This window comes from Rattus norvegicus, chromosome 5 (assembly GCF_021556685.1).
Source record: "Rattus norvegicus strain SHRSP/BbbUtx chromosome 5, alternate assembly SHRSP_T2T, whole genome shotgun sequence".
In the NCBI taxonomy this organism is placed as follows: domain Eukaryota; kingdom Metazoa; phylum Chordata; class Mammalia; order Rodentia; family Muridae; genus Rattus; species Rattus norvegicus.
The window spans coordinates 125,473,795-125,545,883 of NC_141538.1; the positions used below are offsets into that span (position 1 = coordinate 125,473,795).

General features: G+C 42.9%; 1 protein-coding gene across 1 annotated transcript; it reads right to left on the reverse strand.

Annotated features, from left to right (window-relative positions):
- Positions 1-4,308: 4,308 nt before the first annotated feature.
- Positions 4,309-58,855, reverse strand: C8a (complement C8 alpha chain). Its single transcript, NM_001106670.1, is given in 11 exon segments — positions 4,309-6,284; positions 10,434-10,665; positions 15,207-15,364; positions 16,558-16,683; positions 32,008-32,248; positions 32,884-33,084; positions 35,192-35,381; positions 40,612-40,759; positions 42,232-42,376; positions 47,137-47,230; positions 58,740-58,855. Coding segments are annotated over 11 exon segments (1,764 nt in total). The 5' UTR covers positions 58,817-58,855; the 3' UTR covers positions 4,309-6,132.
- Between the last annotated feature and the right edge of the window lie 13,234 nt (positions 58,856-72,089).

Here is a 72,089-nt window from a genome sequence, read left to right on the forward strand (position 1 = left end):
CAGTGTTATCTCTAAAGAAATAGAATGGATAAATAGATCTGTCAGACATATATCATGCCACCTGACAGCCAAGTCTATTTGTTAAAAACAGGTTAGGATGGGAGGATTTATCTCACGCTTTAAGCTGTTAATACAGGAAGGAGACATATTTTTCTTTATCTCTTCAGGGGAAGGGGGGAAATCCCAAGGCCATGAAAAAGGGACTTTTAATTTGATTTGATAGACTTTCTCTCACTAAGGTGGAAAGGGGTGAGCTTCCTCTTCAATTCGTGCCTCTGGGATGCTATGGGCTTGGCTGTCCTCTAATGCTTTGTGAAGGTCATGGGATCCACAAATCCTGCTCAGGGTCTTGCTTTGAAGCCCTTTCTTACAAGTGTTGACATCCAAACAGGAAGGCCATGTTGGTTTAGGTCTTTGGTACCGAAGAACAAGAGGAAAATGGAGAGGTGTATCTTAGCTGTTGGGTCCCCATCTGTCATGGAAGTCAGTAGATGGGACAAAAAGGCAGGCTATAGTGATAGGACTTGGGACATGTAGGAAGACAGTCACTCAGGGACATACTGGAGACAGGAGTAGCTGGATTGGCTTCCTGGGAAAGGAACCTAAGCCATGCCCAAAGAATGCGGGAAGGAGAGGGAAGGAGAGGGGAGCTAGGTCCAGACACAGACTTGGGAACTAGTTATGGAGGGCTTTGTCCATTGTGTCAAGGAGAGTAGTAGGCTTTTGAGACAATGATTTTAATGGCTTCTGAGGAATACATTGAAGGCAGAGTGGCACAGGCCTTAGATTGAAAAGCATGCTATGAATGCAGCCATTATAATTACAGAGCACAGAAATTCCAGAAAGGCGGCTGGCAAAGGCTATGAGATGAAGCACCTGCTACTCCCAGGAAGGCCCATGGCCACACCTGAGGCTCACAGTCACTACCACCCACTTGAGAAGAACACATCCCAGAGCTAACAGAACACCCATGTGTGCTAGTTCTGTGACTTTGCCCAGTCATTGTGCCTCTGTGTAGTCCCCTTCCTGTGATACATGTTGCTTTTCTGACTTTCACTTTTTCTCCAGGGCTCAGCTTGGCTGTCCGGCTTCCAGCTATCTTCCCTGATTCTTGACTAGACTTTCTCTATACCTCTCTGGACTTCTTCCCAGTTAGGGACCCGTTGCAATTATCTGTGTACTGACAGGTCTGTGCCTCAGCACCTCCAGCATCCAGCAGTGGCCTATGTGCCAGGTATCACTGGATGTTAGCCTGATGGTTCCTTTTCTTTTTCTCTATTTCTCTTTTCTTTTAAATTTTTTTATTACCATTGTTATTGTCATTGGTGCTACTGCTGTTGTTATGGTTGTTGTTGTTGTTAGATTTTTCTGGGGGAAAGGACAACTAGCTGAGGAATGTAGTCACCTTCAAAAGCTGGAGAATGCCCAGAACAGATTGTCCTCTGAGTCTTATAGGAGAAACATAGCCTTGTTGGTTTTATCTGTATGTTTAGGTATGAGTGTATTGATTACTCTTTTTCTTAAAATATTCAATGAATGTGGTTCTGAGTTATAAAGCATTTTCATACATGTACAGTATATTAAACATATTCCTTCATACTCCCCTGTCCTTTCTTACCCTCTCCTGTCTTCTTAGACCTCATTGTCTCCTAGACAATTTTACTTCTCCATTAAAAAAATGATCTTTTTAAAAAATGTGTGTATGAGCATCCCATGCATGCAATGCTCACAGAAGCCAGAAGAGAGCATTCGATCTCTGTAGATGGAGTCCTGGGCAGATGTGAGTCACCTGTCATGGATGCTGGGACCCAAACCTGGATCCTCCGGAAGAGCAATAAGTGTCCTAACCACTCCAGGCCCTCACTTCTATACTTGTGTCATATATACAAACATGATTTTATGTATCTATGTAAAGTCCAGTAAGCATCAGTGAGAGGAAAAAATTTGAGACTGAATTTACTTAATATGATTATCTGCCTCTGCATTTACCTTTTCCTCCCGAACGACATAGTTTCATTCTTTAGGGCTGGAAATTTATTTTCTTCATGCATTCCTCTGCTTTTAGAAACCTAGGTGTGCCCTGAAACTTAGCCATGGTAACTAAACTATAATAACCAATTAGCTTTATTTAGAGTAGGGAGACCTCTTTCAAGCTTCAGGCCCTCACAGTATTAAGCCAATAAATTTGTATTACTACAAAAAATAGATTTTCTTTGAGATAATAACTGCTCCTAGTCCAGGCTGGTCTTGAACTTGCTATATACTTGAGCTTCTATTGCTCCTGCCCCTACCTCCTTGTGAGCCTTCATGGCCAGTTTATATTATAGTGTGGTGATGTGATTAAGAATGGTCTTAATAGGCTCAAATATTTGAATGTTTATGGAGTAGCACTATTTGAAAAGACTAGGAGGTGTGGCCTTGTTGGCGTGGGTGTAGCCTTCTCGGGGTAGGTGTGGCCTTGTTGGAGGAAGTGTGTTACTGTGAGTGGGCTTTGGGGTTTCAGAAGCCCAAGCCAGGGTCAGTGACTCATCCTGCTCCCTGTGGATCTGGATATAGAACTCTCAGCTACCACACATTTCCATGCTCCCCACATGCCAATAATAAACTAAACCTTTGAAACTGTAAGCAAGCCTCTTTTTTTGTAAGAGTTGCCATGGTCATGATGTCTCTTCACAGCAATAGAGCACTGACTAAGACATGTAGTATTAAAGATTGAATTTAGCACTTTCTATGTGCTAGACTAGCATTCTATTAATTGAGCCCCATTTGCAGCCTAGCCTGCTTGTTTCTGAAGTGAATGAGTGGCAGGGGAGCCTGTCTTCCTGAACAGTGAAATGCCGGTCTGTTATTCAAGCATCGTCTTCCCATCCCTGCAAGGCACAGAGGCTTTGCTGAGCCATCCCTCATTTCTGCAGTGTGGCTTTTGAAGCCTGCCCTTTCTCTGTGTCCATTTTCTCCCCCTAAAGGTATACTACTCAGGGGAGATCCATTGAGTGTGGGACTCTTTAGATCTTCCTCGCAGAGAAGGAAAAGAAGAAAGTCTCTCTCCTTACTGCCATTCTCTCTGTCGTTAATTTACTTTTCAAAAGACACACTGTCAAGCTGAAGAGTATATCTTTAAGCCATGTGTTTACACCCCACTCCCTATAAAACCTGAGATTATAGATCTCTTTAAAGGACCTAGGGGGAAATGTACTGGGAGAGGTGTATGTTCTGTGGGGGTGAACCACTGCTAGGAGAGAGAGACTGATGTCGTAAAAGATTGCCACAGTTGATTTATTTTAATGGCCAGTGATGCTGGGGAAAGAGTTCTGTGTTTTTCTGGTGGTCTGGACTCATGTGTGATCCTTTAGTCCAGTGGTTCTCAACCTTCCTCATGCTCTGACCCTTTAAAACAATCCCTCATGCTATGGTGACCCCCCACCATAAAATTGTTTTGGTGCCAATTCACAAATGTAACTTTGTTACTGTTACAAATCATAATGTAAATACGATAGCTGATGTACAACCCCCAGAAGGAGTCGAAACCCACTAGTTGAGAATCGCTACTTTAGCCTCTTCCTCCAAATTTCCCATCGTGTTCCCAGGTTTCCCAACCCCCTGACAAGGATCCCTACATCACCATCTCTTCCCTGCCTTGAGCACCACAAACTACCATGCAAAACCCAGCAGAGACAGACAGAACAGAGCTAGGGGGTGGGAGTGAAGGAGTGGGGGTAGGGAGCAAGAGCTTGAAGTAGTGCATGAAATGTCTGGTCCACAGCTCTGACCCATGAGACTTAGTTTCCTTAACTGTAGAGTAGACCTCACAAAACAAACCTTTAGAGGTCCCCGGTAAGCCGACATGAAATAGCAAAGATCAAGCTTTGTGCCCCCGGCCCTCTGTGTGCCATGGACCCCATTCCTCATGGGCATATAACGACTCTTTCGCGCTCCTCAGTGTTCAACCTTGCCTGTGCTTGGAATTGCCAAGGGAGTGTTGGAAGACTGCTGAGGGCTGACTCCAGCCCCCAGTGATTCAGATTTAATTAGTCTGGAATGCAGCTTCTGGACAGGAGGTTTGTGAAATTCCCCCAGGTTATTCTCATGTGCAGCCACAGAGTTTAGTTTACTGTTTAGAGCAAGATAGAGAGTCCTCGTCAATTGCCTGCTTAGCCTCTTCCACTTGGCCTCCAGTCACTTGCTAGCAAGTTGCTGTTAATAATTACCAAATGATGAATGCAAGCAAATTATTAATGTAAACTAATTTGAAAGGGGGAACAGTACACTCACATGATAGAAAGCAAGAATGGAGTCTTTTCATTCTTTCAGCTAGAAGAGCCAAGTTTATTTAGATAAAATTCTGAACCACGTTTTCACAATGGAAATAACAACAATGATGGTAATGATTTGCCATGTGGCAGGCACTGAGGTGGGTCTTACACACCCTGACTTTGTTACTGTTTTTCCCAGTCCCCAATGTCCAACACATTCACCTGCGAGTTCCCGGTCCCCATGTTCTGTCTCACCATCTGGCTTTGTATCAAGATGGATTTCCTCTTCAAAAGTCTCCTCCCTGCTGATCTGTTAAAAGTCCATCCAGATCAGATAGACCCTGCACTTGCTGCCCCTGATGTATATATAACATGTGAAGACTGCACTCTCTTGACTTGTTCTCCCTCAGCAATCACTTGGATGCTACATATGTTGATGTCAATAATTTATTCCCAGTAGCCCAAGATCCTCCTCTTTTTCATTTATACAGTTGCCCTCTGTTTCTGAAGGCTTCATATCTACAAAGTCTACCAACTTCAAAGAGAAGCCAAGGGTAAGCCTGGGTTGTTGATTTATCTAGTTTTTCATCAACTTGACACATTTTGGAAGAGGGAACTTCAGTTAGGGGTAGAGGGAGCCCACTAGACTGGCCTCTGAGCAAGTCTGTAGTGAACTGTTTTTTAAAAATTACTGATTAATGTGGGAGGGCCCAGTTCACTCTGGGTGTTGCCATACCTAACAGGCAGAGAAAATTATGAGGAGGAAGTCAGTAAGCAGCACCCCTCTATGATCTCTGCTTCAGTTCCTGCCACCAGGTTCCTGACTTGAGTTCCTGCTCTGACTTCTTTTCATGATAGACTGCGAGTGGGGCATGCAAGCTGAAGTTAACCCTTTTTGCCCCAGTTGCTTTTACTCATGATGTTTTCTCATGGCAGGAGAAACCCCAATTAAGTCAATGCTGAACATGCACATGGTTTAGAGTATGTAGGAACACTAGGCTGGCTGCTGTGACTGGCTCTTCTTGAGAAGATCAGAGAATGGATGTTGATCTTTACTGATTGACCCTTCCAAGTCCACCCACAGCTCTGCAAGACTGACCAGTACAGACCTCACCCATGAACTGACTCTTGATCTGTCTGCTTGTCCAGCAACCATTGCTGATGAGATCCCCTACAGTCTGCAATGCATAGCCTTCGCATCTAAAGACGCTATGCTGAATAAAACTGGCCCAGTTTCTGCCTTCAAATATGATGCCTTCAAATATGATTGCTTACTGAGAGAGAGTAACAAAAGATATTCTGGGGTCTGAATGTTGAGGTCTCTCTAAGTTCTCCACATGGAAGACCTACACCCAGTGTCAAAAGAGGAGGCTGGACTTCAGGAGATGATGAAGTCATAAAGGCAACATTCTCATGAGTAGGACTGGTGTCCTTACTAAAGAGGACCTAGAGACTTGCTACCCCTCTGCCATGTAATAACCCAATGAAAGGACATATATAAAATAGAACACAGCCTCTCCAGACCCTAGACCTGCTGGAACCTTCATCTTGCAGTTTATGCCTCCAGAATTGTGAGGAATTATTTCTGATGTGTCTAAACCACACCCAGTTTATTATTGAGCATCCTGAATGGAATAAGATAGGGAGGTGGTTCTGAGATGTAAAGGGTAGCGACCCTCTGGGACAAGGAGGCAACCTAGAGCCAGGTTATTGGTAGAGGCTAAAGATTATGAGGTTGGTACTAGAAAAAAAAAATGAGTGTGTGAAGAGAACAGCCTTCGTGGGTTTGCATTTACTCAGAGCAGCAATCAGTCCTAACCAGCAGCCAGGACAGGCAGCAGCATCTACAGCTTCCTTCCAAGTCTGCCTCCAGAGCTACTCAGCAGGCCTGGGTCTGCAGGCTCTTCCCTAGGCATGGGGCACCTCCATTCTGGGGTGCTGGATTGTTGCACTGTCTCCTCCTCTCCCGGGACCCTCCTTTACACTCTGACCAGGAACTCCAGCAGCTCCAACGACCATCAGCTTTGGCTCCTGCAAGAAAGCATGCCAGGGGAAAAAAAAGGTTAGTGTAGGAGAAGTAGCTGGTTGGGGATGCAGGGCCTGAGGCCACCTTGTTGTTCCAAAATGCTCTGCACTCCTTCCTTGGGGAAATGCCCTGGGTAGCAAACCAAGACCTCTGTGCTTGTAGCACAGTTAATTTGAAACTCTGGATGAAGTAAGAATAAGCCACTTGGGGGTCCGTCTCACGAAATCGGAATCCATGGTTGCATGGAAGATGGACAGCAGAGCAAGGCAGGAAGCACACGCCTCTGGGAGAATGATTAAAAGTCATCGGAGGCTGTAAGGAATGACCGCCCTGCGTATCCAAGGCAGAGGTCTAGCTAGAGACCTCTGTAGCAGATTGCTGAGGGTCCGTTTGTAAGTTTCTAATCCAAACTCTTCAGAGCCTGACAGTGGGTCCCCAGGTATGACAGATTGTACAGAGCCTCCAGACACTTGCACTGAGTGTGGAGTCTAGAAACCGAGCACACAGAACCCTACCCAGGGCTGCTGGCTCACTCCCCTGGCTGTGCCTCTCCAAGTCCTTCTCCCCCCAGGAAAGTTAAGGGTCAGCTATATGAAAAGCGTGAACTAATCCAAGGGGGATTGGTCATCATTTTCTATCGCCATTTCTTTTCCCTAATTAAATCTTCCATGAACCCCACATCTAATTCAGATGAAAGCAGAGCAATTCCACTGAAGTTAGGGTGACTACCAGGCTCGCCCTCCTCCCCTGGGGGCAAGTCCTCGCACCCTAGGGCTCCTCAGATCTCACTGTGAACATCATTGGATTAGATTATCTCCAAGTCCCTTCCAGCCCTGTAATTATACTCCCTGATGGGACAGTCACAGCAGGATTCTTGGTCTCTATTTCTCCCACCTCTGTCACTCTGTCCCTGTTGGCAAAGGCTTCCCAGGAAAACTCCCAGGGATCCTAATGGGTTTCAGTGGAAGCTGACAGATTTCTCTGCCTTAGATGTCCTTGCCAGCTTAATCTCTGTCAGACTGAAAGTTTAGTAAGGTGGCCATGAGGTTAGCTGAATGTTCCAGGAAATGAGTGCAGAAGGATTGAGACTTTGAATACAGCTCTTAGTCTGCTACTCTCACCCAGATCACTGGCATCTCACTCCCCCTCCATGGCCCATAGTATATGCATATAGCTCAGCATGACTCTCACAGAGTCTGGCCTCCACCCTGTGAAAGGAGTGTCTATCTCTTATCTCTTTGCTGTGTGGAACAGGCCCTAGAAAGGGAATAATTAGAATGGCTGAGCCAAGGATCATACCTGTGTTTTGAAGTCAGGCCTGACTGGAATCATGAAGTGGTTAGCCCATCCCCACTCCCCACTCCTGGAAGTGATTGCTACTGAGATTGCCTCAGAGTCTCTATGTTCATTCAAAACAGGAACAGACTCAGTAGTGACAATTAAGTCAAGGCCTTGGGTCCTGGTATCATCCTTGCCCCAGCTCCCTGATCCTCCATTCTCTAGCCACATGAGTTTTAGCAAATTATCCAGCATTGCTCCTGCCCCAGGCTCCTCATCTGTAGAATGATATTAACATGAGCATTTATTTCATAAGGCTCTGTGGGAATAATTAAGCTCACATACAAGGATGTGCTGCTATGATGCTGGCATGAAACGAAGAACCATTATTTCCACCAAGTGGCCTTTGGTCTTTGGGACCTAGCATATACCCTGCTGGAAAACCAAGAGGATCCCTGAACTCTGGACCTGGGCTATCTTGGCCCAGAGTATCTTTCCCTCCCCACTCCATGCCCTAATTTACCAATTCCCAAATAGTTAGGCAGTGGTTTCTCTAGCTCCCAAGAAGACAGAGCAGCAGCCTGGGACCTGTGTGTTGGTGCTGTAATTTTTATTCTCTGTACCTGCATTTCTCAAATTTGAGTTTTCTCTCACCTTCCCACATCTCTCCAAATTTCTCCTCTGAAAAACAGACAGCAGTCTGGGACTTTGTTTGTGAGCAGAGCAAAACAATCAGAGAAGTGACCACACCCTGTCCATAGAGCATCAGACAAGCAACAGCATCTTCCTTCTGCTAGGTAACATGGGATCTGTCATGAGCCTTAGATGGTTTAATGCTCAATCCAGCCTGTGAGGAGTATACCACCATAATTTCGTTTTACAGCAAGTCCTTACATGAGAGTCAGAGACACTGGGATTTCAAAGGCATATTTGACCTCAGAGCTGTGCTGCCCTGCCTCCTGCTTGGAGATACTCTCTCAGTGAGGGAATGAACCCGCTATTATCTCATCTCCAAACCAGATCAACGAGATCACCTCTGAATGCTAAGGAAATTGCTGTCTGGGGTTCCTCCCAGCCAAGCTGGATTATTTTCAGTTTCAGACTAACAAGTCTTCATTATATTGTGCTTTCCTAGTCCAAATCGAAGGCACAGAGACTCTTCTGTGGAAACCTCCCGGAGGTGATCTTACCATCCCACTGTGACTTCCTATAGGTTCATCAGCTTCATGCCATACATGTCCTAATGGGTCTGAATGAAAAGACCTTCCTCATTAAGCCAACATCCTCTGCTCTATTAATCTTAAACTTTGATCTCAATGGCCACGCAAAGCAAGGCTCAGCCCTTCCTGCATGACAGTTCCCAGGAATCTTGTCCTTCTTATGTGTTCTTAATGCCAGCAATTTCCACTCTTCCTCTTACAGTGTCCCAACTTTGCTTCAGCCACATCTGATGAAGCACATAGGAGCACAGCTCCTGGCATGTCAGAATAATGATCTAGCGCTTTAATTCTGTTAACCTAGTCCTTTACTCCAGAGACAACTATGTCAGGCTTTGGACTCCCACTGAGGAGGGCTGCATGCTTTGTTCATTTTCTACATATGACTGTGTAGCCAGTCGCTCCTACTCACCCACTCTGTGCTTCCCAGGGAGGTTGTGATGGACACAGTACTTTTGGTTTGTGCACCCAGACTTCCCTTGTTCTGTATGCATGTTCGTCAGTACAATGGCCAAATGAAACTGCCTTACACATTTACTTTACAACCCATATATTCTGCCTTCATCCTGTGTATCATATCAAAGTAGCTTTGGTAAGCTGAAAGCTTAGGAATTGGGATGTGCATTGACACAATGGGAGCTTGCCAGGCCTGGCAACATAGGCCGGTAACTCAGCCTTTTTTGAGAAGTTGGGGTGTCAAGTCTCAGGTTCAAAGCCTGCCTTGGCAACTTAGTGAATGTCTGTCTCAAATAAAAAGTAGAAAGAGAGCTGGAGTGTAAATCTGTCATGGAGTACTTGGCAAGGATTCATAAAGCACTAAGGAGAAAGGAAGGAAGGAAGGAGTAAGGGAAGGATAGAGGGAGGGAGAAAGGGAGAGAACGTGTATGAGAGAAATTTAAATGGAACTAGATGAACCCCCCAAAGAAGTTTCTAAATAGTGTCCCCAGAATGGGTTCGGAAAACACCTGGGACTCACATCCAGGGTCCCCCAGTTGATCCTAAAGGAAGAAAGTACTCCTCATGATACATTTCTTCCACAGTGCCGGTTAATGAGTTCATGCCAAAAGTATACACTCTTTGGGTCTTCTTTGTTCCAACTTTGTCTTTAGTAGTAACTCCCTATCTAATGGCATCTACTGCACCCCTCCAAAAGACATGTTCAATGCCCAGTTCCCATTTCCTGTGAACAGAACCGTATTCGAAAGTTGGTCTTTCCTGTGAAAAACCACAGTAAGATAAAGGCACATACATTTGTCTGGGGCCTAAACCAATGACCTGTATTCATTCAAAGAAAGGAAAGCAGAGAGAAGGAGGGGAGGGAAGGCAAACCAAGCAACTCCAAGGTCTGTTGACAACCACTAGAAGCCAAGAAGAGTATGGGGCACATCCTGCATAGAGGCTCCAGAGACAATCTTCCCCATGCCCTTGGAGTGCATTTCAGCTTATAAGCAGACCTGGACAACGAAGAGTATGATAGCAGGGAGAAAATGGAAGAACAACCAAGCATGCAACATGAACTATAAAACTCTTGGCTGTGGATTTCTAGAGCAGTCAGTGCGAACACCCAGAAATAGAAGTGAGAAATCCCAGAGGTTCCTTCTGTGGCTGGCCCCTTGGATCCATGTCAGGCTAGGGCAGAGTGGACTGCATGAGTCTTACCCTCCATCGCTTCCAATACCATGCTCTCACAGGCAGGGCCCTGCCGGCCCATGCTACATTGACACGAGCAGCTGGTGCCCTCGAGTATGGGTACCCCATTGTTGAAGCAGGGCCCACAGCGGCAGGCATTAAATTCCATCAGGTACTGGTCCAAAGCCCTGCGCAGGTTCCGACGTTTAGTCTCCAGAGGCCCCAGGTTTGTGTGCTGCAGTAGCTGATAGATGGGCTGCATCTGTAGGTACAAGAGGAGCACAGGTTCCCCCCTTTGGCTCTGCTCACCTCCTCATAGCTCAATAGTCAGCTGTGAGGCTGCCGAAAGGCCTGTTGCCGAGAGCAGATATCCAGGTTTCCCTTGTCCTTCAGGATCTCGTAGACATTCTATGAATGGGCTCTAAGCATCCCACTGAGAGATGAGGAACTGGGAGCTCAGAGTATCCATGTGACTAGGTCAGAACCACACGGGTGTTCAGGCAAGACCCATTCTGAACATGGTTTCCAATGCCTCTGAAATTGATGCTGTCCTAACTCCAGAATAAGAAAAGCACCTAGAAGCTCCCCTGGCAAAGTCACTTGTTGCCTACAGAACTCGGGGAAGCCAGACATAAGTAATGGGTCAAGTTCTATGCATTCAGGCATGTTTTCTGGTTTTGTCTGTCACCCTTTAACACAGGCACTGACTAAGGAAGTTCCCTTGCCTTTGGAAGCAGTTCCCTTAAGTATGTCGGTGTGTGTGTGTGTGTGTGTGTGTGTGTGTGTGTGTGTGTGTGTGTGTGTGATGTGGGGGGGTCATTTCCATGTGATGTAGCCAGGGTTTCCCAGCCGACATACTGTTGACTGAAATGAATGGTGTGCTAACAGGAGCCAGAGCAGTGTGTGATGGACTAGGTAGCCACAGCACTGGATTCTGCACACTGGACACTGGAGACAACCTTGTGCTGAAAACCAAACCTGTCCCATGCCATTGCTAGTAAATGCCCTAGGGGCAAAACCACCTTGGGCTGAGAAGCAGTAGGAAGAGGAGAAGGAGGACCTGCTTCCAGATGTGAGACCTTTGTCCTGGGACCTACTGTACCTCCCTTCTTCATCTTCTGGTTTTACTGTGAGGGCTCTGGAAGGTGACACGTGGCAAACCCTCATGGCTTAGAGGAGAGTGAAGTGAATGTGAATTGCTGCCTAGCTGTGTGGCTGAGCCTAGCTTTCCCTCGAAGCCAGGGAAAGATAAGGACTCTAGAATCCCATGACCCAAAGTGAAGGTAAGGTAACTGTGTAAGAGACAGAGTAACACGCAGCGCACCATTCTCATTAGAAATGCTATTCGCAAAAAAAGGGAAGAATGCTGGGAAGGTGGCGGAGTGCGTGCAGTGTTTGCTGAGTAAGCATGAAGACCCAGGTTTAAATCCCTAGCACCCACGCAAAAAGCCAGGCACAGCAGCCAGCTCCTGTAACCTCAGCAGGGACAAGGCTATCCTGGGGACTTGCTGGCCAGTCATCACAAAGATCTAGGTTCTGTGATAGACCCTACCTCAAAAAAATAAGAGAAAACACTTGGCATTGACCTTGACCTCCAAACACATCTTCAGGGATGAGTAGAGAGAGAGAGAGAGAGAGAGAGAGAGAGAGAGAGACTGTGTTTTCCCAGTCTCTTTACTTCTGTTTATCTTAGGCAACCTGCATTTGGAGAAAATCATACAATGAAAGTTTTCAGCAGGACCCTTTCCAGGAGAGGAGGAAGGAACTTGCCAAAGGAGAAGCAATTTGCCTATGTCCGACAGAGCCACTAGGGTCAGTCAGAAGTCAAGGGCAGGCACTTCACAGAATTTTGACTGGTTCCTGGAAATGTGTACAGAAAGACTCATAGCAAACAGACCATGGTAAGTGGTCAGAGGCCATTTTAGAGGCCTTCAGACATGGGGAGCTAGGATTGGCTAAAGCCTAGGCCAAAAAGCATCACTTACTGGAAAGTCGGGAAACTGGGCCCATTGTTAGGACATGAGCATGGAATTGGACTGCCAAGGTCCTGGTTAAAGAAGACTCTCAGTTCCAGGTGAGGCCAGCCCCACAGGGCAGCTTCCCCTTAACCTTAAAGCAGGTTGCAACTCAAGTCCCTCCCCTGCCCTCATGACCCTCAGGAAACACTCCTGGGGAGGGCTGGTTGATTTTAGAGAAAAGAAGGATAGAGAAAATAGGATCTTAGAATTTTAGAGCTTAAAATTTACTGGCAATGATCTTATGCCATTTTATAGATAAGTCAACAGAGTCAGGCAAGGAATGAAGCAGCTTGCATATGCATGCATAACTAATACATACTGAACACAAGGTCTATAACACAAACTAAAACAATATGACTCGTGGATTCACTCAATCTAAGTAACTACTATAAATAAACACTGCTGAAATCATTTCTACTTTGAATCTTTAATAATGCCGAACTGGCTTGTTTATCCTCTCTCTCTCTCTCTCTCTCTCTCTCTCTCTCTCTCTCTCTCTCTCTCTCCCTGACTCCATTCCTGCCTCCCTCCCTCCACTTTCTTCTTTTAAAGCATGAAACTAATTTCATGATTCAGTGTATTGATTCCTCGGAAGATACACTTCTGAGAGGGTGGTGAAGGTTGTGAAGCGATTGTGGATGTTAAAGAGTTAATGGGACATGGCTGTCCTTTGCTTTCTACAGGCTTCTATGCTGCTCCCTTAGTACTGTGGGTCTGTTTTCTCATCTAAGACTTCCTGCGTATCCCTAACTTTATACCCTATCATCCTTTGTTATTGTTATGCACGGTGAGCTGAAAGGGAAGGAATGGACCCAGATTTCACCCAGAAAGGGTGAATAAACTGTGATCCAATCTCCTCCTCTTCTCTTCTTCCCAAACCCCAAGCTTTTTGTTTTAAAGAGTTTCAGTCTTCAAATTTTGATCTTGTCTTCCCTTTGGTATTTTTGCTCAAAGCAGTCACAAAGTTCACATCTTGACTATGAAAGCGTGTGTGTGTGTGTGTGTGTGTGTGTGTGTGTGTGTGTGTGTGTGTGTGTTCTCCTAATACCAATTTTACAGTTTTTGCCCAAATCACTAATAGCTTGAATGATAGCAATTTTCAGACCCTATGTGAATTACAGGTGCGTGAAAGTGGTCCCTTACTTATTGGAGAAGAAATAAAATCAAGGTTAATCCATCTGACCTTTTTTTCTTCACAGAAAGCAGGGTGTTAAAATCCAGTTTTGGGTTTAGATGTTTTAGAAATATCTCTTGGCTTAAATATATAATATCTCTATGCTTACATACATGTAAAAATGGGCACGAATATGGTGATAATAGGGCAGCGATAATATTTTTCTTAAAAGTTTCAAAAACAGCTGTTTTAAAGGACTGTCTTGTATATTAACAAACATAGTTTGACAGAATAATCCTGTTTGTGAGGTTAGGAACAAAGCCAGATTTTTTTCCAACTTTGTTGACATGTGGGGTCAGAGGAATCTTACCTGGCAGGGGGCATGGGGAAGTATGAGGCATGTGGATTACTCTGTGGATCCCTGACTTATTCCTCTAAATTCCACTGCCCTGGTACATTGTCCTATTTCCCTGGGCCACAAAAATACCCTCTGGCTAAGAATCAGAGTTTTAAGGAAGGTGCTAGGGCGGAGGCAAATAAGACCCGAACACATGATCCATGGGCCTGAAATCTAGCCACTGTCACCTGCACACTATCTAGCCCTAAGCAATTCATTTAGTGTCTCTGGGCTTGACTTGTTCAGTATTTTATTGTCTGCCCCTTTAATGAAAACATGGTGCTCTGCACAATGGAATATTACTCAGCTGTTAAAAAATAAGCTTGCAGGGAGATAGATGAATGTGGAAATTGTAATATTAAGAGAGGTAACCTGATCCAGAAAGCGTGTGCTCCCTCCCATGCAGATCTTAGACATTAATATAGATACATACATATATATGTAGATATGTAAATGTATATGTAAATGTCTGTGAATGTGGGTAAAGTACAAATTCCTTTAAAGGGGATCAAAAGAGGGTAATACTAGGTATAAGAAAGGGTAATAACAAAGGATCCAAAGCTAACTTTTATCTAGCTTTCACGGTGGATGTGTGGACTCAACTTCCATGGATTGAGGAACAAGAAACACTCTTGTAATAGAATCCACCATGTGCTTTTCCTTTGGGGGAGCAATTGTAGGAGTCCAGTGTTCTTTTGCATTTTACTGACCACGATCACCATAAGAATTAAACATGACTAGCCACTGGGTACATTTGTCACATTGACACACTTAGAAAAAGTGATTTTTTTCACACTTATTCTGGTGGAGGGGGTGCTACAATTTGGATTTTTTCCCTCTTCTCTTCTGTTTAAAATTATATCAAATCATTCTGTTATAGTGTTATTTAACATGTGAATTGTATTGCTATTCATAAACTACAGTTTTTTAAAGAAGTTATAACCTCCTAATTTACCAGATGGGATCTTTCAATTAGTTCATGCAAAAATGTAAGCTGCTGTTTCGTGTCTAACCCTGCAAAGGGTCTGGGCTAGCGGTGGTCAACCAGACCCTGAACAGACAAAAGTTTCTGACCCCAGCTGTCCTGTGAGTCCAGATTAAAGTCACATCTTCTCTCTAGGCAGGTTCTCTCTGGGCAAGGGCACCAGTTCAGTGTGCCGTTACATTTAATCTTGTTCTTTGATGGGCTCATAATAAGAAATACGAAATGATCTGCTCGGCTTCACTTTCATTTCTTATGGACATAGGGTTTCTTCAGCTGCGAAAAGACTTACCTCAAAATCGATAACAACAGGGTTATACTTTAATGATCTCCCCCAAGACCGGTATGTAATAGCACTGCTGTTGTGTGCCAAGCCAGTGCTCCAGCGAGAACTTCCACCTTGTACCCGAGAAATGATGTCCTCCACTGCCAAGTCCTTCTTCCTTTTGTCTATCAAAAGAACAACAGTGTTAGCTTTCTTCCCCCAAAACCAAAGGGCAGGATGGTAAGTTCTACTGAAGAGAGATATAGTAGTGTTCATCTGTTCTCCTTAGAACTAGCTCAGTCTTCTACTGTGACTGATAACCAGCAGCTTGGAATGGACAGAAACTTCACATCCTGTGAGTAGAGCAGACATGGAGAGGCCAGCCCAACCAAACAGGGCCGATAAATGGCAGGGCCGATAAATGGCAGGGCCGATAAATGGCAGGGATGATAAATGGCAGGGATGATAAATGGCTGGGAAGGTCAATGGTTGTCCATCCACTCATTCATTCATGGCTCAGAATTTACCCAGTGCATGCTTGCTCTTGTATTCTCTCCCTCCACCTCTCTACCTCTCTCTCACACTCCCTCTCTCTTTTTCTCTCTTGCTCTTGCTCTATCCCTGCCAAATATTGCAGATGCTCTGACAGATGTCACCATAGTTCTCAGCATGGATACTGAGAAGAAAGCAGTTTGATGGGCTAGTTAGGAAGAAAAAAATTAGTTGTTGACAAAGTAAGCATTTGCCAGGTCAAGGAGAGAGGCTGAGAGGTCATCAGAAATGGGTAATGTGACAATACTCAAGACCTAAATAACCTAATCCATGTGTATAACTTAGGCCAATTCAATATGCACTTCACTTACTACATTATAAGCTGCTTTCCTAATCCTTTCTCTGTCCCTTAGCTGAAAAAATAAAATTTTGACAGGTGCATGAGTAATTGAATGAATGAATGAATGAATGAACACCCACACTAATGTGTTCAAGACATGTTGACTACCCATGTACATGCTCTCACTGGTAATTATTCCTTGATTTTGGACTTGGGAGTCATAATTTCTTCTCCCGAGAGACTTGCCTACTCCCTCTGCACCATTTTCTGATGAGATGACAAGAGATGCTATCCACACTTCCCATTTCACCCCATGTTTTGCTGGGGTATTTGTCTAGCCCTTGGAATCTAGGAAGCAACCTTAGACTGCTGAATGTTTTGAAGATGACTTCTGTGTAGGCAGGTGGAGCCAAAACAGACATTATACACAAGTCATGGCTTTGGGGACTTGAAATGGAATCAGCTGGAGGAAAAGGATCATTGTATGGATGTGTCCCAAGGAAAGTCTGGCTTCACTCTTGGGAAGACCCACTGAGAAGCACTTGCCCTGGTTGCCATCTCCAGTCATGACACAAGACTCTCCTGATAAATCTCCTTCACCAATTATTTTCTCTCCAAACTGCAGGCCAACGCCACCTCCGATGCATTTTTTGACATCTTCCACAGTAATGCCTGTAGCAGGAAGACAGAAACAAAGTACTGGGATTAGAAAGGACAGCTGCCATGGTTTACCAGCTCAGACTAGGAAAAGCTTACTTGGACTTTAGAAGCAGAGAGGGCTCCCTTGAAATCATCACTCTTCTCTCCTGTGAACGGCCATCCAAACACCTGTAGAAATGGGGGTGGGGTAGGGTGGGCACAAGCAGCTCTAGACTCTCCTTGTTTTTCCTTTGCCATTCTCCCCTGAGTCTCCTTGAAGCAATTGTTCTAATTTATCCATCTCCATTCAGCCCTGGGCTTCACCCTATTTTGCATAGGATATCCTTCAGTGTAAATGTCATCATCCCTCCCTTCACCCTTTCTGAAGTGTATCCAAGCTCCTGTTCAAATAGCATTTACTTTGTGACATGGTTTTGGAACAGAATACTCCCAGATTCTTTAGTTGTGGGTACTGGTCATCTTTGTCACTGTTCTTTTAAATCAGAAGTCGTCATTTTTTCCCAGAAGAAATGACTGATAAATGAAAGACATTCAATGAATGAATGCTGTGGTCCTGTGGGAAGGGAGTAGAAGTATCCTTACAACTTCCGATCTCAGCCATTGATACCTGGGAACTCTGCAAACAGTCATGATTGCACTGGCCTCAGTTTCTCATTGGTGGAAAAGAGGGGGTTGTTCTCCGGCATATATCTGTGGAAGCCCTCTGAGACGCTAGAAATCACAGTTGCTGTACACCTCTGGGGCTGAAAGTGAGTGCCCAAAGGAAGGGAAGGTCTGAGGAGCCCACTTAGCACCGTGTAAAGAACTTCTGCTATTTCCACGGAAGCACTTTCAATGTTTAATGCATAACTAATTGAGGAAGATCGAGCATATTTAATGGTTTTGATTTTTTAAAAAAAAGTCCTTCAACAGTGATAAACAAAGGTGCATGAAAAGAATTCACAGACAGAACCCAGAGGGAATCCTCCAGTGATTTGAGTGCTACCAAATCATTCCAGAGCACTGCCTGATGGTTCTGGGCTGAAGAGAACTGTGAAGCAACTGTGCTCCTGAATGATCTGTAGACCCAGTGCCAGAAAGTGCCTGTTTGCAGAAAAGAATTCTAGCTTGCTTTGAACCATAGATTTGTCTGCAGTGGCTTTGCTCTCTGAGGACCCAGGCAGTAAGGGGAGGTACAGGAACCCAGAATCACAGAATCTGAGAGCTGAAGAGTCTTCAGACACCCTGCACACACTTCTAATTGATAGTCAAGATGTGTATGGTTCATAAAGGTTAATTCCCTAAGGCCATGCAGCTGAACTCAGAGAAGCTGAGACTCACGTGAATGACAGTCTGGCTCAGAAGCCTGCAGCATCTTTGCCAGTCCCAGTTATTGTATCAGACTAAAGCGCCCTGTCCTCTGAGAGAAAAATTTAGTAGGCACCTGCTGTGTAGCATCCTGGCACATCATGTCCTGGTAATGTAGCTATCTTGAGTTAAAACTCTTGTGCGTCAGATGTGAATCTGATTAACTAGTCCTTATAAGGCTAGTATGTGTAGTGCATGTAGCAGCTGAAGCAAATCTATATCAGAGAGTTGCTTGTTGGAATGCAGCAGAACTGATGAGAAGGCTCTCAACAGAAGCTGTGGGGAATGCTACAAACAAGAGGTAGCCACACAGAGCCCACTGAGACATCAAGGGTGTTGAGCTCAATGGCATAGAGGAGCTCAAACCTGCATCCAAATGCAAGAGCTGAAACTAATATGGGAAGAAAGGACACAGATTCAGAGGGATGGGTGTAAAGGGGTAGAGAGATATGATGGAGAGGACAGAGTAAAGTCTGGAGCTGCTGTTGAGAACCAGCGTGGCCTAGGCAGGCGGCCTGATCTACAGAACCCTCTGCCAATGTTCTACATCCATCCCACCAGTTCATGTTCCACAGGAGGCCTTGACTTGGGGCAGATCAAACTAGGATTTCCTTGGAGCATTTGAATTCTGAGCTTGTGAGCTCATGTCACCTCACCATGCCCAACTGCAGCCCTAGCTGTCCTGAACGTCCCTGTGAAGACCAAGTGGTCCCTACACTTACAGATATACACCAGACTCTGCTTTGGAGTGCTGGGATCAAAGGCATGGCCACCATGCCTGGCCTAGGAAAAGGAACCTCAGTTGAGCTGATATGGCCATCAGATTGCCTACAGCCATGTCTGCAGGGTGTTTTCTTGAGAAGTGACTGGTGTGGGAGGGCTCAGCCCACCTTGAGTGGTGTCACCCCAGGGAAGGTGTTCCTGGGTTATGTAAGAATTCAACCCAGTAAGCAATGGTAAGAAAGCCAGGGAGTGCTATTTCTCCACAGGCTCTGCTTCAGTTCCTGCCTCCAGAGTCTCACCCTGAGTTCCTTCCCTATGGTCTGTGATGGAGAAGCATATGTCAGGTTGATTTTGATTATGGTCATTATCACAGCTATAGGAAACTAACTACTATATATGACAAAGCCTTTATCCCTGCCTTCCCAGGTTGGAATGTCAGACAGGCCATCATGCTCATGGCATTTACTTGAGTTGGGGGAGGAGAGATCTGAGTTTCAATTCTCTTGCTTCTGTAGCAAACATTTCCACTATCTGAGCCACATTCCAAACCACCACCTTCATAACAGGGAATGTTTATCTGAAATCGTAGAGAGCTCTCCTCAGTTAAGTAATGACACTACCAGACAACTCTCTGGGGTACATGCTGAGTGGGAGGGACCCTGGGGGATTTTAAAAGGCTTGGATGTGTGGCTACAGGACTAAGAACTTGCATCAGAGGAATAGAGAGTTCAGAAAGCTGGCTTTAGGCTGCCCAAGAAGATACATCACGATGATCAGAAGCCAAGCAGAGATGAGCTGCCTCAGAGGACAGAGAACTCCCCCGTGTGGGAAGGACCAATGAGGGGCTGGCTGCCTGCCTATCTGGGATGAGCAAGGAGGCCAGGAGAGTGGAAGTCCTGAGGTCTTCTCGTGCTGAGATTCTGAAATGTTATGATCACAACATAATGCTTAAAAAGAGCATTTGAGGCAACTTTGATAAGCACATAACACTGTCTCAGTGCACGCAGGCATCTTTGGAATAAAGAGGATCAACCACAGTTAGTGTGGGAAAACAGGTATACAGACATGAAGGAGGCCTCTGACAAGGTGTGGCAGGCCTGAGCAGCCTTCCTCAGGGGTCAAAAAGAGGATTCTGGATGCAAGCAGATGAAGAAGCACTCAGGAAAAAAACGTAGCCTGTAGAAAGCCGAATGATACTATGTGGAGGGCTCATGTTCCCAGTGACGCGACAGTACTCAAAAAGGCTGACAGACTCTAGAGTGAAAAAGAGGGACTTCCCCCCAGGGTTGCATCACACTCTAGCCTGGTGTCAAGAAGGGCTGCTTTGAGGAAGGTCTGCTTGGCAGTCCAGGATCTCAAAGAATCTGTCTCTGGCCGCCAAGCCTACCATCTGCTTTCCTGTTTGGCCTGGCAGCGGTGCAGGTGTGAGCTGTCCTCAGGCCTCAGCGTGGGTACAGATTCCACAGGGCTCTGAAGTAGAAGAAGGCAGCTTGACTTCTGAGGTGCGAGAACACAGAGAGGCTCTGTCGTTCCTCAGATTAAAGGTAGCAAGTGGAAAACAGGTGTGATGCATTATTTATCCCTTCCTGACAAACGAACACCACTTGGGCAGCTATGATCTGTCTGCTACGTCGCTCTGCTACACTGGTTGCCTGCACAGTCTCTCCAAAGGGAAAAGAGAGTCTTAGTGTCTGTTCTTGCCATTGCAGTGGGGAAGATGATTACTTAGTTTGTAGCTGGACTGGCGGAGACGCGTTGCCTAACTCGCCTGCCCTCATCACGATTTCATTTGTCTGTTTAAATTTATGATTGTGGCCAACTACTGGTGGATATGAGTACCGTGTGCCTTTGCCTGTTTTACTCCTTGTGGCAGATAACCCTCCTCCCTGTCACTGAGCCTCTTCTCTAGCTTTTCCACACTCCCTAGTGATCTCCACGGAACCTCTGCGCTTCCCTCCAGCACTGTATTTAGCACACCCTTGACATTTGTTTTATTTCTTAGTCCATTTTTTCTATGAGACTGGAAGTTACTGTTTGGTTAGGCAGGATCCAACACAGAGTGTGGCTTGTTCCACACCCTCAGGAGTGCTCAGGTACCAGCTAGCTCTACCACTTCTAGACAATACCACTGAAGCATTTGAGGAGCCATATGTATTCTTGGGAGTTGTGTGTATTTGGGAGGAGTTGTGTGTACCTCTTAAATGAAGATACAAACCAGAGCTTTGAAACATCATGGTTAAATCTTGGTATTTTATGAAGTGTTTTCATTTACTTTTTATCATCATCTCATTCTGACTATCTTCGGCACAGGGAGGATTTGACCATGTTATGAGCTTACTAGAGGAGGGCGAGTCTAGTGGCTGAGAGTGTGAAGTCTGAAGGTCTGAAGCCATTAGTTGGTAGTGTGACTCTAATTCACTTAATCTCTTTGTGCCACACTTCTCCTGTCTTGAAGATGGGAATAATAGTTTCTATTAGCGAGTCTCTGAAAAGAGTGCCCATGATGATGAAGTAGCCGATGTGCCTTGGCTACTTATTGTTGCCTCATTCACTCCAGGTTTCATGACTAACAACTCAAGAATCAGGCCTTTGAAAGCTAGACGTGCTTACCAAGTCTACATGTGTCTACGACATCATGCCAGAGGTGCTGGGCAGAGAAGCACTCATCACATGTGTTTAGGATCAATGGTGGTCCCCAAAGAACCTTGCAAAGGCTGCCCTCCAGTGATGTCCTCATTACACAAGGAAACTCAAGAGAGGGGCAGCCATGCAGTGTACTCACAAGGGCAATATCAGGGCTGTAGCCCAGCCTTCTGCCTAGCTGATGAGAGCTGATCTTTAGGTTCTCTGATTTTGCCTGAAGATACTAGTCATGAAAAGGAGCAATGTGTGGGAGGCCAGGCTCTGAAATGGAGACTCCATTGCCTGGATTTCCGTATCTGTCCAGATTTTGTCTGGACAATTGTTTGTCTACCTAGAAGGTGACTAGAGTATAGTCCAGTCATGGAGCTTTGGTGAGATGTTAATAGCTCACAGAAATGTTATTAAAGGTCAAATGCTACCACTTAGTGCTGGTTTGGGAACTGCTGCAGGTTACACTGAGTCTCTGGGTTCCTGAGTCTCAAGATGGAAGATCTTAGACGGGAGGAAGCAGGTGAATTTGGGGTGGATGACAGGTTCTCTGCACCAACACTTGAGTGGTATAATCTTCTAGGACATGGGTGAGTGAAGGCAGTACCAGCAACACCCAGATTACAGCTAAGTAAATATCCAGAGAGGATAAACCAAGGTACCCAAAGCCTATGCCCTCGTGTTATACTACCTGCAAAGCTAGGTGGGGAGAATTATGATACCGTATATCATATTTTCCCCTTTAAGTATGAAGCTATTTTCAGAGATATTAGAAGTGGAAATTCAAAAATCAGGACAAAGTCAGAAGGATGGCACTGAGTGACTCTCAATTCCATGTATATGCAAATGACTTAAGGGGAATGGGGATGGAGCCAAGACACCAGGAGTCTGTCAGTCAATCAATACCATCCATCACCGTGAAGCCTGGTTGTCATGGTAACTGGGGATAAAGCCTGGAGCTTGTTAGAATCCAGCTACTGTCTGTTCAGGGTGACTGGTTGGTTAGCGGACATAGTGAAAGACCTGCCGGGCCATTCCAGACTGCTTAGTCGTGAATATAGGACTCTTCACAATCAAGTTTCTGTCTGCCTCACCCTCCTCACTGTCCAAAGGAGCTGAGACCACTTCTTAGGAAAACACTCAACTCTGCAGAGTACAGGGAAGCTCCAAAGACTGTGTGTCGAGTAGAGGATTCTGACCTACCCTCTAGTGGGGTTTAGCCTCCATCCTTGGGCAGGACTCTGCAAAGTTACCAAATAACGGAGTCCATTTGGAAAGAGATACATGCTATAGAGTGATACATAGATCTAGGTCTACAGGCCACTGAAGCTCTTAAAGACGGACATCCAGCCCAGAAATTGAGAGACAAGATGATTACTCTGAAGTCCTATATATGCTAGGCAGAGACCTAAGATTGAGGATGTAGCATCAGGTAGGCAAAGAAGGAGTGAAAGGTAGTATAGAATCCTGAAGAGAATGTGAGAATGTTCATGGAGGAATGCGTGTCTCAGTATAGCACTGCAGCCTAGATGGAGATTGGATAGAGTATGGACAAGGCCAGGGCTCAGTTATATGGATGCTGGCCACCTTTCCAAGTATCAGGGACCCTCCATGTTAGTGTTCATCTTCTCTGACTTTTGAGGCCAACAATGACTTCATTCCTGGCCACTGTTGTCATACATCTTCCAGACACAGGAACAAGGCCTCCTCCACTGAATCTAGCATTGAAACGAGCCTGGGCACTGGCCTGCTAACATTCACCCTACCCTACTTGTTGCTTCAGCCACTCACATGGGACTCCCGGAAGGTCTAAATGTCTTCAGAAGCTGAAAAGGGAAAAAGTAGAAAAACACGGGTTGGTCTCCTCTTTGTGCTTTGCTTGTGTCTGTTTCTACTCCAGAATAGTGTTACAGGGTCCTCCAGGTAACTGCACATTGCTCTAGGGCAGGGATCTGTGTCCTTCACCTCTATGGACCAGACATCATGGGTACTCAGTGCAGATTTACAATCTATGTGACTGTCCTGGGACTCCAGATTTCTAACAAAATGTCTGGGGATGGCTTAGTTTTGAGTTTATTCCTCATAGTAGATCTCATTAAAAATATATATTTTGTACAAAATTCTAAATAAATTTATACTACTGACTCTGTTTCTTTGGAGAGCTCCAACTAATATACTTCCTGGGAGCCTCTCTTGTGGCTACTGGTGATTTTCCCCTATTAGTGTGGCTTGGTATATGGTCATAATCAATGAAGCTCAACATATTAAGGCAGAATTTTTAATAGGCTTTTGACTGTCCCTAAAAGTAAGAAATACATTTTATATTGGAATCCAGCCTCCACACATTCAGCTAAATAAAGTTTCAGTACTTAATTATATTTTGAGTGATAAACATATATTCTGCATCTTACCATATTTTAATGCATTGATCATAATTTAATGCTGGTCATGAGCTACTAAATTTCCTCGGCAATCCACTAATAGGTTATATTCTGAAGTTTGAAAAACCCGAGGATACAATATCCTTGAGACACTGTAGAATTACTAGTTAAGATTACAGTTTCCAAGAATGATACCTGATTCCAGTGATACATTGATTCAGCCTTTGAGATAGATGCAAAACACTGGGGAAATTATTTGACATTTCTGAACATCAGTGTTTTGTAAACTATATATTTTATTTTACTTTTCACAGATGCCTTCTCATTAAGGGAAATGAATTTTAAGTTATTAGCCCAATGTCAACCTCTCAGCAGATGCCCAGTAACTGTTGGTTGGTCTTACCACTATGTCTATGGTGGTGTATAACATCAGAATGGATGGAAGAATGTATGGCTGTATGGGAGAAGGGATACATATTTGGAAGATACACAAACTCTAATTCAGAAGACCTTGGATCAGCACTGAGTCACGTTACAGTGTTTACTTAAGCTCTTTGGGCCTCGGCTTTCTCTCTAAAAAAAATTAGAGGAAATAATAACACAATTCCTCATGAAACTATTACAGAGATTAATTTGAATACCAGATGTGATTGTATATTTGCTTTACAAATATTAGGTGTTACTACATGTAAATATATTTTATTAAAATCAAATACTTTGGTTGATTCTAGGTACAGGGAATGAAAATTTAAATCATTAGTCACTTTGGGTGGCAACTCATTTGGCTGCCCACAAAGTAAATCATCCATGACTATAATCAGGTGATTATAACAAAGAGAAACCCACTGCCTTCTACGGGCCCCCTGATGAGCGGGAACACTTATTAATCATGTCGGTATCTGGACAGTGCCTCCCATGTTAAGTGTGTTTAACAAATGTTTATTTAATAGAGAGCTAAAGGAATGAATGAATAAGGAAGACAGGAGGGCGGGAGGAAGAGCGAGAGAAGCAATAATTAATTCTACCCTTGTGGCTTGTTCTAAGTTGTGTGTTAGTTAGTGGCGGTCAGCTGGCCCAAGGACCCTGATGGAAGAGGATGATCAATGAAGGGTCAGATGAACTACATTCTTGCTGGAAGGGCCTTTCCAGGGTCACTGTTATCTGGCATCCATCAGGGGCAGGGATGATGGAGAACACACACTGATTCGGACAGAGTTGTTAACACTTTGAAAGATAGTGATGAGAATCCAAAGTGACCTTGACAAATGGGAAAAACAGACCCTCCCAAACTGGATGAAGCTCTGGAGACAGAAATGAATGACCTTGATTGAAAAACTGGGCAGGTGGGGGAGGAGACATGATGGCTGAGGCTTCAGGTCGACAGAAGAAACATCAGCCACTGTGGGCAGGATATAATGTTAATGATTTCCCTTCTGTTTGAGCAATGTTTCAGTACTGGCCGGCTGCAGAACCCTGTGATATAGGTCTTCTTATTATCCCCACTTTACATGTGGGAGAACAGTGAAGAATACACTCAGAAGCTGAAAGGCTGGGAAGTTGGAAAGCACATGGTAACATGGTCACAGTGCCACTGCCATGCTGACTGTATGTAGTTCATCACTTGAAGATGAACTCATGGTGAAATTCCATGCTTTGTGTTATAGTGTTGGGACAAGCTGGGGCGGGAGTGCTTTCATAAATGACGGTGGGTGGATTCATTCTCACTAAAACTGGGTTCTGTCTTTTCTGCATAGCCACTTGCTTTTTGGTTGCTCTGCCAAATGATGGTGCAATGTGAAGTCTTATCTATGCCAGGTATTTAAACTACCTGACCTTTAGAACCATGAGTTCAAATTGATCTCCAGTGTTAGTAACGGACCAAGACAAGCAACCATTTCATAGTACAGGAATAGGTAACACATCTCAATTTCTCTATGTCAGGCTCTGTGCTGGTGCTCACATAGATTATTCTGTTTCATTTTTAAAACAAATCTGTGGTGCTGGAGAGATAGCTCAATGGTTAAGAGCACTGCCTGCTCTTCCAGAGGACCCACATTCCACTCCCAATACCTACATGGTGGTTCACCCACTGTCTGTAACTTCAGTTCCAGGGAACCCAACACTCTCACACAGACATACATGCAAGGAAAACAGCAATGCACATAAAATAAAATAAATTATTAAAACAAATCTATGAAGCGCACCTGTCATTGTCTCATTTGGAAGAAAAGGAAACTGGGTACAGAAACACTAATGAATTTGTCTGTGGGACACAGGGCTGATAAGTGGTGAAGACGCACACAGCCTGGCAGTCTGATTCAGAGCTGACTGCATCAGAGGAGTTAGTGCTCTAGCAGTTAGCATAGCTGCCTTCCAGATCTGACTTCAGCAAAGTTTTCTGAGTGCTTCCTGGAATCTGAGCATTACACTAAGTGTTGTCTGCAAATAAGTTAGGTTGCCCATCTTAACCATGAGGGGAGGGATGACATATCCAGCTTGCAGATGAAATTGGATTTCAAATGATTACATAATCTACCCAGAATGGCACAATTAATGAGTAACTGGTCCCATGATTTTAACTGCTCAATTAAACATTCATATCAGTACCTTGCAGTAAAGGGGGGTACATCCACCTAATGTTTACCATGTTTATGTTTCATGTTACATGAAATCCTTCTTTAGTATCATCCCCATTTAGGCTTTGATACTGAGAAAGTCCAAGAAAATCTGGAAGTAGTTTGGTCAGAGTCACCTGGAATGGAGACTCCCCGCCTGAGTTTTTGACTTAAATGTTTAGATTCTTTGCTACCACCATAGTCCCATTTCTTAGTTTAGTACCTGACTGAGCCCACTTGAAATCACAATCCACAACAGTAACTACTGTTTGCACGGTGGTTTTCTTATCATAGTGTTTTAGTAACTGTCGTATTGGTTAATTCTCACACTGTCTACTCTCTCTCCCTTATTCTTGGGATAGATTCTGTCCATGTAGACCCAAACCTGACAAATCTTTTGCATTAATCTTCCCTGAGTGTCTGCACCACCACACAAAACTGCCTAATAATCTTTTAAAATTATGATCACATTAATATAGTATCTTGGCAAACTGAGTTCGGAGAAGTGGCTTTGCTGTTTCCAAGCAGCAGACTCTAGACAAGAGCCAATGGTGCCCTAGGATGAGAATTCTGTGTTACCACATGTTGTGCTGGTTGTGATGGGTCACAGGAGGCTTTTGCCTTCCTTTTCAGCAAAGCATCAATAGCAATCATTTTCTATAAGATCCTTGCAAAACCTTCTCAGTGTACCCCAAACCCACAGAACTGTCAGTTTGGGAAGCCATTGGTATGCTAGTTTAATTTACTACTATAAACAGAATTTTTCTTATAGACCTCCATCAGCTGTTTAATTGTTTTTTTTTAAAGTCAACTTCAAGCTGTATTTGAGGGACCAATGTCTCCAAAGCTGAAACAAATGTCACAAGTTCTGCCATCATTCTCTGTTTCTACACTCTGTGATGGTTATCTTACAAATGGTCCTTAACATAATTTGCAGTTTTGTCAGTGTCTTATTTTTGAGCTTTATCAATTGAACTTATGCTCCATTAAGTGCCCCTTTTGCTAGACATTCAGGGTAGAGTACATTCATACCTCAAATGGATGATGTCCATATGGAAAATATACCAGTTTGTACTGGGGAAGTTCAGGTAGATAGATAGATAGATAGATAGATAGATAGATAGATAGATAGATAGATAGATAGATAGATATAGATGACAGTCAGACAAATAGATGATACACATACATACATACATACATACACACATACATACATACATGAATACATACATACAGGTAGTAGGTGGATGGGTTGACAGATAGATGATGGGTTCGGCACCAGTCATTAAATCCCTGCTATGGTCTATGCACTGTGCTGAGAAATAAATCTTCAGAAAAACAGGAGTACCTACCTATTCTCACATTTCAGAAAGAGGGAGACCATAAACAAATAAGTATACCCATATGGTAGTGTGTTTTGGTAACTAAACACAAACTAGAGTCACCTGGGAAGAGGGAACCTCAAATGAGGACTTGCCTACATAATGTTAGCATGTCTGTGAGACATTTTCTGAATTGCTAATTGCCCATTGTGGGCAGTGTCATTCCTGAGTAGGTGAGTCTGGGCTGCATAAGGATAGTTGAGAAAGTCAAGAAGAGCAAGCCCATAAGCAGTGTTCCTTGTTGTGTATGAGTCAGTTCCTACCTTGACTTTCATCAGTGATGGACTGTGATGTGAAACTGTTAGTCAGGTAAGTTCTTTCTTGCCATACTATTTTTGGTCATGCTATTTATTACAGCAACACAAAAGCTGGCTAGCACAAGTCAACTAAGGAGTGAATAGTGATTTCCTAAATTTAAGACAGGGCCACATAACAAAGAGGGCCTTGCCTTCCTGATCAAGATAGGCCTCTCAGAAGTGTTGGCTTTGACATTGAGGCCTGAATAGTAGAAACATTACCACAAAAACCTCAGATGGAGGGCCAGCTGAGACAAAGGGGACAACCAATAAGAAGACCCTGAGTTAAAATGAGCCCACTACATAGAATTCCATAGAACAGTGATGATAACCAGAAGGCAAGAGAACAAATAAAAGTGGGGTAAGGGAAGCCCAGGAGGGAGATCAGCGGTATCAGGAGGTGGCAACAGAGTGGGAAGGTCATATGTCCACATGAACTTTGGAAGAAAGCCAAGAGGTCTCACTAAGAAGGAAATGGATTTAGGATTTATAGTAATAAAGATTACCTGGCATATAATACAGATGCAGTAAATATATGAACACACAAAATCTGTGAGGAAAAGGCAGAGGCAAGCCGGGTAGGAGGCACCTACACAAGGGCCACAAAAGTGAGCTGATCTCTGCCCAGGAAGGAAGTCTCAGAGGGATCAGACTTACACAATATGAGAACATGAATGCAGAGGAAGCAAAAAACCATCCCAACAGGGTCACTGAAGTATGTGACCTATGTCAGGGGAACTGTCTGCAGCATGACCATATTCCAGACAAGGCAGAATGGAAAGCAAGCTCCTCACTCCCTATCAAAACCCAGTCAATGACAAATGGTGTGAGTGTCAAAGAAGGAAAGAAAAACATATCCAGAGTCATAAATTCAGGCCACAGCCATAATGATCCCTGCAGTGGGTAGAAAGCTGTCACTGGAAGCCCTTAAGGAAAGTTTAGGATCACAATGGAATTTCATGTTGCCTCCCCCAAATGCAGTCTTCTCTCGATTTTTTTTTGAAGCATGGTGCCATGCTGTCTTTAGGGGAAAAGCATTTGATCTAAAGGACATATTAGAAGAAAACAGCCTTGTGCATCCTCTGGGACAAACCCAGAAAGGATCTGAGGCAAGACCAAGGACAAAGGAGTCCCCATTGCGGAGCAGAATGTTTACTGAAATCTTCCCAAACCAAGGTCAGCCATGAGTGCGCACCACCTAGGATGTCTAATAGAAACTGCACTTACTAGAATATAAATTAAAGTCGTAGAGATCAAGAAGGTGAAAAGGGCAGGGACAAAGAAGTGAAGAGAAAGAAAAATATATACTTAGAGAAAAAGGGAATGTGGGGGTGGGGGCAGGGTGGAAGGGAAGGCAGAGGAAAACAGCCAGACATCAGATAGGGAAAGGGCGTTTATGCTGTTGTTAGTCAAAAGGAAAGAAGGTAGAGATGGTTTTGTTCTTTGTAGGTTAATATGTAAATGACATTCTGATTTATTAGCGGTCTCCAGCAGATGAGGTGATGATTAGCACATTTCCATATTTATAGAAAAGCAACACTAACTTTTTGGATTTATAGAAAATCAGCCCTTCACAAATAGCAAATTGTGCTATTATCGACATATGGTTTTCTATAAACAGAGCTGAGGTAATTATCCCGGGACAATTTGTCGGTGGGCTCCTTTTGAATATTAACCACTTTGGAAGCCCATTTCTGCCCAACATTATTTTAAAGAGGAGGGGGCACCAGATACCCCAGGCAACTCATTAGTAATCCAACACTAAAGATAGGAGCCCAAACCACAAGAGAAACACTGAAGGTCCAATGCCCCGAGGTCAGATCCCTATAGCCTTGGGCAAAGTAATTCACCTCCCAGAAGAGCCTCGATACTCTTGTGGCTAACATTTGTACAACACCATCCTCTATGTGTTGTTACAAAATTAAGTGAGAAGATATGCAGTTATGTAGGGGAATTTAATACATGCTCAATGATGTTGATTCTTTATCCTTCCTCTTGCTTTTTTGAATTACTTAAAAAAAAAGGACTCACATAGATGTTGAGGCTATTTTTACATCAGTCTTAAGTGGCTTATTTTGTATGACAGTGCATATATATACATCTTTATTTAACTGGAAAAGGTTTCTCAAATCAATGACTTTTCTTTGGTTCCTAACATCTACTATTTTATTTTATTTTCTCTCTTTAGTTATTGATGTTATTCAAAAATATCCTTGTAATCCATGCACTGATTTTGAGACATGTTACTGTATTGCAACCCACATTTGCAAACTAAGGGACAGTGGGGACCGTTATATCCTGGGCACAAGTATAAGAAACATTCAGAAGCACACCTTGCATTATTACCCAAAAGACTACATGCATAGATGAACAAATTCGAAAAGATCTAGGCTAGCCAAGAGTCTGGGTTAATATACTTCCTGGGTTGGCTTTGTCTTGGGTTTGTGTGAGCATTAAAGAGACAGAAAAGCATGAGGCACAAAGTACTTGATTTCACTGATGCTGCTATCTAAAGGGGGAAGAAATTCTAATAGATAAAAAAAAACTATTTCAATACTAAAGTGTATGTCCTTTATTGAGCAGGTTGAAGAAGAGGAGTAGTCAGTCTGACATCTTAAAACTGGGCATTTGAACTTGATTTTGCAATAGGGATGGTTTGTAAGCAACCCGTGACCACTTATGGGTTAGGTTGGTGGTTCTTTGTAGTGAGAACTAGAATCACATGGGGGTGGTCATGTGAAAACACAGATTACTGAGTGTACACCCCAGTAAAGTTTCCTTTGTTAGGATTTGGGGAAAAGGCTTGAGAATCTATGTTTCTAATGAGTTATTTAGGTAGGGTGATTATAGACTCTGAGTATACTCCAATAGAGTTTCCTTCAGTGTTGGAAAGCTTGAGAAGCCATCTTTCTGATGAGTTATTAGGTGGTGTGGTGCAGTTGGCTTTGAGCTCACACTGAGAACCACTGTCATATGGGTTAAATGAGAGTCATGAAAGCTGTTGATGGCATGCAAAGGGTTTCAGACATTATTCTTCATCTTTCGGGATGTTAAATAAGGAAGAACTAAATCATTTGATCTGTGAAGTATTTATCTGTTGGTGGCACCTGCTAAGAGCATTTGGAAGAGCCAATCTAGAAGTTGGAGTCATCAGTGAAAAGGGAACATTCAGCCTATCACAGAAGAGTGGAGACTGAGGGAGAGGGTTGAAGAGAGAGTCTTGAGAGGGACAAAGTGGGATGAATTTAGGTTTTCACTGACTAACTGCAAAGAAGCTTCTTTACCAAAAACTCTATAGTCAAAACAAGTTTTCACATTTTAAATAACAAAACTCCCCAAAATCTTTATGTACGAAGTATAGGGTGAGGGTAGAGGAAGAACACAGTTTAGGGAACCAAGCCAGTCTGAGTTCAAGCCTCAGTGGAACTACTTAGTAAGTCATTCTAATGACCCTTGCCTCCCTGGCAATGATAACACACCACCTCAGAGTCAGAATCAGTAGACACTGTAAAAGCATGCAGTGGTGCTTCATTTTAACTGTCAACATGACACAGTCTAGAATTACTAGTGAAGTCCAAATAAGAGCTTATCTAGATCAAGTTAGCCTGCGGGTATGTCTATGAAGAATTTTCTTGATCATTTTAATTGAAAATGGAACACCTGCCCACTGTGGGTAAACTATTCCCTTGGCAGGATCTGGAGTTCTTTCTGGGTATATATAAGCATAAGGATCGATAGCATTCATTTCTCTCAACCTTTTGACTATAGATATAATTTGACCCGTTGTCTCAAGGTTCAGCCACTGTCTCCACAGTAGACTAGAACCTGAAACTGTGAGATAAATCTTCTGTCACCTAAGTTGCTTTCGGTGGGGAATTGTATTCCAGCAACAACAAATGAAACTAAGACACATGTCCTTCTGTGTGCTGCCCACTGCGTATGTAGCTTTGGATTTACTTACCATGAATTCTCATTTTCTCTTTGTCAAGCACCAGAACATATTCGTAAATGCCACCCATGGTTCCAGAGGTGATGTAGTGGGTGCCATAGTCATTGATGAACTTGGAGTACATGCCGTAGTTAAACTGCTCTGGGAGCTCCATCAGTGACTCCATCATCCCTTCATCCAGCACAATATTGTGCCTCCTCATCTTAAAATGTGCCGTCTGTACCTTCGTGGACACTCTCATGAAGCTATATTTCTTCCAACAGCATCCAAATGAGGCAAAAAAAAAAAAAGGAATGCCAAAGGTTAGCAGGTAGTAGTTGAAGGAAACACAAGCTCATCAAGACGTATAATAATATAGTGTTAGATTTGACAAGCACATCTGAGATACCAATGTATGAAAGACTTCTACCATACGTCCCCCTCTGTTCTCTGCCCCACCCAGGTCTTGTTCATAGTAATTGCACGTCGGTTAGGTACTGAGTGGCAAATGTCTGGTAGAGAAATGAGCATGCGAACCTTCTTATCCATTTTAGTGGGGGATGGATGTTTCGTTTAGAAACTTTGTAAGTCAAGTTAAAGGGGCCTGGCTGGTTTTCTTTAGCCATTCTGTGTGTGTTCCTATATGGTCTAGGTAAGCATACAAAGACTGGGGGAGGAGCAGAATGATAGACATTCTAGTCTCACAGTGCAGCTCTCTTCCATTTGGGATGATGAGTCTGTGTGCAAAGGCATAATAAAAAACAAACACGATCACCACTGATCAGACATTTCCAATTACACAAGCAAATTAAGGTTCAATTACTACTGTACTTTTTAATGCAATTAAGGTAATACGTGTTCAGTGTAGATTATGGGATACTGCGAGACACGGACTTTATGTTTTAATACCTTCTCATTATACTTGCTTAACTCCTTCATGAAGGAAGATTCATCGGACCAGGATACGGACGCGTCTAGTGTGATAGGACTTTTTGCTGGGCTTATGCCAAATGTTACACTATTTGACTGGGATTTGTCCCTCTGTATCTTAGAAAAAAGGTCATTTGCATCATCATAAAACTCTGAAGAGATTAAAGTATCCGCCAGGGCCTGAAAAGAGAAAACTAGATGTTAGCTTTGTGTATGATTCTTAACTCATATGTGGCATCAGGATTTCTTGCTTTGTAAGATACTTGACGATTCCTTTCAAAGGCTAATCCACGCATCAGATAAAAAATAGATAAAATCCAGCAATGTTACTTTGGGTTAAGTGGAACTTCTGAAATATTTATTCACATTCTACATACATACCTGCTTGTTCCTGCATGTAGACAGTTATGTTAAAACATTAATTATGTTCAAAGCATAGATTTTCCTAGGAGTGAAGGGTTGCTCACCTTTTGTGGGGGGGGGGAGGGGGAAGTGCTTGCTTGTACTACAAAGAAATGCTGAAATCTAGAGGACTAGGCATTGACCTGGGTGGAAAGGGGTCAAAAAGGCCAGGTGGAAAACCCCAGCAAGTAGGGTTTGGTGCTGCCCACAATTGTCCTGTTATTTCTTTCCCGGAATTCAACAAGGTTGTACTTCCCAGCTGACTTAAGCCAGGCCAGTATCTTATTTGAGCAACAGAAATATAACTTCAGAACTTGTGACCCTGACAGCATTGCTGCAGTGGAGCCCCCATCAGAGTGGGTCCCTGAGGGTCTGTGATGCTCAGACAGATGGACAGACATATTAGCCATAAAGACTTCAGAGCCCTGACTACAGCTAAACAATTCCATCTTGCCTAGCACACGGACCCCAGATCTGTCTTGAAAGTAGGAAAATGGCATTATCAATATCTTTCAGCTTAGCTCTTCAGAATCCTGATACACAACAGAGGTGAACCACAGAACTAGAGAAGCAAATGTCAGTACCCCGTGTCAGTGTCTCCTGTCAAGACTTTTCTCTTAAGCATCTTGGAATGGGGAGGATATGTCTAGATAATTGCTTATTCCATTTGCCCCCGTAGATGTGTGCAGATCCATGTATACAACTCCATACATGCAATGTATGTTTCCACTCTCCTGAGTGACAGATAACTTGGTCTTAGTTTGGGCAGATCTGGTGAGAATCTTGTCTCTGCCAACTGGTGATGGACAGCTTTAGGACTGAGACTATATTCCTTTGTTTTCTTCCTAATATCTGAAGGGGACACTGATGTGTGACTCTCCCATTACTGCTGTGATGATTAAGTGGTAGAACATTCATAGAAGATCTGGCCACACAGAGCAATCTTTTGGTGAGAGTGCAGTATAAACACTTCCCCACAGGTTGAAGGTAAGAAAACGTGTGGCCTTGAACTGGCTCTGAAACTTACCTTGAGCCACTCGATGTTTGGAGTGACTGGGAAACCACAGAGGTTTAGAAATAGAGAGCGGGACCATCAGCAGTTTCAAAGCAGTTTTGATTTGGGGATGGGGTAGGGGGAAATAGGGTTTCTTTGTACAACCCTGGCTAATCTTGAACTACTTCGAACTCTCAGAGATCCTACTGCTTCTGCCTCCCAAGCGCTAGGATTAAAACTGTCCCCCACCACATCCCAGCTGCAAGAACACTCTGTAAAAAGCAAAATCATATTTTAAAAAAATTGAAAATGATAGATATAAACCATTCTCCATGAAGCATGCAGATAGGATACATGTCAGAACTCCACCCATCTGGGTCCTACGCCCCACCTCACAGATTAAGAGCGGAGCTCAGGGAGGAACGGCAGATTACTTGTTCACAAACTTTTGGAGTTAGAATTGGGGGCTGGAGAGATGGCTCAGCAGTTAAGGGCACTGACTGCTCTTCCAGGGGTCCTGAGTTCTATTCCCAGCAACCACACGGTGGCTCACAACCATCTGTAATGGGATCTGATGCCCTCTCCTGGTGTGTCTGAGGACAGCTACAGTGGACTCACATACATAAATCATTAAAAAAAAATTAGCACAGCCACATCATGGAATGTTGTGTTTCACTGATTTGGAAATGGAGCCGAGGATGAGCAGGTGGGTTGATGTGCTTGAGCTATGGCTCTCCTACACTCACATCTCATCTCCCTCAACATGCAGCAGGCATGAAAAGGTCTTCAGCCACCTCAAGCCCTGTGGAAAATAAAAGCCTTCAGAGCAAGCTATCTCCACTGACAAGTTGCTTCTGCCATCCCACCCTATACCACCTCCATCAGACTTACTTCAAAGTGGTACTTAAGGAAGTTGTAGGGCTTCCGGAAGTATTTCTCATCCTCCCCATAGTAGAGGCGCTCACAGGTGGGGTCGTACTGCAGCCTTCTCCAGTCTCCATTGTACACAGTTTCACACTGGCCTCCATAATACTTAGCATCATACACACTCTGGCCTTCTTCTTGAGTCAGGATATTGTACCTAAGTTAAAAAAGCAGTCTCTTGGAAAAAAATCTTTGCAAAGGCAAAGAAAATGCAACATGCCATCCTGTAGATCCATTGGTTTCCAACCTACCTAATGCTGCAACCCTTTAATAGAGTTCCTCATGTTGTGGTGACCCCCAACCATGAAATTATTCCTTTGCTACTTCATAACTGTATTTTTGATAGTAGCAAAACTCATCATAAAAATATCTGAGTTGCAAGGGTCATGACCTACAGGTTGAGAACCACACTGCTCTAGAATATACTGTAGCTAGTAGGTTGAGAGGTAGTTGTTACCAAGTGTGTTTGGTGGAGCCCTGGGGTTCTTCAAGTAGGCAGGACTGAAAGACTAGATGGACTGGGCCAGGGCTCCCAGGTAGTCATGAGCTTGAACATCTGGGCCAGTGTGCTTAGGAGGCAGTTCTGATTAACTGTTAAGTTAGGGGAAATGTTCATGGATTATTAAGAATCCACACACAGAAGCCGGTTAAATTAGTGCCACAGACTGCTGTGTAAGCACAGGCAAATCATCTCACCTCTCTGCCCCACTTTAGTCATTTGTTAAACACAGTAACAGTACTTCCCTCCTAGAACTAGCTGTACGGAATCCATGTAAAAGTATTATAGACAGGCTTAGCATATATTAGACTGAATAGAGACTGTCATGATTTGAGTGAGAATTGGCTCATATGCATGAGTGCTTGGTTCCCAGTTTGTTGAACTGTTTGAGGAAATATCAGGAGGCGGGGCTTTGTTGGAGGAGCTGTGGCACTGGGGATGGGATTTGAGGTTTCCAAAGCTCACACCATTCCAATCTAGTTCTCTCTCCTTGTGGATCAAGTGTAAGTTCACAGCCATCACTTCAGCACCATGCCTGCCTGCCTGTTGCTACACTTACTGCCTTGAGTGGTCATGGCTCTAACCCTCTGGAAGCATGAGCCCCAAATGAAACACTTTGTTTTATAACTGCCTCTGCCATGCTATTTTAATCGGAGCCATAGAAAATTAACTCTGATAGATACCTTCTGCTGCTAATTTTAGTATTATTTCAGGAAAAGGTTCTGCTACTAAAAAGTGAATTTGAATAGCCATATGTGCGTAAGGCTCTAATCCTCAGAAAATTCACTGTCTTTGAGGCAGCCTGGCATGACAAATGTGCACAGTGTGACTATCAGGGAGATCCCCGGGTAATTTCCAGCTCTGACACTTACTCTAACTAACTGTAACTTTGTCACCAGAATGTAGACATCAGGAATGATTAAGAGTTCTAAGACTGAACGTAAAAGCCTCTTGTGTAATAAAATAATAAAAGTATTGCTTCTTTCTGCCTCCCAAGTTCTTAAGAAGCCTTTGAGACTCAACTCAAAGGTTGTCTTTTGAGTTGCTCTAGAAAGGTAGAGCTTCCCCCAGGCCCTGTGTTCCTGGCAGTTGATACTTACCTTCAGCATAACACTCATACGCCTGCTCATGCACTGTGTGACAGGCACAAAGGCCAAAGAGGAACAAAAGAGTAACTGTGGCTACAGTCTACCTTGAGGAATAAGCAGATAATTACATAGTGCCTGACATACCTTATCAATTCAGTGTATGTGAATGTTCATCTCCATTTCCTTTCTACGTCTCTTTCTTATTAATAAAAATGATGTAATAATATCTATGATAAATTAAATGTATATTAAACAACATTTAACACACATTAGTGTGACAACTTGGCAAATGCAGAAATTGAAGCAAAAGGAGAGTGAGAGAGAGAGAGAGAGAGAGAGAGAGAGAGAGAGAGAGAGAGAGTAATTTGCCTATCTATAGTCACAATGGATTTCTCCCCCAAGTTGTTTTTGACACTAAACTCTAGGTTCTGTGCCTTTATCTCCGTCCTGCAGTTTTGATCTGCCTGCCCACTGAGCATGTTTCTGTCTGTAGTTTAAAAGTGCAGCCTCTGATACATACCAAAGAAAAACTCAGAGCAACCGTGGGCCTTAAAATTGTATGTAAACATTAAGCCTACTCCATGTGGAAAAGCTCCAGTGGAAATAAGAAAGTATAGTAAGAATTCTACCCTGTTAGAAATCTATGCATGCACGCAAAGAACACACAGACAAGGGTATTTATCCATTGCAGCACTGTTTGTAAGAGGGAAAGCGGCAGTTATGTTTTGAATGGGAAATGTTCTCCACACTCGAGTTTGAATGCTTAGTCCTTAGTTAAAGGAATCTTTTTGAGAGGTTTTGAAACTTTGTATGTGGGGGCATGGCTGGGGAAGTGAGTTGTGGGATGCAGACTTGGAGGTATTCGGTCCCTCTTCTTGTTTCCTAATCCATCAAGAGTTGAGCAGCAGCCTCATAGTGTTACCAACACATCTGTAAGACACTCCCGTTGCCATGACTCCACCCCGCCATGATGGTGTACCTTGAACCGTGAGCCAAAATTAGTGGCTCCTCCTCCAAGATGCTTCTTGAAAATAATTTCGTTGCAGCTATGAGAAAAGGTAGCTAACACACTGGGAAAAGATCTGGCCATCTTTCAGTGAAAGAAAGTTAAATTAAATATTCTATGATTATGTTACAAAAGCCAGCAAATATATTTTTAGAAAGGTAGTAAACACATTGGGCTTTGCAGGATATGGGCCTTTGCTGCCATTTTAAGGTGAAAGCTGTGTTCTAATAAAACTTAATTTATAAAGACAACAGGATTTTTTCCCTTCACACTATTGCTAACCCTTGTTGCGGTGCTCCATTTATTTTTAAAAATGAGATGCATAATATGTGCTTGAAGAGGAAACCTTCAAATGTCATGTAGTGTTAAAAGTGTTTAGTAAAGTTGGGGATTTAGCTCAGTGGTAGAGCGCTTGCCTAGGAAGTGCAAGGCCCTGGGTTCGGTCCCCAGCTCCGGAAAAAAAAAAGAACCAAAAAAAAAAGTGTTTAGTAAAAATCCATTATTTTTCTTGTTTTTGAAAAAGACAGAACATAAAGTAGGATGGGTAGGAAGTTGGGAAATCTTGGAGGAGATGGCAGAGGATATAGAGACATGAACAAAATATGTCATATGAAAAATATTTAATTAAAAATAAACAGGTTTTAACAGTATGCATGTCACAATCAAATTTACATGACTACTATCTACCTCTATGAGGCACAATCATAGAGGTTTGTTTCCTAGAGAGTATACAGTGTTAATTCATTTTTAAAGGTAATCTGGAAATGCCTGCACTGTATCTTACCAAGGTCAGCTCTAGGGAGGGAAGGAACAAGGACCCACTGGGTGTGAAGACAGTTTTTGCCTCAAATGTACATACAAACACACATACATACATACATACATACATACATACATACATACATACACACACACATACATATATATTGCATATTTAACAATAAATAAAAAAATTAAACTAGGAAATTCTTAAATTAGAATATCAAAAATCCCTAGGAAATTGAAAAGTACAAAATTATGTCAAAATGTCAACTGTTTATTGAAGATAGAGCTATTTCACTGGCCTTTGTCTTCAGTGTGAGGGAAGCACACTATTCAGGAATTCTATCAGAACTGCTTCTGACCAGTCACAAGAGAGCAGCATTGCAGTCTAAAATGTTTTTTGTCTATTGGAGGAGATTATGTTTTACTTCAGCATTCCCTGCTTCTACTCTGTTCACCACAGTCACTTTCTAAATCAACAGGAATCCTTTTTGATTGTGTTGAGGCCTAAATTTATCTTTAAATGCTCATAGGCTGGTATTCTAAGTCTCAGAATCACAACCTGTGACTTCAACTGAAGACAGATCCCTTAAAGAAGTAATTCAGTTGAGGACACTCAGTCTCAGTCAGTCCCTGATGGTTGCTGTGGTAGTCTATATGAAAATGGCCCCAATAGACTCATAGGAAGTGGCGTTATTATAGGTGTCGTCTTGTTGGAGTAGGTGTGGCCTTGTTGGAGGAAGTGTGTCACTGTGAGTGGGCTTTGAGGTTTCAGAAGCTCAAGCCACTGTCTCTCTCTCTGCTGCCTGCAGATCTCAGCTATCTCTCCAGCACTGTGTCTGCTTCCAAGCTACCCTTCTTCCTGTTAGGATGATAATGAACTAAACCTCTGAAACTATAAGCCAGCCCAATTAAATCTTTTCCTTTCTAAGAATTGCTCTGGTCATCCTAACAATGACAGTTGTATGTTGGGATAGCAATAGAGGACTTCTGTGAACTATAGAAGGGACTATGGTTGTCCAGGCCTAGCCAAAAGCAGGTAAGAGACACTACCTAGATTTCCCAGAAATCATGCCCTGCCAACCTATTAATGATATATTTGAGGTGCTTTAAAAATATCAGATTGGTACCTTAAATATCAGAAATCATTTTTCTTTTAGTTCTAGAGACAAAATCAAGGAGGTTTTTTGTTTGTTTGGTTGGTTGGTTGGTTGCTTTGTTTTGTTTATTTGAGGTTGGTTTCCAGTAAGAGTTTTTGGACATGCAGACAGATGCTCTTTTCGTGTCCTCATGTAGACGTTTGTCTGTACAGTTGTGAAAATGGAATGCAGTGTCCCTTTTTCCATTTCTGTGGATGCGAGTCTTTATGGATAACTCAACCTGAATGACTCGTTCAAATCCCTGTCTGTGAATGTAATCAGTTTAGGTGCTTAGGGTTCTGACATAATTGGAGAGGACCACAGTTCAGTCCACAGCACTAGACAAGAAGTTAACCACATAGGGAATACAAAGTGTGAGGCATTTGAGCAATGGAGCCTGGATGTAAAGTATACAGTGAAGACAAATTAGAACGGAGGCTAATTTCCATTCAACAGAAGACCTGTGCTCCGAGAAGTGAATCAAGCAATAAGGTGGAGGGTCAAGGTTCTGTCACACCCAAAAGACCATTTTCTTTACTGTTAGCTTGTGTAGAGTGCATCATGAGCAAGGCTGTTGGAAAAGCCAGATGCATCTGGGGAAAGCTGCCCTTGGGGACACCTTGGATGACTTCATAGAAGACAATAGCCTTGAAAATGAAAGAAATTGGACTGTGAGGGGGAGGGACAGAAGACAGGGAAGGAGGAACCTCAGCTATCAAAAGACAGTGTGAGTGATGTCACATTACCTGGACGATGTAAACACCCCCAGGAGACAAGAGTTACTTGCAGGAACCCTTCAGAGGGACTTTCCAGAACAGAAATAGTCTACTTCATGTCCATAATGAGAGAGGAATCATTTGCCACTCTTGAACAGCCACAAGATGGCCACTTACCCCAAGGCTGCCCTTTCTGATCCTGGGATTGGTTCATACTGACGGCAATCATCTTCAATGACCCTGGCATCATCACAGTTATCCTCATCAGAGCCATCAAGGCAGTCCTGATCTCCATTGCATACCAGGTGGCGTTTCAGGCAGCGACCTGCGTGATACAAGGCTAAGGGGCCTTCCTAGACCGTATTCCTCAACACCTTTTGTTAGTCATGGTCAGGCCTACTTTTGTCCTCCTACATGTCCTGTTCTCTCTGCTTACACTGCTTCTTCCATCCTCCCTAGCTTTCTAGATGGGTGCTCAGGCCCACCATCCATCTCTCCTTCTCAAATCCAGCCTCCACATTAAATCCACCAGTCATCTGAAATGTCAATCTGCCCACATCACTCTTTTGCTCTGTATCTGCCAAGGGTTCCTGTTCTTCCAAATGTCACAATCTGAATCCTGTAGCTCTCCTTGTTCCAGGTTATCTTGGGGGCTCATCACCCAACCTGTCTGTTTCTGAAGCCTCATGTTACAAAGATTCTGGGAGGATTATAAGTCCCTGAATTCTCATTTTTGCACATGAATTTTCCAAATCTCAACTTAAATGCCATTTTAAGGACTATCCTGGGTCCCCAAAGCATATTTGGGTAATCCCTGCTAGAGAACTACACACAACCCAATGGATATCCCATGATACTAAGATTGACCTCTTGCAGGTCTCTCTTCCAGACCGATTTGGACTACCTCAAGGTCATGTACAATGTTTTCAATTTGCATGTTAGCAGCAGATGGTCCACTGCCTGGAGCATAATATGTACCTAGTAACTGTTTGTTTGATAAACGTAATCTATTAATTGCTATGAGTTGCACTTTTCCTAAATTAACTGAATATATATATATATATATATATATATATATATATATATATATCAAAACTATAAGGGCTAGCTCAGCAGTTAAGAACGTATGTGTTGCTACCCAAAGACTATACATGGACTGACCCTGGGCTCCAACCTCATAGGTAGCAATGAATAGCCTAGTAAGAGCACCAGTGGAAGGGGAAGCCCTTGGTCCTGCCAAGACTGAACCCCCAGTGAATGGGATTATTGGGGGGAGGGTGGTAATGGGGAGAGGATGGGGAGGGGAAGTCCATATAGAAGGGGAGGGGGAGGGGTTAGGGGGATGTTGGCCTGGAAACCGGGAAGGGGAATAATAATTGAAATGTAAATAAGAAATATTCAGGGTAATAAAGATTAAAAAAAGAAAGAAAAAAAAAGAATGTGTGTGTTGCTCTTGCATAGGACCTAAATTCAGTTCTGAGCTCCCATATTGGGTGGTGGCCTATATCAGAGAGACCGTAACTCCAACTCCAGGGGATCTGATGCCCTTTTCTGGCCTATATGGGTACCTGCACTAACACATACACGTACCGCCCTCCTATACACACATACACATAACTTTAAAAAACAATTCCTTTTAAATTACATGGGTTGCTAGCTTGACTCAAAATGCAAATTGCTGGGCTCTTTCCTGAACCTCCAGCAGTTAGGAGTCGACATTGTAACCAACCCCCAAGTACTTACTTTGCATCGAGTTCTTGACTAGCACAGCTGTTGTTGTATTGGCATGCTACTCACCTGTCTCTCTACACTGGAAATCCTGTCCACACTGTGCTTGCCTTAGACAAGGTGTGGGGCTGTCACAGTTGGCCTTATCCCATATATCACCACTGCAGATGGTTCCTCCAAACTTGCTTGGCTGCAAGAGGCTCCGGTATCGGTACTAAAATCAGATTGTGAACCAGACAGAGTCTTGTCAATCAATCAAGCCAGAGCAGTGTAGGCAGGTCTCAGCTCAACATAAGGAATAACTGTTTGATGATTGAAAGCTGCCTTCAGGGCTGTCTTACAAGGGGACACATGAGCATGCACCGTGGTGTTCAGACAAAGGTGGCACAGTCATCAGCTGGAATTCTGAATAGGGATGCAAATGAATGAAAGGCTGGGACAAGCACATTCTAAAGGTCCTCGCATGGCTTCCCGTATTCAACTAGGAGTCGCGAGTGTTTCTCATTCCATGTCCATGGCTTCCCTCCTCTGGATAGTCTTCCATGACTTGATCGTGTACTCTTTAGCTCCTTCTTCCTTAGCACTTGTCAAATAAGATGATGACTTAGCACCTGCCTGTTTGCCTACCTTGCCTACCATCTCTGTGAGGAATTCACAGACTGAGATGAAGCAGGGATATGAAATGAAGGAGGGACAGCCTTAGGTGGCTTACATGTTCAGAGGCCATTGCTGTTTTGCCTTTGCAGAGATTTTTCTGGCATGGCATCTCCTCTTTACTTGGCATACATCTATATGATCCAGATAGGGATAGTCTTCTTCCTCCCCCTTCCTCACAGAGGAAGATGGATAGAGCTGCCCGTTTGCAATAACTGCTTCAGGGACTGTTCTTGACAACCCGAGCCAATAATAGTTATCTCTATTGATTCTGCTTTGGGGAAAGTGACATTTCTAAAAATTATGGGATCAAGTAACTACATACCTACTATGTAGGGAATTATGGACATTAAAAGGGAGATATTGTTTCAATCCCTGACTCCAGCCTTGACTACAGATGAGTAGGTACTTGTTGATAGAAGGTCAGGAAGGATTTAAATACATACCGACTTGGGGGTCTAGAGTTTCTCGATTAAGTCTTTGTGGAAAATGTACAGAAGTCAGATACTGATGTAGAAGCAGAAGGCCAAACACTGAGACATTGAGAGAAATGTGAGGTCTCATTGCTTCCTTCTAGAAGTTTAGAGTCCGGTTGAGATAAAATAGATAATTGTACAAATAACAGTGCATGGAAAGCATCCAAGGACTGATTGGGAGTGAAATGCTAAGTCCTGTATCATCTTGACCTTGGTTCAGCAAAAGTCCTTCCTCCAAGAATGTTAGTAAGTCAGAAAGCAGAGATTTGAGCATCTGTGACTTGTTTCTTGAATCTATGAGTTTCCCCAGATATATGTCTCAGCTCTGCCTTTCTCAGTGTTCAACCTCCTGACAGTGGACAATGGCACCATCCTCTACCTGTCTGTGAGAGACAAACTAGACAATGTGTTTATGCACAGCATTGCTGTAGTAATGCAGCCATTACTGCAGTGCCTGGGACATGGAAAGCACTTGATAAATGGTGACTATTAATGCCATCACCATCCTTCCTGTAGTGCCTGCACTTGGAACAATGGCATACACTTTCAGGTTCATTTCTGTCTGTCCCCTGTTTACTAAGTTGCCATCAGATAATGGAGGCTGTGGGTTGTAGGAAGGTGAGTGTCAGGACTCCCTGAGGGACTTCTCTGTGCTGTTGCCTGTGGCTGTGTCATGAAGGCATAACCTCCTGTTCTATGTAGTAGATGATGTTTCTTTCCAGAAATTCACATCTTTGTTTGGATGACTTTAGAGAGGGTGAGGCATATTAATAAATGAAACAAAGATAGTCTTTTAGTTAAATAATTAACAGGCTCTAATTTCTTAAGGATTACTGCATAGACACATATATCTTTCTAAGCATTTAAGGAAGTAATTCAATTTTTATATAAACTGTAAGAGGGTCCCCTGTGCAATCTGCTACCTAAACAAAAACAAATGAGAACAGCTAAGGCTTAGTAGATTAACAACCACTGAAGGTTATAACTCGAAATCTGTAAAAGATTTTAATTTCTCCTTAGTTTTAAAACATTTTGCTGAAAATATTAAAGGTTTTGTGATTGATTTGGGTATTAGCAGTAGCCCGAAATGTTAGCATACTCTTTAACAAAGAAGGATGTGCAGGGAGATCATAGGCAGACACGGGGAGAGGATAAGAGGAGGAAGCAAAGTGCCTAGAGAGGCAGAGGGGGAGATGCAGCCACAGAGCAAGGACTATTAGCCACCGAGGCAAAGCACGCATTCTCCCTCAGAGTCTCCAAAAGGAGGCTGACACTGCTTACACCTCTGTTGCTTTCCTCTGGCCTCCAGGACCCAGAGGACAAATGTCTGTTGTGCAAAACTTCCAAGTTTGTAGAAGTGTATTATTGTTGTATCAAGAGACATCTTCAGACTCAATGCAATCCCCATCAAAATACCAATCCAATTCTTCAGAGAGTTAGACAGAACAATTTGCAAATTCATCTGGAATAACAAAAAACCCAGGATAGCTAAAACTATCCTCAACAATAAAAGAACTTCTGGGGAATCACCATCCCTGAACTCAAGAAGTATTATAGAGCAATAGTGATAAAATCTGTATGGTATTGGTACAGAGGCAGACAGATGCACTAGTGGAATAGAATTGAAGACCCAGAAATGAACCCACACACCTATGGTCACTTGATTTTTGGCAAAGGAGCCAAAACCATCCAATGGAAAAATGATAGCATTTTCAGCAAATGGTGCTGGTTCAACTGGAGGTCAGCATGTAGAAGAATGCAGATCGATCCATGCTTATCACCCTGTACAAAGCTTAAGTCCAAGTGGATCAAGGACCTCCACATCAAACCAGATACACTCAAAGTAATAGAAGAAAAACTGGGGAAGCATCTCGAACACATGGGCACTGGAGAAAATTTCCTGAACAAAACACCAATGGCCTATGCTCCAAGATCAAGAATCGACAAATGTGATTTCATAAAACTGCAAAGCTTTTGTAAGGCAAAGGACACTGTGGTTAGGACAAAACGACAACCAACAGATTGGGAAAAGATCTTTACCAATCCTACAACAGATAGAGGGCTTATATCCAAAATATACAAAGAACCCAAGAAGTTAGACTTCAGGGAGACAAACAACCCTATTAAAAATTGGGGTTCAGAGCTAAACAAAGAATTCACAGCTGAGGAATGCCGAATGGCTGAGAAACACCTAAAGAAATGTTCAACACCTTTAGTCATAAGGGAAATGCAAATCAAAACAACCCTGAGATTTCACCTCACACCAGTCAGAATGGCTAAGTTCAAAAACTCAGGTGACAGCAAATGCTGGCGAGGATGTAGAGAAAGAGGAACACTCCTCCATTGCTGGTGGGACTGCAAACTGGTACAACCATTCTGGAAATCAGTCTGGAGGTTCCTCAGAAAATTGGACATTGAACTACCTGAGGACCCAGCTATACCTCTCTTGGGCATATATCCAAAAGATGCCCCAACATATAACAAAGACACATGCTCCACTATATTCATAGCAGCCTTATTTATAATAGCCAGAAGCTGGAAAGAACCCAGATGCCCTTCAACAGAGGAATGGATACAGAAAATGTGGTACATCTACACAATGGAATATTATTCAGCTATCAAAAACAATGACTTTATGAAATTCATAGGCAAATGAAGGGAACTGGAAAATATCATCCTGAGTGAGGTAACCCAATCACAGAAAAACACACATGGTATGCACTCACTGATAAGTGGCTATTAGCCCAAATGCTTGAATTACCCTAGAAGCACAGAACACATGAAACTCAAGAAGAATGACCAAATGCGAATCCTTCACTCCTTCTTTAAAAGGGGAACAAGAAAACCCTTGGCAGGGAATAGGGAGGCAAAGTTTAGAACAAAGGCAGAAGGAACACCCATTCAGAGCCTGCCCCACATGTGGCCCATACATATACAGCCACCCAATTAGATAAGATGGATGAAGCAAAGAAGTGCAGGCTGACAGGAACCGGATGTAGATCTCTCCTGAGAGACACACCCAGAATACAACAAATACATAGGCGAATGCCAGCAGGAATCCACTGAACTGAGATCGGGACCCCCGTTGAAGGAATCAGAAAGGTCTGGAAGAGCTTGAAGGGGCTCGAGACCTCATATGAACAACAATGCCAACCCACCAGAGCTTTCAGGGACTAAGCCACTACCCAAAGACCATACATGGATTGTCTCCGAGCTCCAACCTCATCGGTAGCAATGAATAGCCTAGTAAGAGCACCAGTGGAAGGGGAAGCCCTTGGTCCTGCCAAGACTGAACCCCCAGTGAACGTGGTTGTTGGGGGGAGGGTGGAAATGGGGAGAGGATGGGGAGGAGAAGCCTGTATAGAAGGGGAGGGGGAGGGGTTAGGGGGATGTTGGCCCGGAAACCGGGAAGGGGAATAATAATTGAAATGTAAATAAGAAATACTCAAGTTAATAAAGATTAAAAGAAAAGAGAGAGACATCTTGGCTCTTTATTACTAAGCCATCTAGCAGTTCTTTCAGATGACTCTCCTCAGAGGAAAAATGTTGCCAGGACCCAGAAAATTCCATGGGGCTTCAGAGTATCTGTATCGTAATGGCAATTTTCCCATGTCACAATGTGGACACTTTCACTAGCTGTGTCTCATGATGTCTTATGGACAAGAACAAGAGAGGCAGACACAAGCCTCACTGCCACCCAGGTACCTGAGACTTCCAAACACCTATATTCAGATGTAGTTTCTACCTGGAACTCTAGGTTTATAGCCCCCACTGCTTATTTCCCATCGATATGTAACACATGAATCAGATGCGTGATACCCTGAGATGTTCCCAGGTGGCTTACCTTTTCGTTCTGACATGGAAAACAATCTGTCCATTCTGACCAGTCACTCAACTGACAGGCAACCGCTCCTGGGGTCACAGCTCGGGTGACCCGCCTTGAAGGAAATATAAGACTCTGCATCAATTTTAAGATTCAAAACAAAAGCAAAAGAGAAACTTGTGCACACTTTCCTGCTGGTTAAAGTATGCTTTGTCAGAAATGAATAATGAATATGTATCATACTCGCATTAAAGGTTGCTATGGTCCTGGAGGGTTTAAATAAACTACCTAGGTAGGCAGTTCACAAGGATAGGCTAGCCCAGCATGACTGGAGCTGAACACACCCCTTTCTCAGCAAAGCAGTTGACCAACTGCTTTAGCAATACATCCTGGAACTAGAAATGAGCCAACTTGGTTTTAGTTGTAGACACAGTTGAGCAAACTGTATTCTCAGAATGAATTTTTAGGGGATTATGCATGTGCAAGGTTAAAATTATGGGATGCAAGACCCATGACTACACACAAGGTCCAAATCTTTACCTGTCAATCAACAGTTATGAGAGTAGAAACCACCAAACCCTGCCTCCAGCAAACTACCTTCTTAAACTTGTAAAAGGAAGCCATGGGAAGTAACGGGGGGCTCTTGAGCAATCATGCCCAGGCTACTGCTCCCATGCAGGGAATCCTGCCCCATGCTTAGGAATAAAATCCCTCACTGCATTGCTAGCTTGTGTGCACTTCTGTTCTTTGAACAAGATGCCAAGAGCCTGAGATACAGCCAGTCCACACAACAAGCACCATCGACACTATTCCTTTACATCTTTCTCAATGTCAGATAGCTCAAATGATTATCATTTTAGAGAATGAGTCTTCAGGATGACTGAAAAAAAACTGTATTTCATGAGCCAAAGAAGCAGAAACTTCAGTGGTTAGACACAGAGTGAGGCCAGGGTCCGGCTTCAAAGATTTAAGGTACTTACTAACATCTCTAAGCTGTTGTCTTATTGGTAAAACTACATTAAAAATAGCATTATCCAACATAGTTACTGAAACTACATAAAAATATTTATAAAATGCTCACCTAAAGTATTGTGCACTGCGGTATTACCTAGACCATTTCATTGTTTCTCTATAATCATCCTAGGAGGTAAATACCAGCTCTCTATTCTATTTCACTAGAGTCGGGATCTACAGTTCTATCTTAAATTGAACTTCTCAGCCTCCTAAACCATGAAAACACAAACATTTGGCCTTAAAGTCGAGGACGTGGCTGAGGATACGGTTTAGTGGTAGAGTGTTTGCCTCTCATGTTCAACCTCTAGCACTCAGAAAAAGCCGCCGGATCTGGGAACTTGGGAGAGATTCTTGTACCAACTAAAATGAGTAGCAGCTTTGATTTACAACTCACGTAATGGTTCATCCACCGATCAACCATCATGCTGGCACTGTGAGTTCTTTATGACCCTTCCCATTTCTCATAGAATCTGCTCATATCTACGCTGAACTCACTGCCCCTACTCCTGCCCCTGTCCCTGCCCCTGCCCCTGTCCCTGCCCCTGTCCCTGCCCATGCCCATGCCCATGCCCCTGCCATAGCTTGTAGCTCAATGATTCCCACTGGGGTCATCTTGACACCAAATCGTCTGCCCATTCAACAAGAAGCTCCCAATCATCACGTTGCTTTGCATGCAGACTTTATTCCATGGAGGTAACTCAGAACTCTCCCCACGGTATGTGTACCGCATGGTGCCTCCCCAGAGAAGCTGGTTGCAGTCCCTGTACTCAGTTCATAGCTACCTTTCAGTATCATCACAACTACCAGTTCTGGAAGGAGAAGTTTTCTGATGACCATGGAATTTTGTTGATTTTTTAAATATATCTTCTCAATGTTTAATTAGCATATTTGCAATATTGGTGAAATTCTTGTTTCTACAAGTCTAAACCCTTGGAATTCAGGTCCAGTCTCTATTGCTACCTTCAATCCTGGGTAGACCCATGGTTGATATTCTGAAAGTACTGGAGTGGGGATAAAGAAGAAAGAGAAGAAGTAAGATGAGGTAGGTAGAGGGATAGAGGGAGGAGGCAGAGAGGGAGGGAGGAGGGGGAAGGGCAGAGAGGGAAGGGAAAAAAATAAAGTCAATTTCTGGGTAATGGACAGTGACATTTTTAAGAGATTTGTTTGAACCTGATTCCTAGTTAGAACTAAATTAAATAATCTTGACATCTAGAAATGTGACAGCTCAAAGTTTGAGCTATGAACCCTTTTTTCCCTGATATACTCTCCTAAAATAAAAGAACATCTTGGAGAAACATGGAGAGAATTTACAGGCACAAAGATTTGGAAGTTGAAGGGGGCTTGCATTAGCCATGCACCTTGCTGTAGAACTGTCAAGATAATGTCACTGTAAGTCCCCAGCCTGAGCTGTGATGTCACAATAGATGGAAACAGTAAAGGCAGGCAGCCTTGAAAGCAGGAGCCCAGAGAGCAATGGCACACTGCTGCTGCTTCCTATGTTCATGACATGATGTCTAGACGGAGGCACACGGTAATGCTATCACAGAGGCCAGACACGGCAGGAACACCAGGACCGCCATTAAATCACCTCCAGCCAACATGAACAAGACTCGTTCATCATTTAATGAATTTTTAAGTGCAGTTCATCTTTGATGATTATACAAGTAATGCAGTCACATTAAAGAAAGTATAATGACAATTATAAAAATATTATTTCAAATCTTACCACTATTAATATTTTATTATATTTCTTTCCATTCTATTTTCATAATGTAGTTGAGGGCATACTGAATACCATGTTGTATATCTTGATTTTTTTGCACTTAATATGGAAGAGATATAAAGTATTTATGACTGTATATTGCTTTAATACCCTACAACAATAGATAGTTGAGCCCCATGTTTTTCTGAATTGCAGGTTAGTTACTGGTGGTATGTCCAGTAGAACAGAGTGGAGTCTTTAAAGCTTGGGACACACACTGCCAAATACCTTTCTCGGAGAGTTGCATCCATTTTTAAATGATGTAATGCTTATAATAAGTTGGGTGTGGTTCATGCCTCAAAGTTTTCCTATGGAGGAGAATGAGTCTCCAGCAATGTACCATTGAGATGATGGACTCTATGACATGGGACCTAATGGACAGTGTTAGGTCATGGAACACCACCCTTATGAAGCAATTACTGTTGGTCTGTCAGTGGCTGGTCCTGTGAAAGTGGGTTGTTACGCAAGGAATGGCCTAGCCATTCATTCTCCAGCATCTTGCCTTCCGCTTTAACATGTGTTCTCTTCCACAATATGTTTCTACCATGATGCCATCTGCCCTGTTGTGGCTGAGCCAGAGGCCATCACCAGAGCCAAGAAATGCCAGCAGTACACTCTCAAACATGCAGAACTGCAAGTGAAACCCTCTTCATTAAGTGCCCAGACACACATCTTTGGCTACAGCAGTACAAACTGAATCGGTGACAGTTAGGGAGGTTCCAAGAACTCTGTGGCCGATAAAATCTTGGTAAATAGTTTCAACGTATCTCCCAGCTAGCAAGAACCTACTCAACCAGTAGGCAACTTAATGTGGAGTCCCAGAACTCCAGAGCACGTGAGTGTAGTCAGGGTATGTTTGTAACTTGCCTGCTCTTATTAGCCAGTTACTCTGATGGACTTAGTTTCCCTCATCTATTGAAATGGTACAAGGCGGGGGCTGGAGAGATGGCTCAGTGGTTAAGAGCACTGGCTGCTCTTCCAGAGGTCCTGAGTTCAAATCCCAGCAACCACATGGTGGCTCACAACCATCTGTAGTGGGATCCAATGCCCTCTTCTGGTGTGTCTGAGGACAGTGACAGTGTACTTATATAAATAAAATAAATCTGAAATGGTACAAGGCAAAGAGCATTGCTGCCCATCTCTCCAAAGTTAATTCTCTAGTGTACCAGTTTTTAAACTATGTATTGGAGTGGGGTGAAGGGAAAAGAAATTATTCTAATTCTTTTGAATAAACTGCCTACCATGTGCCCTCCATGCACATTTAAAATGCCTGACCGTGTTTGGGGTTCTGTATCTTACTTTGCTCATTCTCTTGTTCCCCCCCCCCCGATTATTTTGAATTCTGACCATTTTCCCACACATCTGTTAAGATGATTGAACACAACTGAAGAAACACTGAGAGAAGTGTAGAGTCCATCATCCATACATCTGATCTCAGGTTCTGCCACTCCAACCGAAAAACAGAAAAAGCAACTCAGTGGACTTTTAAATGTGGACTGAGAGCATGCGTGGAACCCTGTGCAGCAGACTGGGACACATGCCAGTGTCTTCTATCCTCTCAACCCAGCCATTTATAAACCTCTCCATCCTCATCAGGTTTGCCCTATACACACAGGGCTATGGACCACTGAGATACTGTGAGTGTGTGTGTGTGTGTGTGTGTGTGTGTGTGTGTGTGTGTACATGCATATGTGTATGTGTGTATGTGTGTATGTGTGTATGTGTGTATGTGTGTATGTGTGTATGTGTATATGTATGTATGTATGTATACATGTACATAAGTGTGTGCCTGTGTGTCTGGGTATATGTGGGGGTGGGTGTGTGTCTGTGTGTATATGTATGTGCAAGTATATATAAGTGTGCTTGTATGTGGGTGTGTGTGGGTTCGTGTGTATCTGTGTGTGTATACATGTGTATGTGTGTACATGTGTATCTATGTGTATATGCACACATGTGTGTATGTATGTATGTACATGTATATGTACGTGTGTGCATGTGTGTGGGTGTGGGTGTGTGGTGAATATGGGTGTGTACACGCACAAGTCAGAGTTGATATTAGATGTCTTTCTGAATTGCTCTGCACCTAAGTTCAAGGTCTCTCACTGAAGCTGGCACTCATTGATAACCTAGACTGACTGGCTGCCCAGCAAGCCCTAGGGATCCACCGATTTCTCACTTCTGGCCCAGAGATTGCAGCCATATCTGCTGTGCTCTTTTTTCACCTGCAGTCCTGGGGATCCAAATTCAGATCCTCCCGCTGTGTGGCAGGCACTTCTCTGACTGAGCCATATCCACAGCTCTCACATACTTTTGATATCAGGTTGGTATGTTAAACAAAAGGTTTAAAAATTCAGTTGAATATACAACTGAAAAGTCAAATGCTTGACCCCAGAATGTAATCACCTCAGCAACTTAAAAAACAAACTAATTAACTAGCTACTTACTTATCATAGGCTAGTAGGTCAGAGAGCCAATATGATCATTATAAGGGGGCCTTCCTAATGCACAGCTTAGAGTCAAAGCTTAAAGTCAAACTCACTAATGACAAAATCTTGAGCTAATCCATTCAATTACATGGGAATTATATTGTGAGATGAAGATGTTTTAAATGTGGCTTTGAAACACCTCCATCACCAGTGTGCTCTTCGTTGCTAAGCCCGCTAGACAGTTTTCCAACTTCATCTAACTCTCTGTGTTAGCCTCTGGAAGCTTCCTTCTCCTGACCTTCTCAATGCAACCTCTAATTGTTCTCCCACTCAATGACCAGTCTTTTGGGTGTCTCTAAGAATGGGAATTCTTCAGAACAAAGCCTCGGCTTTCTTTTCTGCCCTTGCTTTTCTTATCCTTGGGGAGCTGAGTTTCACACCACCACCTTCAGATGCCATTCATGAGAGTGCTTTCTAAGTTTAGAGCTCTCCCCTAGACTGACCTGCCCCTCACCCCCTGTTACCAGGCTCCCCCACTTCACATCCCACTCCTCAACCCAATACATAGAACATAGTGGCTCTAAGATTTATCTCTTCATTTTGACTTTTAGTCAACTTCTTTCTCAATTTAACCCCGTAATGAGTGGAACCACCAACCTATCCAAGTTCTCAGACTAGATTCCTGGCAGGGGCCTTTAATTCCCTTCTTTCTCTCAGCCCATCTTTTGGAAATTTCTGTCAATTTTGCCATTAAAATATATCTCACATTTCCCCTCTTCCACCCACCTCAGTACCCACCACGTGAATGTAAGATCCCCATAATGTCACAGATCCTTTCATGGCTTCATTTGTTCTAACTTCTGTATAACAAACACAAGAGTTTTTTTAAATGGGAAACCATGCAATATTTCTCATTTATAAGATCTATTTTACTAGACACGAACTAATATCTAATGCCCTCACCATCTTGTCTATGGCTGTCTGCGACACAGCTTCTTCCCACCATTTTGACATTTATTCATGGCACAATTCTCTCCATTCTGGCCTACCTCCTTCAGTTCATGTTCATCACAAACTACTTCCCATGACAGGAACATGGCACCTGCTGATCTCTCCACATCACTCTCTTCACCCAGCTTCTCCCAACCTTCCCGTCTCAGTGTAGATCCTTCCTCTAAAAAGAATGTCACCCAACCAATTTATCTTTAGATTTCTTTCTCTCTACTAGTGCATTCTGTTGATTCTTTCATAGAATTCTTCACAATTTTAAAGGAAACTTTGTGTTTACATGTTTGCTGAGTCCAGGACTTGCTTTTCTATTGCTGTGATAAGACACCATGATCCACATAACTCATAGAAGAGTTTATTGGGCTCACCGTTTCAATGGGTGAGCTGTGACCATAATGGCAAAGGCCTGGAGCATAGCAGGAGGCAGGCAGGCATAGTGCCGAGGCAGTAGGTCAGTGCTTAACATCATGATCCACAGACATGGTGCAGGGAAAGCAAATGGGAATGGTGTGGGCTCAGTGACACAGTTCCTCTGACAGGGCCATGCCTTCTAATATTTCCTAAGCAGTCTACCAATGGGAGATCAAGTATTCAAATACATGAGCCTAGGAGAACCATTTTCATTCAAACCACCACAGCCTGTAAATTACAAGAGGATCAGAATATCATTTGGTTATTTTACTACCTAGCAACTACTATATCTAGGATATTTACTTACTAAATAAAGAACAAATGAATGATACAAACAAGTATCTGCAAGTCACGGAATTCTACACACACTTTTAGTTCCAAGCATGTACCAGGCTTTTCTGCATAATTCATGCCAGTCCTGTTGGATGCCTCGCTTAGAGTTAGTTACTCTGAATATCAATCCCTATATTACTGTGACTCACTTTTGAGTCCCAGCCACCCAATTGTGTATGCTAATTGGAAGACCATATTAATCCCAGTCATCTTGATGACTGCTGAGAACATTCACATGGCTCTGGCCCAGACACTTGGGCAAACACATTTTGATACCCATAACAGCAATAAAATAAAAAGAAGAAGCGTGATTGACACTTCCTTGGCATCTACGACATGAGGGGTCTATTAAAGAAGTGATGATTCCACTGGAAGCTTAGGGGAGGTTTGTGCTCCCTCTGGGTTGAGATCATTTACATTTCTCCCAGTCCTTCTGACAAGTTCTGGTTTTTACCAGTATAAATGGTAGGATGGAACTCTGAGTTATCTTAACTCCAAGTTCAACCTCTGACTTGCTTATCAAAGCAAGGGCTTATTTTTGAAGAGGTAATTTATTTTCTCGATGTGAGGGACTGGTGATCGTTCTGGAGATAATGTTGGTCCAGAGGCTAGAAGGCTGCCTGTGTTACCACACATCTCTATGGAATGAGCCAAATAGCTCTGTTCTTCCCTGATCTTCAATTCAAAGAATCATAAAGAAGCAAGTTTAGAAGAATGTAGTGACAATTAAATTCACCAAAGTTCATGAAATGCCTAGTGAGAAATCTTTTTGCCAAAAGCCTTCCCCCTCTCCCTGGCACTCAGTTTTTCTCTGTAATATGAGTTGATTAAACTAAATGTTAAGTCTTGGGTAATTCCACCAATTTCAGAACAAGAATTAAAAAATGTATTGACAGGGTTGGGGATTTAGCTCAGTGGTAGAGCGCTTGTCTAGCAAGCGCAAGGCCCTGGGTTCGGTCCTCAGCTCTGGAAAAAAAAATAACAAAAGAAAAATAAATAACAAAAGAAAAAGTGTATTGACAAAAATGCATTATGATAAATGTCAAAGAAAGTTTTATGGACGAAATAATATTAGAAGTGATACGCTATCATTTGAACATAGGCTGTGGTAAGTTTGTGTTACACCTTATACATGATAAATCTTACTGAGAAACAACAAAAAGAAAGTAGACTAGTTACTCTATCCATGTAAAATTATAAGCTGCTAAATTTAAAAGATGATCTCAGAAGCAAGATGTAGGACAAATAAGAAATAGGGAGATAATGAACTCAAAGCCACTCTCCACCAACAATTACATTCAATGTAAGTAGACTAATTATTGTGACTAAAAGACAGACTGGGATTGGAGTGGTAGCTCATTTAAAACAGTGCCTCTCTATATGCATAATACCCCAAGTTCAAGACAGAACTACCAAATAAAAATAAAATAGAGTGGTGATGATGATGATGATGATGATGATGACGATGGTGATGATGATGATGGTGATGATGATGATGATGATGACGACGACGACGACGACGATGACGATGGAAAGACAGAAATCGTAATTAGACTAAATAAATAAAGCAAAGTCATCTTTGTCTACATGATGATACATTTTAAAACCATGGTCATATAAATTAAAATAAATTATTAGATAGTCATTTGCATTGCAAACACAAGCCATAAGCAAACAGGAATGACTACATCACCATTAAACAAAATAAAGTACAAATTAAAAACAATCATCTAAGATAATGGAAGCATTTCTCGACGCTGAAAGGGATGCTTATCAACGAGAGAGTCCCGTGAGGTGGCCCGTCTTAACCGTCTGTGGTACTGGATCACTGAAGAGCTTGCTGAAGCTCACGCTCTGGGTATGTCTGTGAAAATCTTTCCAGGGAAACACAAGTGAGGAGAAAAGGCCAATCAAGAATGTGTGTGAAACCATCCTAGGGGCTGAGGGCCCTGGCAGAGTTAAAGGTATAAAACGAAGACGCAGACGAGAGCAGACATTCCCATCTCAGCATCCTTCTGCCATACAGTGAACCATTCTATTCCCCGTCATCAGACAGCCTTTGCTGTGATGTCCTGAAACGCATCCCCACCCAGGAGTGCAGGTGTGCGCGTGTGAATGCGTGTGTATGTGCATGTGTGGTGTGAACGAGTGTGAATGTGCATGTGTGGTGTATGTGTGCCCGAGTGTGCACTTCTGTTTACCGATAGCTTCAAAAGACACATGCTGATGGAATTGAAATGGAGATAAGCAAACCCCCAAGAACAGTTGAATACAGTCCCCCTCTCTTAGTGATAGAAGAAGGAGCTGAACATTTAAGCCACAGGCTGCCCAACTGGACTTGATTGATTTAGATGTGTACTGAACACCATGGAAGACCCACTAATGTTCTGTTCTTAGCCACAAAAGAAACCTCAATAAATTGAAAAAATTTCAAATTTTAAATAAGCTTTATGGTGTTGGGGATTTAGCTCAGTGGTAGAGCGCTTACCTAGCGAGCGCAAGGCCCTGAGTTTGGTCCCCAGCTCCGAAAAAAAGAAAAAAAAATAAGCTTTATAAATAACATACACCAAAAAAATTACTTGTATGAAACATGCACTAGAAAATCATTGATTTTGCCACTAATTATAACAGCCTTCCATGGCTTTAAGAGTTTATACTTATGCAGCCCTATTTCTATCAAGATATATAAGAAGCAAATGCTAATTGTAAGCTTACAAGGTAAATGTGCACCATTAAACACTTGCATGCACATGTGCGGGTACACCACACACACACACACACACACACACACACACACACACACACACACACACACTCATTTTCCATAGTAAGGCTCTTGTGGAATTTTATTTGGGGAAAAAAACAAGTGCTGTTGCTAAAAATGCAACAAAAAGTTGAAGCCTCCAGTTGATCTGGATAAATCTAGAAGACCTCTGCCAATTGGCACATTAAAAATTTCTTCTTTCTGATTGCTGTCAACCATCCAAACAAACGGAAAAACCAACAGTAACAATGGCCCCAGCACCATCCCCGGAAGCAGCTCTTGGTGGATGCTCACCAAGTGGGGGGCATTGTTCCATTGTTCTAGGAACTCACAGGCATCTAATTCCTGTTCTGATTTTCCTCCCATTTCACAAGTGAGTGAGATGAAGCCCTGAACAATTATGTAATTTGCTCAAGATCAAATAGCTATTAATAGTAAGTGCCAGCTCGGGGATTTGAACCTAGGAGGATGATTTTGTCCTGTAGCTTTCTATTTTGAAAACTAACGTCAGACGCGCTGGCAGTGAGCACAACGGCACCATGATTTCTCCCTCAGCACTTTGTAAAGCACTGAATTGGATCTCTTCTGCCTTAACATGAAATTTGCCCCTTCACTGAACTGTCTTGTTTCATAAGTTCATCAAACATCAAGACTGTTCGTTTTCAGAACGGATTACGATGATGAGCTTTTATAATTGAGAGTATCTCAGCTGAGATTTTCTTCACCACCGACCTCTTGCCTGGGCCTTCTAATTACTATCAGCGAGGAATTTTATGATGTTTAAAAACTGTATTTGTTTTAAATACAAGCTGCAGATTATCTGCTTGTAAAACATGTTTCCCCTTCTGAACTGTTACTTAAAGGGAATCTCTTACTGCAGCATTTAATCAAGTGGTTTTCAACTTTCCTAACACTGTACCCCTTTAATACAATTTCTTATGTTGTGGTGACCCCCACTGAAAAAAATTATTTTTGTTTCTCCTTCATAACTGTAATTTTGCTACAGTTATAAATCATACTGTTAATCTCTGACATGCAGGATATCTAATATGTATCCCCTGTGAAAGGGTCACTTAACCCCTGCAAAGAGGTCAGGACTCACAGGTTAAGAACCACTGATTTAAGCAATAATGATTCAAAATTAAATCAACTAATAAGAATTTGAATAAAATAACTCTATTTTAAACCTCCAATGTTTCAAAGGCAGAGAGTGCTTAAAAGCTGTCCCAAAGGTTGGATTAAGGTTCTGCTTAAGTACAATAAAATATTCAATAGTGAGATATAAATATATGAACCCAGGTTGGAAATCTCAGAAAAATAGAATAGGCAAAATGCAAGACACAGGAAAAGGTTACCTCTGATGTCTCCACAAAGCAAAGGTTTAGAATGACACGGCCACGTCTCTCTACAGTGTCTTGCTTTCACCCACAAAAATGTTTGCATATATTATCTAAATAAATCCCCCCAAACAGTGTAAGGTGGGGTTTTTTTTACCATTTTCTCTTATATGTAACAGAGTAGAGGCTAACTATTTCACATTGCTTGAGAAAAATGCTACTTATCAAATGCCTGCTATATGCAAAGGAAATTTTAAATCCAGGGTTTTATTACATCCGCATGAACTGTTGTAGAAGAAGAATTATGAGTCTCCGTCCACAGACAGTAAAACTGAGAATCAGGGAGATTAAAGAAAGTAGTCTGGATTACCCACTGCTAAATGGTAATTCGTAGCTGCCTGATCAGATTATTATTAAGTGGCTTTTCCTCTGTTCCACTCCTCCACTGGATTAGTAACAATATGAAAAGAGGTTATCTTCTATACCAGCACAGCCCACTGCCAACTTCACCTTGCCTTAGATTCCCCAGCAGAGGACCCCAGTTTTGTGAGGACCCAAAGCCCACTTACTGGTTCACCTTCTCTTGTGCAGTTACCCCGGAGTGCCATGCCATCAGAGACAAACCAAAGAAAGCAACTGTAAACATCTCATCCAGAAGTCACCACTTAGCATCTATGGAAAAGAAGAGAATGGGCTACTTTAGAAGCCATAGGTATCTCCAGGCTGGAAATCAAAATGTCTACCGGATGTTTAAAATGGTCAGAAGTCCCTCAGGTCCCATTCAATGTGATTAACCAGTAACCAAGGTATTGATTAGGCAAACACCTTCAAAATGTCCCCAAGCCCTTTAGCCTTTTTGAAAAATATCCACGTGGCTAAGGAAAGGTGATGTTTAACTAAAATCAGTTCTGTGAAGAGTTTTGTTTCCAGAGAGACACAGGTGCTATTGCGGGAATCCCAGTGTTTTCTAGTGGCTCTTGGAGCTTCTAAAGTCAGATGAGTCTGCTGTTGAAGACAGCCCAAAGCATAAAAAGGCTCATTTGGTGCAGAAGCTCAGATACAAGCATTAGGGAAGGTACAGAAATGCTAACAGTTACATAGAAGTTACACCAAACATCTGGAGCCTGATAACGCATGTGATTCACTGGACTTTCTACTTTCAAAACAAACACAGAATATGATTAAGATCCAGCCTATTTATGTCTCAAGGGGACCAGATGTCTTAAATATACATCTTCAGAGACTCTCTCCGGAATTATAATGCCAATCAAAGCCAACACATCTGCACTGAAGATGCCATACCTGGATATAATCCCCCACTCTTCCAGACATAAAGTAAATCAAGTAAATAGAGATGGACAGAAAATAGATGAGCAGATAGCCAAATTCATTAAATACTACTATGTGATAGGTACTTCATATGTCTCCTTGTAGTTAATCTTCATTCAAGAAGTCTGCCATGTGAAAATTACTACGTCCGTATTGCCATGGATGAAGTGAGAGCTCAGATCACTGAACCATCTCTCAAGGATGTACAGCTGCCTTGCTATGCTTGGAGAGGTGTAGCCTTGCTTTAGTGGGATTAGCCAGTTGTTTCATTACTGATCTCAATGCGGAAGCACACTGACTAGCTTGAATGCCTAAGAAACACACTTCTGATTTGTATGTGGAAATTTCAGAAAAGCATCAAGGAGCAGCTCTTTTCCTGTCCTCAGAGATGTAGACAAAACTTGGCAGATGTGAGTGCCAGTTTTGAATGCTGGAAGGATCCTAAGACTGTTTCTCTGTTCCCCACATCTCTCTGTTTTTGATTCCTAGGTCTTACTTAGCCTCCGTGTTTCCCCATGTATACATCATTTGAAAACTTTCTTTTCTTCTTTTTCCAGAAAAAGAAACCAAGTTTGTCTTTTCTGTGCTCTGACTGCAGATGTAGAGATGGGGGTGTTACATCTAGACACACTTGAATTGCTCAGGGTAGTGTATCTGGACTTCACCTTTCTCCTAATTCCTGACATGACAAATTTCCTATCTCAGACCCCTGGAACTGGAACTGAGGGTTCCCTAACCATTTCCATAGATTTCTTTATGAGGAACAGACCTCCCCCAACACTGTCTTCTCAAGTAGGAGTGACATTATCCTACTATTGGCCACTTGGTAATGCCCAAGGATGCTTGTGATTGACCCATGGGATAGTGATGTGCTACTGGCGTCCAGTGGACAGAGGCAAGACATCCCACAATGCACACAGGTCCCCACTACAGAGAACCAGAACTACCTCAAGTGTCAATAATGCCTATGTGAAGTACTACAAGGGTCTGACCTGCCCTCTTCTTCCCTGACCTCCTGGGTCTCTCTTCATTTCATATGTTTGATGATGGCATGCTCTTTTTAGACCCTCTCCTTCCTGAAATTTCCTAGGTGACTATTCTTACCTCAAACCTCGGTGACCTTCAGACTCCTAGTTGGCCTTTCATCACCTCTCCCCCAACATCTTCCATCATTGTCACTTAAAGTATATTGCTTTTCTCTGTAATGTTCCCTCCTTGCTTTGTCTTCACTACTGTAAACCATTCCAGCCTCTCCCTCACAACACACTCTGAAACTCTCACCGGACTTCGGGCGGGCCTCAGTTCTCCTTCCATTCCATGGTTGAGCTCATCTTCAACGATCTCATGGTCTTCTCGGTATTACATCCCCCTTGCCTTCCTCCCACTTTATCCCAGCGGTGGCTTTGCTCATCTTGTCTCCTCCATCAGAACCATCTTTAGCCACCACCCCCATCTTTCTGCCAGGTGTCAAGGCCTAGTCCCCTCGCAGATATATGACATATGGATCCAGTTCGAAGTTGTTGCCTTGTTAGCTCATAAACGTGGCAATGACCTTTATAATTTTTCTCCTATTGTTTTCTCTGGTGAGGGAGCTCTCTGGAAAATCAGACTTACATCAGTGTAAGTCCAGTTCCTGATTCTTCCTTATAAGCTCTCCTGTCACTCAGTATTGGATCTTCAACAAGAGCTATTGATCCATGGCTAATCAAGTGATCCATTAAAATAGATGGCTTTCACAATACTTACATTCATCATTTTTATCTTCAAAATGATTTTCTTTATTCTCTCTCTCTCTCTCTCTCTCTCTCTCTGTGTGTGTCTGTGTGTGTGTCTGTGTGTGTGTCTGTGTGTGAGCTCACATTGTGTATGTATGAACATGGGGACATGCCACATCATATGTGTGGAGATCAAAGAGCAACTTTCGTTCTGCCTTTCCACCACGGATCCTGGAGAGTCATTTCAGACTTTCACGGCAAGCTCTTTTATGCACTGAATCATCTTGCCAACCTGGCCCCCCAAAAAGGATTTTAAGAGATCTCTGGAAGTCAGAACTGTGGAGTACGTGCTCTGTGCCTGCCACTTCGCAGAAGCACAATCCTCACAGAAATCTTCCAATGCCAAGAATATCGATGCATACTAATTAGTATTAATTCAATTGACAATGAAGACACCAAGATTTAGAGTGGATAAAGGGGCTGGCTACCATCTCTCACAGAATGAGTCTGAGTCATGGACGCACAATCTTTCCCATTACTGAACCTGAGGTTGTTTGGCTCTAGTTGTGCAACTGCAAAGTGCCACGTCAGGTTGAGGCTAGATCCTCTAAGCCCCAAGTCCAGAGTCCCACCTCTTATGCATTAGCAGAAATGGATATCATTTCTAAGGACAAAGGAGCCAATATAAAACAAATACAGAAAAAATGAAACAACAGATTCTGGACTGTATGTGGTGGCAAAGTCCTATAATCCCAGCACTCAAGAAACTGAGGCAGGAAGATTAAAAATCCAAAGTAAGCCTTGGATATATAAAGAGACCATACCTCAAAGAAGAGAACGGAAGGTCAATGGAATTGAGCTATACCTTTATGAGAGAGTGTGTGTAGACCACTAGAGTGGTGACACCCATTTGCTCTGGCCAAAATTTTCTAAGATAAGTGGAAAATGAAAACAGCAACAGCAAAACCTGCTAGGTTTGCATATTTGAATTTCACCTTAATAAAAGCATCTTGCTGTCAGTGATAGCTGTAAACTGCTATGCAGAAGCAACAGTAAGACGGTAATTCATTTTGAAAATACATTGCCGCCTGTCTGCTCTTGACTATAGAAATCAGCCTGTGAGTTATGGCCTCAGAACAGAACATGCCTACCCTGTGCTGGCTCATGTACTGCCATGACATCTGGGCTTGCACTTTCTAGAGTATGCTTTTAGAAGTTCTTCATAGTTCCTCTGCTAGAACTACAGTTTGCACAATCACATAGGAGATCTGACTCTGCAAACCTAATGTGAAAGGAAACAGTTCCCTGGGTGGGTAGAAAGAAAGCGGCACTAGGTCAGAAAGAGCAGCTGACTGGTTACTATCTCCTGGCCTGGACTTCATTGTTTATGAAACAGATAAAATAATGCTTCCCTAATAGGACAAGCTTAGACACCAAATGAGGGGATTTGTCCATACCTGGGCACTTTGAACAGCTGTTTCTGCCTTGTTGAAGAAGTGATTCCCATTCTCTGTTTTTCTTCATTCATATGCACGGGAGAATTTCTTCAAATACTGAGGACAGGGAAGAGGGAAGAAAGCTCAGGTATGGCGAAGAAATCATCAGAGAAAGGTAAAATGTGAGCAGTTCACACCTAGACACTTTGGACTGAAAGTGAGTCTCCTTGAAAGACAGATGTTACTAGCAAGAGCTAAACTAATAATTCCAAATACAAGAAAGCCAGAGAGAGCTGGTTCCGTCTCTGCCTAGGTGCCAACAGCACCACAAGGGTTTAAAACTGGGGAGAACTAAAGCAAAAGGATATACCTTCTTCTCAGCTCCTCATGGTACTTTCTCCAAAATTGACCATATAATTGGTCAAAAAATGGGCCTCAACAGGTACAGAAAGATAGAAATAATCCCATGAGTGCTATCGGACCACCACGGCCTAAAACTAGTCTTCAATAACAATAAGGGAAGAATGCCCACATATACGTGGAAATTGAACAATGCTCTACTCAATGATAACCTGGTCAAGGAAGAAATAAAGAAAGAAATTAAAAACTTTTTAGAACTTAATGAAAATGAAGATACAACATACCCAAACTTATGGGACACAATGAAAGCTGTGCTAAGAGGAAAACTCATAGCGCTGAGTGCCTGCAGAAAGAAACAGGAAAGAGCATATGTCAGCAGCTTGACAGCATACCTAAAAGCTCTAGAACAAAAAGAAGCAAATACACCCAGGAGGAGTAGAAGGCAGGAAATAATCAAACTCAGAGCTGAAATCAACCAAGTAGAAACAAAAAGGACCACAGAAAGAATCAACAGAACCAAAAGTTGGTTCTTTGAGAAAATCAACAAGATAGATAAACCCTTAGCCAGACTAACGAGAGGACACAGAGAGTGCGTCCAAATTAACAAAATCAGAAATGAAAAGGGAGACATAACTACAGATTCAGAGGAAATTCAAAAAATCATCAGATCTTACTATAAAAACCTATATTCAACAAAACTTGAAAATCTTCAGGAAATGGACAATTTCCTAGACAGATACCAGGTATCAAAGTTAAATCAGGAACAGATAAACCAGTTAAACAACCCCATAACTCCTAAGGAAATAGAAGCAGTCATTAAAGGTCTCCCAACCAAAAAGAGCCCAGGTCCAGACGGGTTTAGTGCAGAATTCTATCAAACCTTCATAGAAGACCTCATACCAATATTATCCAAACTATTCCACAAAATTGAAACAGATGGAGCACTACCGAATTCCTTCTACGAAGCCACAATTACTCTTATACCTAAACCACACAAAGACACAACAAAGAAAGAGAACTTCAGACCAATTTCCCTTATGAATATCGATGCAAAAATACTCAATAAAATTCTGGCAAACCGAATTCAAGAGCACATCAAAACTATCATCCACCATGATCAAGTAGGCTTCATCCCAGGCATGCAGGGATGGTTTAATATACGGAAAACCATCAATGTGATCCATTATATAAACAAACTGAAAGAACAAAACCACATGATCATTTCATTAGATGCTGAGAAAGCATTTGACAAAATTCAACACCCCTTCATGATAAAAGTCCTGGAAAGAATAGGAATTCAAGGCCCATACCTAAACATAGTAAAAGCCATATACAGCAAACCAGTTGCTAACATTAAACTAAATGGAGAGAAACTTGAAGCAATCCCACTAAAATCAGGGACTAGACAAGGCTGCCCACTCTCTCCCTACTTATTCAATATAGTTCTTGAAGTTCTAGCCAGAGCAATCAGACAACAAAAGGAGATCAAGGGGATACAGATCGGAAAAGAAGAGGTCAAAATATCACTATTTGCAGATGACATGATAGTATATTTAAGTGATCCCAAAAGTTCCACCAGAGAACTTCTAAAGCTGATAAACAACTTCAGCAAAGTGGCTGGGTATAAAATTAACTCAAATAAATCAGTTGCCTTCCTCTATACAAAAGAGAAACAAGCCGAGAAAGAAATTAGGGAAACGACACCCTTCATAATAGACCCAAATAATATAAAGTACCTCGGTGTGACTTTAACCAAGCAAGTAAAAGATCTGTACAATAAGAACTTCAAGACACTGAGGAAAGAAATTGAAGAAGACCTCAGAAGATGGAAAGATCTCCCATGCTCATGGATTGGCAGGATTAATTTAGTAAAAATGGCCATTTTACCAAAAGCAATCTACAGATTCAATGCAATCCCCATCAAAATACCAATCCAATTCTTCAAAGAGTTGGACAGAACAATTTGCAAATTCATCTGGAATAACAAAAAACCCAGGATAGCTAAAGCTATCCTCAACAATAAAAGGACTTCAGGGGGAATCACTATCCCTGAACTCAAGCAGTATTACAGAGCAATAGTGATAAAAACTGCATGGTATTGGTACAGAGACAGACAGATAGACCAATGGAATAGAATTGAAGACCCAGAAATGAACCCACACACCTATGGTCACTTGATTTTTGACAAAGGAGCCAAAACCATCCAATGGAAAAAAGATAGCATTTTCAGCAAATGGTGCTGGTTCAACTGGAGGTCAACATGTAGAAGAATGCAGATCGATCCATGCTTATCACCCTGTACAAAGCTTAAGTCCAAGTGGATCAAGGACCTCCACATCAAACCAGACACACTCAAACTAATAGAAGAAAAACTAGGGAAGCATCTGGAACACATGGGCACTGGAAAAAATTTCCTGAACAAAACACCAATGGCTTATGCTCTAAGATCAAGAATCGACAAATGGGATCTCATAAAACTGCAAAGCTTCTGTAAGGCAAAGGACACTGTGGTTAGGACAAAACAGCAACCAACAGATTGGGAAAAGATCTTTACCAATCCTACAACAGATAGAGGCCTTATATCCAAAATATACAAAGAACTCAAGAAGTTAGACCGCAGGGAAACAAATAACCCTATTAAAAAATGGGGTTCAGAGCTAAACAAAGAATTCACAGCTGAGGAATGCCGAATGGCTGAGAAACACCTAAAGAAATGTTCAACATCTTTAGTCATAAGGGAAATGCAAATCAAAACAACCCTGAGATTTCACCTCACACCAGTGAGAATGGCTAAGATCAAAAACTCAGGTGACAGCAGATGCTGGCGAGGATGTGGAGAAAGAGGAACACTCCTCCATTGTTGGTGGGATTGCAGACTGGTACAACCATTCTGGAAATCAGTCTGGAGGTTCCTCAGAAAATTGGACATTGAACTGCCTGAGGATCGAGCTATACCTCTCTTGGGCATATACCCAAAAGATGCCTCAACATATAAAAGAGACACGTGCTCCACTATGTTCATCGCAGCCTTATTTATAATAGCCAGAAACTGGAAAGAACCCAGATGCCCTTCAACAGAGGAATGGATACAGAAAATGTGGTACATCTACACAATGGAATATTACTCAGCTATCAAAAACAACGAGTTTATGAAATTCGTAGGCAAATGGTTGGAACTGGAAAATATCATCCTGAGTGAGCTAACCCAATCACAGAAAGACATGCATGGTATGCACTCATTGATAAGTGGCTATTAGCCCAAATGCTTGAATTACCCTAGATCCCTAGAACAAACGAAACTCAAGACGGATGATCAAAATGTGAATGCTTCACTCCTTCTTTAAATGAGGAAAAAGAATACCCTTGGCAGGGAAGGGAGAGGCAAAGATTAAAACAGAGACTGAAGGAACACCCATTCAGAGCCTGCCCCACATGTGGCCCATACATATACAGCCACCCAATTAGACAAGATGGATGAAGCAAAGAAGTGCAGACCGACAGGAGCCGGATGTAGATCGCTCCTGAGAGACACAGCCAGAATACAGCAAATACAGAGGCGAATGCCAGCAGCAAACCACTGAACTGAGAATAGGTCCCCCGTTGAAGGAATCAGAGAAAGAACTGGAAGAGCTTGAAGGGGCTCAAGACCCCATATGTACAACAATGCCAAGCAACCAGAGCTTCCAGGGACTAAGCCACTACCTAAAGACTATACATGGACTGACCCTGGACTCTGACCTCATAGGTAGCAATGAATATCCTAGTAAGAGCACCAGTGGAAGGGGAAGCCCTGGGTCCTGCTAAGACTGAACCCCCAGTAAACTAGACTATGGGGGGGAGGGCGGCAATGGGGGGAGGGTTGGGAGGGGAACACCCATAAGGAAGGGGAGGGGGGAGGGGGATGTTTGCCGGGAAACCGGGAAAGGGAATAACACTCGAAATATATATAAGAAATACTCAAGTTAATAAAAAAAAAGAAAGAAAGAAATGATACATTTAGGGTTACTACTGATCTTGTCAATGCAGCATCAAGGTGGATGAACTTCGGTCATAACCTACAAAGTATCATGTTTTCCCTTTGCAGTGTCCCTACATCAAGAGCACAGCCTGGGACAAAGCAGCTAGTCAATATTACAGCTGTCAGATGAGTGAATGAAACCCAGAGATTCAGACAGCATTCTCCACTTGAGCTTTTCTCACCAGTCACAAATAATAAAATTTCTCACAAAAACTGTCTAAGGAACTTGCACACATTTGTTGAAACAACCATTTCTGTTTCACTGCTGTATAACAAACCATCCTAGAATCCAGTGGCTGGGGATGCTGATTTATTGTTTATAAAGATTTGACAATGGTTGCTAACAGGCTCCATTTGGTAGAAAGCTCAACTGAGATTAAAACATCCAAAATGCCGCACCCCTGCCTTCCATGGTCTCTCTGTATGTGGACTCTTCGCTCAGACTTCTTTACCAAGGTTATACCTCATGCTGTGACTGGACTTGGTAATGTGTAAGAGTCACCCAGGTGGTACTGGTTTTGAAGGCATGAAGGGGTCATGAAGAGCAGCTGAGGCTCAGCACTGTGAGAGGCCATGGAAGGCCATGGGTGAAGGTGCAGCCTCACTTGCAATTGATGGCCCAGGATTAAAGGGGTCATTGCAAAAAAGTTGAGGCTTGGTACCATGAAGAGGCTTGGTACCTAAGAGAGGCTATTGGTGAAGCCTAGTTGCAGGGTTTTGGAGATGCCAGTACCATGAGATGACCACCAAGAACAGCAGCAGCAGTGGAGTACAGGCAGCTGGAGCTTAGAAGACAAGGTGTGCACCACAAAGGGGGGAGCTGGAGAAGCCCTTGGACGAGGTCAGAAGAACATTAGTGGATCTCAGACATTGGACAGTGAGAGTTTGATTTTGTTTTTGATTGTCTCTGTGCCCTGATATTTTCCCCTCTTGAAGGAAGAAAGTATTTTAGTGAAGCCCAATTAAGTGACTTTGAATTGAAAAAAGACTGAATTTTAAAAGAGATTGGATATTTTAATGAGATTGAAATTTTAATATGTAAGAATTTTTAAAGACTATGGGACTTTTAAAGTTATTTTGATCTTGGGGATGAATTAGAAGATAAGGATTGAGGCTTAATAGTGATGTGTTTGTATGTCAAGTTGGCAAGGGGTCAATTGTACTGGCTGGTTTTATGTGTCAACTTGACACAAGCTGAAGTTATCAAAGAGAAAGGAGCCTCAGTTGAGGAAATGCCTCCATGAAATTCAGCTGTAAGGCATTTTCTCAACTAGTGATCAAGGTGGGAGGACCCAGCCCATGGTGGGTGGTGCCGTCCCTGGGCTGGTTGTCTTGAGTTCTATAAGAGAGCAAGCTGAGCAAGTCAGGAGATGCAAGCCAGTAAGAAACATCCCTCCATGGCCTCTGCATCAGCTCCTGCTTCCTGCCCTGTGTGAGTTCCCGTCCTGACTTCCTTTGGTGATGAACAGCAATGTGGAAGTGTGAGCTGAATAAACCCTTTCCTTCCCAACTTGCTTCTTGGTCATGCTGTTTTGTTCAGGAATAGAAACCCTGACTAAGACAAATTGGTGGTGATTAAAAAGAGACTAGAATCATTGGGGTAAAATCTTCTGGGAAGTATTTTCTAAGAGCACAAAGAAGCTGTGTTCCAGAGATAGCCAAGACTGTACCTCTTGCAGCAGCAGTACTAGGTAATGTGTAAGAGTCACCCAAGTGGTACTTGTTTTGAAGCTGAGGCTTGGCACTGAAGAGGCCATGGAAAGCAATTGGTGAAAGTGTAGCCTCAGTTGCAGTTGACAGCCCAGGACTGAATGGATCATGCAAAGGATTTGAGGCTTGGCACCGTGAAGGGAACCTATGAGAGGCTATTGGTGAAGTCTAGTTGCAGTAGAAGACCCAAGCATATTGGAGATGCCAGTACCAGGGATGATCACCAAGAACAGCAGCAATAGTGGAGTGGATCAACCTGAGCTTAGAGTGCTACAAAAGACAGAAGTGACACTAGCCCTTTGGAGGAGCCCAGAAGATCATGTGTGGATCCCAGACACTGAAACAAGAACCTGTAACACTGATGTTGCCTTGGAGACTCCAAGATGTGCGAGATGGTCTATCTGCTGAGAAAAACTTCTAACAGGGAGTGGAACCAGCCCAGGTGAAAGAAATTTGTTGTAGTCAACAAAGATCAAAGAAAAGGAGCTGGAGATCTGAAGACTGCTTTAGCATCAGACAGAGATGCAGAGATTGGAGTTTGCCCAGTTGGTTGCCTGTCTTGCTTTGGGGATTACAGTTAAGTGATTGGATGAATCTCAGAAAACACCTTGAATTTTGAACTTTTAACACTGTTGAGACTACTATAGACTATGGAGACTTTTGAAGTTGGACTTTTTTTTTATCATGCTATGTTTTATCATGCTATGTTTTATCATGCTATGTTTTATCATGCTATGTTAGGTATGGCCCCCATAGACTCATGTTTAAATAAGTCGATGGGGGCCAGGGAGTGAATGTGATGGCTTACATATGCTTAGCCAAGGGAGAGGCGTGATTAGAAGATGTGACCTTGATACAGGAAGTGTGTCACTATGTAGGTGAGTTTGGAGACGCTCCTCCTAGCTGCCTGAGGATGCCCAATCTGTTCCCGGCTTCCTTCGGATGAATATTGAGAACTCTCAGCTCCTCCCCCACCGCACCTGCCTGGATGCTGCCCTGTTCTTGCCTTGATGATAATGGACTGAACTTCTGAACCTGTAATCGAGCCCCAATTAAATGTTGTCACTTATAAGACATACCTTGGTCATGGTGTCTGTTCACAGCAGTAAAACCCAAACTAAGACAAGACAGAATCACCACTAAAGAAGCCAGGCCTTCTTTACTGCATAGCAGTTTATCCCCAAAGAGAGTCCTTCAAGTCATCACAGTGGCCAAGCCTGGGCTCAATGTAGAAAGGGACAATACAAAGGCATGAGTAAATTATTGCTGTAAAAGATGGCTTAGCAGGCTTAGAGTCCTGGCTGCTTTTCCAGAGGACAGGGGTTCCAGTCCCAACACACATATAATGGCTTACTATATGTAACAATCTGTAACTCCAGTTCCAGGGGACTCTGGCTTCTGTGAGAATTATGTACATGTGGTACAGAGACATACATGCAAACAAAATACCTACACACATAAGACAAAAATAAATAAATCTTTACAAAGGCATAAATATCAAAATGTTGTCTGTATTCACCTTCATGAGTAGCAGATGATAATGATTTTGTGTGTTTAAGGCACTCAGAAAGGTGCCTGGCACTTAGTGTGCTCTGCCTAAGTATTAGCAATAGCCAATTACTGATAGTAATTATAGCATGCTGTTAGCGGCGTTATGAAATTCCTTACTGCAAATGCTTTTAATTTACTGACTGCAGTTCTGACGCAGCCCTCAAGCCCTGCACACACTATATTGTGTAAAATATGCAATTGCGTTTGAGGAACTGAGTTAGCCAGAAAATACAAAGATGAATCCTTTTTCCCTCTTTTCCCCTACTCACTTCTCTTTGTTGGATTACTCTCAACCTGAATGTTGTCCTTGCTTCTTCCTAGAAGTGATATTAAAACCCAAAGAAGAATTATTCATTTTTATAAGAAGTATTGTTCTGGGACTCATTTAGAAAGGGACATATGACCTAGCTCTAGCTGGTAAGAAGCAGAGGGAATTTTGCTGGTTATGTTTTAAGATTTATTTATTTTAAATTTTATTTATATGAGTACACTGTCACTGTCTTCAGACACACCAGAAGGGGACATTGGATCCCATTACAGATGGTGGTGAGCCACCATGTGGTTGTTGGGATTTGAACTCAGGACCTCTGGAAGAGCAGTCGGTGCTCTTAACTGCTGAATTATCTTTCCAGCCCACTGGTTACTTCTTAGGAAGATTTCTTTGATGAAACGAATGAGATGGGAATCTATGTTTCCTTTTGTACTTCTGGACACTGTTGGGTGACAGCCTGACATGTGAAAGTACCTTCACATGTTCTCACTATTACATGGATAGTTCTCTAATCCCAGACAAGAAGAAACAGAAGAGTGTAGCTCAGCAAGCCTGCACACTTCAGCTTGAAACAGAGCTGCTCATGTAACTCTGGACCGTGCCAGCTAGGCCTTCAGCTGTGTTGGCTGAATCTGGGCTGCCTGGTGGATCACAGTTCAGTGGGAAATAATGTGGTTCTGGATTGGGGAGAGTTTTAACAGCACAGTTGTGATGATAGCTAGCCAACACATCACCCAGCATCCTGGGCCACTGACAAAAGATAAGCTTCAGAATTTAAGATGGCAACCTGGCACCACCTATGTGGGAAGAGAAATGCAGCTAGGAGGTTCTTGAAGCAAGTGCCTCAGCATCTAGGAACTTAGGAAATACAAAGACTAGGTTCTACCTTCTCCTGAACTCTAAAGGCAGGAGTCCTACAGAAGTAGCCATGCAAGCAAGAGTAGGTGGGGGACCGTGGAGTCCTATGATAAGACAATGAGTTAAAATATAACATTGAGTCTACCCCACTATTCAACATGATCCAAAGGCCATAGCATCACTAATCTAACTTGGGAGAGCTGATTTAATGACAGAGCATAACTGATTTAATGCAGCGTCCAGTAGAGAGATGGAGCCACCCCTGGTTTGCAGCCCCCATTTAATAAGTAAACCTGCAGCTTGTATTTCTGAGTTCCTAAAACATGCCGCTATCTTCAGTGTAGAGACTTGACTGTGTGTTCTCACATGCACCACCAACAGGAGAATCACCATCAGCAGTGCTCCCTCTTCAGATCCTGCCCCCTTGCTTTATGTCCATACATTGCGTGTATGAACCTGGTTCTTCCAACAGACAAGCTCCCAGCAATATCAGTATACATATTTTAAGCTGATGAGTCTCTGAGCTTACAGTAATGTCCAAGGATTGTTAGTCAAGTGGGGTCAGCAGTATAATTGCTGGAATTAAAATCGTTGGTTGCAGGAACAGTAGCTGAGATTTCTGGAACACTTTCCACACTCCTAACTCTGTAGTGGCATTCTGCATGCAGTTC